Source organism: Hevea brasiliensis, chromosome 13, assembly GCF_030052815.1.
Source record: "Hevea brasiliensis isolate MT/VB/25A 57/8 chromosome 13, ASM3005281v1, whole genome shotgun sequence".
In the NCBI taxonomy this organism is placed as follows: Eukaryota; Viridiplantae; Streptophyta; class Magnoliopsida; order Malpighiales; family Euphorbiaceae; genus Hevea; species Hevea brasiliensis.
In genome coordinates, this window is record NC_079505.1 from 49241237 (window position 1) to 49313325 (window position 72089).

Genomic DNA, 72089 nt, shown 5'->3' on the forward strand with positions numbered 1-72089 from the left:
ATTGGAGAAAAGAAAATTTTGAGATTAAGAATTAAATTAAAAAACTAATGGGAAAATAAATGCAAAAGAAAAAGGAAAAAGAAAAGTTCATTTACATCATGCATGACACAAGCATGATGCAATAAATTTAATATTTAAAAATTTGAAATTTTGGGATAATTATGTATTAATAAAGTAAAAAAATTCAAAAGAAATTCATTTTTCTTCTTTCCTTCTCCTTCTTGCCGATTTCATTTCTTTCTTTCATCTCTCTCATTTTCTTCCTCCATCATGAAAGCTTGTGTTAAGCTCTCACAACCCTAAAAACCTCCATTAATTTCACAACTCCCTTAAGAAAAAATTTCCCTTGAGCTTTGATTTGAAGATTGAAAAAAAAAAGATAAGGAAAATTGAAAGATTGGAGAAGTGGAAATTTACAAATTTAAGTAAGTCCATTTTCTCTTTTAAATTAAGTATTATGAATATATATGAGGTTGAATAAGTGTGAATTGCATGGAAAATATGAAAAATCATGCTTGTTAGGAGTCATAAAAAAATTTAGCAACCATGAGATTGAGTGGAGATGATATGTTTTAGTGTAATAAATTATGTACATAAGTTCAATGGAAGTAGTTGTTGTGCTTAGAATGTTTCAATTTCATGAATTGTGAAAATTAAAAAAATTTAGGGTTCTTGGCACTAGGGTTTGGGAGATGAAAATGTGAGAATTATCCAAATGATGTGTTTGACCTTGTTTGAGATGAGAAATGGTCATGTATGACCAATTGTGGTGTGTAGGAAGTGTTGGAATTAAGTTTGAATTCGAATTGCTTATGGTCATTCTGCAGGCAGCATGACCAAGGTCCCTTTCAGGGATCAAAACTGAAAATTTACAAACTCAATTGGTGTGAAGCCAATTGGGAATGAAATTAGACACAAAATGGCATATTTTTCATTTAGGAATCATGCCGAGAAATTGGCCATAGCATAGGAACAAATTGGCCAAATCCAGAATTGAGTGTTCTGCCCTGTACAAAAATGATCAAATGAACAGTGTTTGTTCATTTGGCCATAACTTGGGCTAGGCAGGTCCAAATGACCTGAAATTTTACCAGTAGAAAGCTGACACATAGCCCTACAACTTTCATGAAGAATACAAATCCAAATTATGCCCTTAACCAAGTCATTTAGCCACCCAAAGTTAGTGACCTAAAACAACTAGAACCCAAAAATTGCCCAGAATTCTGGGTAAAACCAAATCCGGCAAGCCATGTTCAAATGGCTATAACTTGAGTTACAAAACACCAATTGGAGTGATTCAAAAAGGGAAATAAATTTAAGACAATAAGGAACAATTTCTATGAAGAAAACTTAGCCAAATTCTAACAGCAACATGACCAATGGAATAGTGCAAAATAGGACACCAAAACTGAAAATTTGCAATTTTGCCTAAAAGACTTAAAATTTGAGAAAACAGCCAAAACCAAAAAATTAGGTAACCAAAATGTGGTATGTGGATAAAATTAGAATTCCCATACCTATTAAGTAGAAAGTCAACAAATTAACTTGAATAGTATCATGAATAGTAACCCCGAAATACAAATTTTAAAGAACGTCAAGTTTAGCATATTAAAGCTAGGTATAAGTAGATTTGAATTCATTTTTGGATTTATGATAAATTGTGATACTGAAACGCTATGAAACTGTGTGTTTTAGTTGAAAAGAATATCAGGAAAGAACCCGAGACATCGAGTCAAGGCCAAGAGGTGACTCGTATAAGGTTTGTGCACAACATAGAATTTCTGTAAATTTTCTTTTGCACATTGTTTTGAATAAATTGAAATATTACATTGTGACACCATTATCTTAAAATGTTTATTATATTTTTTATTTAAATTGTTGAAAGATTAATTGTTTGTGCTTGAAATGGCAATAAATGTTTAGTAAATTGTTAAGATAGTTTTGAAACCACAATGTCATGACCATATATTTGAATATCTCACTAGCATGACTAGTGGGAGAAATCAGTTTCGAATTTTGATTCCTTCTCTGGCTGAAGTGTTGAGGTATGTGCCAGTAGAAGAAGAAAAAGAATGGGTTCCCATATATTTGAGCTAGCTGGCCTTGTGATGTGACTTCTCATAAGCCTCTGGCTATTGAGATTAATATGTTTCGAATGGCATGATATAACTGTGTGTTTTTAGGAAATTTGTTTTGAGACTTTCGAAATGAAATTGTTTGGATTAAAATTTTATAAGTCATGTTTTGAATTTATATCTCATGTTTAGTTTAATTTTTGAATAAATATGATTTAAATTTTGCATAAATATTATTTTAGTATATTGTGCACCACTGAGTTATAGTACTCAGCGATGGCTGTTATTGCTGTCGCAGATATAGAGACTAGAGGAGCAGCAAAGTGAGCTGCTAAAGATTGTGGAGCCGCCTTCCCTGAAGTTCCATCAGGTATATTTTATACCCTGATTGTAAAAATTATTTTGATATATGTAAATATATGTAAATGTAGAAAATGGTCGTGAGCAGTTGTATAAAGCTTGTCATAAATTTTAGTTTGGATTTTTCCAATGTAAATTTTTGGAATGAAGTATGTAAATTGTTTTATCTTTAATGAAATATGAATGAAAGTATTTTGTTTTAATTTGAATGATATTACTTAGTAGTATTTTGATGATATTGAATTTTGAAATTTGAGAAATGATGTTGAAATTGATTGGGATGGATGTTGAATTGAGGAAGTTGATGAGATACATCATTGAAAGTGCTTTTTACAGGTATTTGAAGAACTGTTTTCTCAAAATACAGACGACACTCTGCCGAAATTTTTATAAAATTTGTGAAAAAATAAAATGGGACAAAAATCTTAACTAGTTTTCAAACTCTAATTAAATGTTTTGATACCTATTAGAAAATGCTCACCACTTATAAAAAGTAAGAAAATTGTTTTAAAATCCCTTGTAGGGTACTTAATGAGTTATCGGTAGGTGAAGTTCGATAATTCATTAGATATTCTACGGGATCATGATATGCCTTACAGAGGGGTAAGGTGTGATATATTTTAGTTCTCACAGGAAGCACAGTAAAATGAAATGATTATAAAGCACTCTCCTTCCTCTATAAAAGGAGAAGTTCTACTCTTAGATAGGTATTGATTTTCTTTTATGGGTTTTCTTTTATCGGTTTTTTTCATTAAGCTCTCCTTTCTATCTTTCTCCTAGCCGATACCCCTCCCTTTGTACTCCCCCCTCTAACTTTAAATTCTATCTCCATATGTAAGTAATTTTAAAGCTCCAATCAAAGTATATTTCAGAAAATTTTGATCCTGCTTTAACTATTATATATGTGGCTGGTTCTACTGCCCATATTTTATGCTTTTAATTGTTTTACTTTAATTACTTATCTATCTCATAATTATCTATTAATCTTTTTCCATCTTCATTATAGTACTTCTATCTGTTTGTTATCCCTTCGATCTGGGTGTCTATTAAACTTGCTTTGTTTATAGATCTAATCTTTATGGACTTTAGGAAGTACCCAATTATCTATCGATTTTTCAAAATCTTCAATAATTAATTATTCACTATTTATTATCTTCTCTCCTATTTCAGAGGTAGAAGAACTGGAAACAAACTGATTCCTGCAAAATATATCCATGATTTAAACAGTTTGATTAATACATTCCCTACAGCAGGATGAATTCTTTTGTATTTACCGCCACACCTCCAAGCCTAAACACACAACTTAGACAAATTGCCCAATACCCAGATGGAAAAGTAAAGTTATCCTTCACCAAAAAATCTACAAGTTCGAACCCTATTATGATACTGCTTCTTCTTCTGAAACTAGTGAGTTAGGAAGAATCTCAAATCTGCCTTCTGTAATAAACTTACCTATCACCCGAACGCCTTCTGTTGTCAACTTTCCAGCCACCCTAGAGCATTTTAACCAAATCCCTGACTTGCCTAAACATTCAACTTATGATATTCTAAGAACTTCAATGCAAATTGTTGATTTTTCCACTACCATATATATATATATATATATATATATATATATATATATATATATATATATATATATATATATATATATATATATATCACTAACGGTGTTAAATCCATTTTAAAAAAAAAAAAGAAAGAAGTTTTCCCCCGTCCAAGAATTACCAATGGATTTTGAAATACATTGGTAAGTGAAAAAAGGCAAGCTTGTAAAATGGAAAGGCAAGATTTTACCATCTAAAATTGACCAACGAACTTTAAAATTTGGATTTGAAAGACATTGGTAATTTAAACACCATCTTTTTTGTCTCACAAATTACCAGTGAATTTCAAATCAGTTGGTAATTTAAACACCAATTTTTGTTTTCACAAATTAGCAACAAATTTAAAAATTCATTTGTAAAATCATTGGTAGATTGTTGTAGTGTGGGTCTTCTAGAATGCCTCTTTCCTAAGTAACTACTTTTTCATTACAAGCTGTAGTTTGAATCTGCTTATTCATCTTCTTTTTGTAATCGACTAGTGAATATACATACAAACATATATATATATATATATATATATATATATATATATATATATAGAAAAATACAAAATAGATCCTTGTGATTTCGTAGTTTGACACATAAGAGACTGTGCTTTAATTTTTGTCAATTTGATATCCTTTATTTTCCTCTGTTAGCAAATGTGATCCAAACTATCAGTTACTGTTAAGTGGTGTTGATGTGGTGGACATGGCGCTAACATAGTAGACAAATCAACACCATATTAGCAATTTTAATGCTACTATTATGATTTAATATTTTCTTGATTTTGTTGTTTATAGTTTACTTTAATAATTTTGGGTCTAATGTTAACTTTAATCTTTCGCTTATTTGCAAATTTGTCAACTTTAATTGTTACAAATGTTTGGGATTCATTTATGGAATTATTATATTGATTTTTGTTTTTCTTGAACTGAATCTTGAATTTTCTTGATCTCGATATTGTGATTTTGGGAAGAGGGAATGAGAGGTGGGGGAGAGGCAAAAGGTGGATACAAAGAGGTTGAAAAATATAGACAAAAAGGACAAGGAGAGGGCTCAAACGCCCATTCATCTCACCCTTTAATTTATTGGCTTTATCTTTTTTTTTTTTTTCAAAGCCCTAGAAGATCTGATGATTTTTCTTATATGTTTCATTAGTTTAGAAATGAAGATTGATAAAACAAAAATTACCAAAGCCTTATGGTTCCATTTTTACTTAATTTGTGATTTAAGGTTTATGAATTCAGATCTTTCGTCAATTATGGAATTTTATTCGGTTGTAGTTGGTAAATTACTATAATTTATGTTATTTTATTGTATTTTATTTTATTTTGTGCTCAGTTCGATAACAAAAATCCATCCACATCCAAGTGGGCTAGAACTGATGGTATGTTCTTTGCTTCTAAGGCATGCATTTTTCTTCTATTTGAAATAGAATTATCTTGTTGTGCTTTCCCTGATGTTGGGGTTTTATCCAGCTTTCCTTCACACTTTTAGGTGGTTAACTTCCATTCTTTATTCATATAATCATATGTAATATGCATTTGATTTGGTTCTTCACATTGGCGCTCTCTACCTAGCTATTCTATTCATTACATGTTCATTTTCAAACGAATGTGAAGTAATAGACTTTGCTTCTCAATCTAAAAATGTTTACTAATTTAGTAATTTCACTATTGGCGTTTCAAATTTTGAGGATTGTCAAATGAATTATAACATAGAAGTATGAGATGTTTATTATCAAAGTTCATATGGGATCAGGGACACTAATCTACTCTTTGGTTAGTTGCTAATCTCATTTTTTTCCTAATATGCATCTTAAAAACATATTATGTTCAATGGCAAAAAAAAGGGCAGCAAAACTATTATTTTTAGCCTTTTATTACTTTTTCAGTTAATAGATATCCGGAAGAACAATAACTTTTTTTGGGAGAAGGCAATATTAAAAGCCACAAAGGTGCAATTTATTTTAATCTTAGAATTCTATTACTCAAAATTCAATGACTTTTGATTAGGTATTTTTGCTGAAATTTTCCTTTTGCATCTTTTGAATGTCTTAGTTAGATGATTTAACTTTAAGTACTTAGATAATTTTGTCAATTTCACCTGCATTGAGTCCAAAGCAATCTTTGAACATGTAAAAACACCAACATTTTGTTTTTCTATTAGCTTATTAATCTTTATTTCCCTTCAATTGAACTAACTCTTTTAAAAGAAAGACTGAAGGCTTTCAACTAGATTATTAAGTCTCAACGTTGGGGTTTTAAGCCCTGAGCCATCACTAGAATGAAACTCATGACCAAAAAGATAAAGCTAAACATGCTGATGTGTCGAGTAGGCTTATAAGACATGATCCATGGAACATATGGTTGCTCATTCCATATCTGGACACTTCTAGCATTTAAAACTTCAATTTGAAATAAATTGATATTTTTGGGATTTGGACCTATTACATCCAAGCTTTCAATATACCTTCTATCAAAAAGTTAAACCCCTCATAATTTGAATGATGCAATTGATTTGATATTTTATGGAATTTGAGCATCTAGACTTTCTCTCTCTACTTTTGAGGGAAAATCAAACTCTCGTATATACAATATTTATCCCCCCTACTTCTATTTTATCTTTGGGGATCACACATCAGGATCATACCATCTCTGCTTCTTGTGAAGGCTTACGAGTCCTCACGACCATTCAATACGAAGATGTGCTCAATTCATCTTTCGTATGATCGCATGCACATGCGTACTATGCTGCTACGCCTTATATGTACATGCTTTTCCTTGGAACCTCAATTCTAAGCACTCCATTTGATTTCATCATTTTCCTAAAACTTCGATTTTGTACACTCCACTTGATTTGATATAAATGATTTTTTTGAACTTCGTATCTAAGCAATGATTACATATCCCCTTTTAGAGAATTAGACCCGACTCGCTCTCTCCTTGGATACTAGAAAGGTTCAAAATCGAGAATCGTTAACTAGTTCTAAATTCAGGCATCACTGGTTCATTTTCGATTCCCAACCTTGCCAACCATTACTTCATCATCTTCAAAACAAGAGTGTAAAGAAAAGGGTTTAGGAAATTCATCCTTGAGTATGATATATTGAATATTTAGTGTTTGAACATGTTTGTTGAGTCTTAATTTTCTTTTCGTATAATGCAGAAAATCAAATGTCTCAAATGTCTCGTACAAAGTATGATAATGAAAAACAAATAAAGAGAAAGAAGAGGCTTAAGATGACATAGCGGGAAATAGTATTACAGGATTTATTGGTTTTGGATCTTAAAGCGGACGCCGTATCTAAAGAAGTAAATGGTGAAAAGGAATTGACAAGAATCAATCAAATATGTTTAGTAGATTAAAAAGTGTTATAAACTAAACTTTTTTATTCATATTTTTATTGCATTGTATTACAAGGATGCTCTAAAGCTCGGTTTGATAAGCCATTCTAAAGTGTTATGAACTGTCAAGAATGCCTTGAAAAATTTGTTCAACATTGATGACAAATTAATCACTAGTCAATTAATGAATTCATTGCTACAAATTTAAAATACTGAAACCCATTCTTCCTTCTACAATCATTTTATTGAAGCACCACAAAAGCCTGATAAACATTCTTCCAACAAATAAAAGCAATTTTTTGCAGCTAAAAAACCAAATCAAGAATTGCCTATTAAATGAATATGGTACAACAAATGCCCAGCAGCTAAAAATCTGGAAGATATAATTTACAAGCACCTGGGGAGAAAACCATACTTTACACTTACCTCGGTTGCTAGAGCAATAAACCTAGTGATCCAAACTTGGATCAAAGGCAAACCAATAAAGTTACTCTCCATTGATCATAAGGGAATGATAGGGCTCTCTCTTAATTTCCACAAATGATGAGTACTCCTTGCTCATCGGCTGTTTCCAGGGTTCGCCATCCATCTGCATATATGCGTGTTTCCATTCCCCACCCCTTATTTCCAATCGAATTGCTGCCGCCTGAAAGATACAAGACAAACTCATAAGGCGTTTTAAACATTAGCAACATAGCATTCAACCATCAAAAATTTAAGCCATCTTTCATGCAACACTTGAAAACATCCATATTGAATTATCAATTAGTAATAATAACCACAGGAGTGAAGTTGGTAATTCAGGTTGTCATTTGCCTTGGTTAAAATGACATGTCTACCCATTTAATACCCACGTAACCCAACACAACCCACCTAACACATTATCATTTATTAATGGCCTAATGACCAAAAAAGCATGAATTTTTTTTTATTTTATCAATTTTAGCTCAATCTATTAACAGTGGCAATAATTTTAGCCAATTTTTTAAGTTGGCAAAGCAAATTACGTGTAAAGAATATCTTAATAAGGATAAGAAAATTTTCTATTTTTTATTAATTTTCAAAGCTGATAATTAAAAATAAATAATATTTTTTGCAAATTTTTTAAAATAATTAATATTTTTTACTTGCCAACAACTACAATAAAAATCCTTTTAGAAGAAACATAAGAGTCAAAAAATAAATAAATAAAATTATTCTTGCCATCCTTATATATATATATATATATATATATATATATATATATATATATAATATATATTATACTGTGGTTATATAGGACTGATATGTACACTTTCATTTCCTCACTAAAACAACAAAAATTCTTACCAAGATTAATAGATTAGGCTAAAATTGATAAAATTTAATAAAATTGAAAAGACAGAGAAGTTCAGGGTTTTTTTAGGGGTTTTTTTATCATAAGACTGAAACTTTTTTGCCACTTTGTTATATTTTTCAAGGGTTAAAAAAGATACACAAACATATTTTCTTATTTAAAAAATAGCGACATTGATGATAGGAGTGAAGAAAAACGAAAGATAAACTAAAAGGGGTGTTTGTTCTGGCCATTAGAGGCCAGCTAATAGCTAAGCCAATGTGTTTTGTAAATAAAATATCTTATCAATTAGTTTATGATTACAAAAATACCAAACAACTTTTTATTGTAAAATATCTATATTAGAGTTTTTCTTCTTATATGTAGCTGTTTTTTTTTCTTTTGTAACATTTGGATTAAATTGCCCTTAGTAAAATTTGATAAATATTATCTTTTTCAATAAATGTAAAAATATTATCCATTTCAATAGATGTAATATGTGATCAAATATTTATGCAAGAAAAAATAGTAGAAATATTAAAAGTAATACTTGGAATAACTATTTATAGGCAAAGGAAGAAATTTATTACAAATACATATAGAAAATTTACAATAATTTGATTATTTAATGCTTTGTGATCTTATTTTGTCTAACACAATAAAAAAAAAAAGTATCACATTTTAATTGGAAAAAATAAAATTTGCAACGACTAACACTGGCTTACCAAATAATAACATTCAATAGCTATCAATTGTTTCTAGCTGATGAAATAAATATCTTGAAGATGACATGGAATGTAATGGTCTATAAAATCTTAACATTATTAGATCTTATTGAAAATTAGTACTATAACAAAGAGAACCAAGAATAAGGACACATGTAACCATAGTTATTGTTGAGGATCAGGTTGATCATGAGTCAATGGCTTAATCAGTGGATCATTAAAAAGTTAATTAAATATATATTGATTAAATATTGCACTTATTAATATAATTAAATAAGTTTAATAAACTAAATTTTATTTTTAGAATCAATATTTCAACATTTATTAGGTTATATTTTTATATATTTTAATAATACTAAATTTTATAAGAAAATATTAGAAATATTTAAATTTTAAATATTTTTTATTCTCAAAATTTATAATTAATATACAAAATAAAAATATTTTTACAAATGAATAACCATCTTCTTAATATTTATGAAATATTAATTATTTATTAAAAATAAAAAATAAACATATCATATTCATTTTATAAAATTTCTTGTATTACTATAAATAAAAAGATAATAGTTAAATATAAATTTAAATTTTTAAATATTAAAATATCAATATCATTATTTTTTTTATTTTCAATTTAAAAATTTTACTTGGCCAGGCCAATGGATCGTTGGATCAATAAGTCATCAGTTCAACCACCAAAACATCTGATTTTTTTACGGGTCAATTTCTTGTCACATTCAATGAGAGAAATGGTCCAATTTTACATCCAAGTGACTGATTCACCGGATCAATTAGGGTTTTATAACAATGCATATAACTAACTAGTAGATTGAGATTGACATTGAGATTAAGTTGACTTAAAGTACAACTATTACAAAAATTTCAATTTGATCGTAAACCGATGTAGTTTGGCTGAGCTTTAGCATTTGCAGTTTCAATCAATACAAAATGTTTAACAGTTAGGAACATAATATGAAATCATGTAATATGTAGCAATTGAAACCACTAAAATCCTCATTAAAATTTATGGATAACTTACTATTACTATGCCCCTAAAGACAAGTCATATTCAGTCCTATTAAAGCTCACTTGAAGGCTGACTCGACTAAGGGACAAAGTTTATGGGTTAGTAGTTCAATTAGTGAGCCATTAAAAAATTAATTAAATATAATACCTACTAATATAAATAAATAAATCTAATTAATTAATTTTTAATTATTTAAAATCAAACTTTCAACATTTATTATCTTATATTCACATATATTTTAATAGTGCTTTTAAATTTCATATAAAAATATTCAATTTAAAATATTATTATTTAATATTTTTTCCAATATTATGAGTAATACGTAAAAAAATTCATATAAATGTGTAGCTATCTTTTTAATCCTTATGAAACATTAATTATATGTTATAAACCTAAACATATTATCATTATGAAATAGAAGAATACACACATATATTAAAACAAAAAATATAAATTTGCCAATAATGCTCAATTGGTTGTCTTTAAAGACCTTTTATGAGGTATTGGGTTCAATTCCCCTGCCCGCACTCGAAAAAGTTTTCTGCTAAAGACTAGTCACGGTTCATTGGTCAACAATCCGGGTTAACTAGTTTACTTGCTCGATCAAATTACAAATATAAACCGGTTTGGGGTCCGGATCACCAATCCGAGCTTAATAACAATGGTCATAATCGCTAGTAGGTCCCCTCTACTTGAAAATCCAATTAATTGGTCCCTAACATTTGACTTGCTTAACTAGTTAGTCGCCCATCTAAAAAAACAATATTTTGCCATTAAAGTTACTTTAAGAAAAAGACTCTCTTAACCCTACTTAAATATAGGAAATAAAATTTTTCTAGGAAAGTTTTTTAAGGGAAATTTTATGACATAGTCTTTTATTTTCTTTTTTTTTTTTTTTTGCCAAAAGTAAGCGTGTGTGTGTGATGTCATTTTTTTTTACAAGCCAGTATCATGTGTTTTGCTCCATTAACAATTAACATCCAAATGCACTGACATTGTTAAAAATGCTAATGTGGCAAGAGAAAAAATTTATTAAAAAAATGTATTTTAAAATTTTCGTGACAATTAAATTATTAAATTTTAAAATTATAAACAATCAAATGTGATTTTTATAAAGAATTTAAAAAATAACTTTTTATCTTTTCATCTCCACCACATCAAAAATTTTAACAACATTAATATATTTAATCACTAGTTGTTAACAAAGCAACATATATGATACTGAATTGTCAAAATACAATCGCATAGCCCTACTTGAAAAAGGGCTAAACCACAAGGGTAGTTTTGTACTTTACCCAATTTCTTTTAAGAAAAAACACTTTCCTATAAAATATTTTTTGGAAAAAATCAATTTTTCCTTAAAAAATGGAAACGATTTTCTTTGAAAAATGTTTTTGTTAAATAATTCTTTCTTGGAAAAACATAGATTTTGGAAAACCCTTTTTTGCTAATTGAATGTATGTTTAAATTTCAAATGTATTTTAGACCTAAGACTTAACTAACGAAAAAAGTATTGTTAGAAATTTCATATGCATTTTAGACCTTTGACTTAACCCACATGACATGGTATTGTTTCTTTTTTATTTTTTTATTTCTATCCATCTGTGAATTTTTAACATGAAGCACAAACTGCATTAATGCTCTTTTTCTAATTATAAAATGTTATTAACTGAAAAAAAGTGGTGAATGATATTTGTTAGGTTTGATCCTATTTTTATTTCAAAATTTATATATTTATTTTAGAACAATATATATACACACACACACACGAGCACACACACGCACGCGCACACACACACACACACTAATCTTTATAGCACATGCATTGCATGTACAATTCTATTAAAGAAAATATAATACTTAAATTCTATTATTATATTAAAATTTCATTAAAAATATAATTATTTTAAATCATAGAATAATTATATTAACAATAACTATTGTTTCCATTGATATTTCAATAACAATTTCATGAGGTAAACTACCAACTATAGAATGTTCTTGTGTTGTATTTTATACAAAAATTAACATTAGTTACCATTTATAAACAAATAAATAGATAAAATTACTAGGTTATATTAAAAAAAGAAAGAAATTTAAAATTAATTATTGAAATAATATATTATATTTATATAGAATAAAGGCAATTAATTGAAATTAAAATATAATGAAATTTTCATGAATTATATTTATAATTTATTAAATTATGAAAATAAAAAGTGTGTGTGTGTGTATTGTAGACTATAGATAATTTCTTTTTCCTTTTAAGACACTTCAATCGTATTGGTTGTTTGAATATTATATCAAAATTAGTACAAAAATACTAATAATAACTCAATGCATAAAACTAAGATGACAAAATCTATGAACGATAATTTTTTTTTTTTTATGTAGAGATAATTTATGCATGAAGTTTTTTTTATGCACACATATGCAAGAATATTTTTCTTTGTTTAAAAAATTTTAGTCAACTACTTATAAATATATTAATTGAGTTTTTTTTTATATAATCAGAAGTTACTATTATAATTAGAGCCAAAGTAAAATTAAGATTTAAGAACCGTCAAATAATTCATTTTAATTTATTAATTTTCAAAGCACATACAATTTTTTTTATTAATTAAAGTTAATATTATAAGTTTGTAAATATTTAGAGCAATTAAAAGATAAATTAGTAAAAATGAGGTTCGATATTTATAGATTTTTATTAATTTTATCATACTAGGTTAAATAATTTTTAATGAATTAATAATACTTCCAGAATTAAGATTATATTATTTCCAAATTTCTAAATTAGGAAGTATAATAGGATTTTTAGTATAATTAGAATTACTATTAAAATAATATTAGAACTTTAATTTATATTGATTGTAATAATATTAAAAATTGAATTTATTTACGAATTTAGTTTGGTGCATAAACTCTAGTTATTAAAAATTATTAGCCATGGATTACGCATTGCTAAAGGTTATTAGCGACGAATCAGTGTGGATTAGTGACAAATTCATTGTCACTAAGTGATATTATAATAAAGGGTATTTTTGTCCATTCACAAAAATAAATAAATATATATATATATATATATATATATATATATATATATATAAAGAAATCAAAGGAAATTTAGTAGCCAAAAATAATAATAATGTTGCTACTGGGCCTAGCAGCAAATAAACAATGTAAGTTACATTAGGGTTCAAACTGATAATGATGTGGATGTCAAAATGGAAAACACACATGCTTTCCATTTCATTTCATTCATTTGCATTTTAGTAGGATTTGGAAAACTAATAAAAATAGTTTTCCAGTGATTAGTAATAGTATAGATTTTAAAAGAAATTGGAAAACTCTTCTCCACTTCTCCATTTAGATATCTTTTCTCAACAAACAATTAAAACTATCTTTCTCAGTTTTGTTAGAGCAATTTTCTGGAAAACAGGCCAAGATTTCAACAGCTAAACAGCCCCCTAGTTTTTCTATAAATATAGCTCTTGTAGTCGTCTGCTTCATAATGAAAAAACGCAAGTGCCTCTCTATAGAGATAGGCACATTGCCAAATAATATAGAATTCTTCATGTAGTGTTTTTCTATTCTTTCATGATCGTTACTTCAGTCTCTGTGTATGTGTGTGTGTCTATGTGTGTGTGTGTGTTTCATGAGTAATTTTTTCAACACCTTTCCATTCTTTCAGATCTTATTTATGGATTAGTATTGTGTTTAGACAGCCTAGAATATCAAGAACATTATGAACAGCTTCCCATGGTTGGGAGTGGCAGACAATAATGCGAAAATTTTTGCTAGCTTGAAATCTGTTTTAAATATAGGCCCTGAAGTGCCCATTGGGCACTGTAATTGACTACCTTCTGCTTTTTGCAAAAGCACCTGATGTGAGAGAGGCTAGACTCTAGAGTGATCTGCCCATAACTACTCCATGGTGAGCTAGGGTACAGGATTAAGGGCTTGAAGCGAAGGAGTAGGGGTTTGTGGATTTAATTGGAACAAGGGAAAAGAAAGCGAGAGAGAGAGAGAGAGAGAGAGAGAGAGAGAGAGAGAGAGAAGTAAACATATAGTTAACTCTTGAGAATGGTGCCATAGATAATGTAGCAAGAGCAGAATTAAGAGGAGACAATGAGGGCAAAGCCTCTCACAGAAAATCTACTCAAATTTGCATAATTTTATTACGAAAGCATTATTATAGTTATTTAAAGATAGCCATTTGAAAAAAAATTATTAAGAGCCAAAGACTTTTTCCTCCTTATCCTGTTGGGCTTTCTAAATGCCCCTAGTCCTAAGGATTCTGAAAGTACTTCATCCATCATTTTTGGTTCCCCACCGAAGTTTATGCAGCTATTGGCTACAACAGCAATGACTAAGCCTTGATCCCAATAATGCATAAATTCAGTTTTAACCAAATAGTGCTCAATCCTTATTTTAAAGAAATTTCTTCTTCCTCAAAAGAAAACTATAGGGATTATCTATTGCTTAACAACATTTTTCTTTGTCTTGGATTCAAACATTTTCTCAGAGCTAGTGACACAAATTTCTAGTAATTAGATGACAGCAACATTAAATAATTCATCAAATACTTAAATCTACCATCTAAGGATTTTGTATTCCAGTGAAAAATTAGCAACTGTCAGTAAATTGGTAAAGACTTCATATAGTTCTCTAGCATGGAAGGAATCGCTAACACAATTATCATGTTCATGCAAAATTTGAACTCATACTCTCACTGATTGTGTGCATTAAAATACATAGAATTTCAGAACAACTGCAATACCTGGGCTATGTGTTTGGCAGAGATGAGTTCAACCATAACAAAAGACGCATGCCATCCTTGCTTCAACCCAAAAATTTCTAGCAGACCATCATCAACATGGGCCTCAACAAACCCCCTCTGCCAAAATACACAATGAAACATATAGAAATCATGCTTGGGAATCAATAGAGTCCCTAGAAAGTACATTTTAACCACTTGGCTGAATAAGTTTCATTCATTGTATACCTCTAAATCATAATATCTACATGGATTACAGGCCATAAATGCAAAGTAAAAAAAAAAAAAAGGGTCAACAGTTGAGAATTGTGACAAACATCATCCCATGTAATAATAACGGATACCTTTTCCAAATACTCTGGGTTCGGACTGCCCCATGGCCTTCTCCCACTTCCATAATTGTGAAGGTTTAAAGCAACTATTGCCCTTACACTGAAAGAGACACAAGCAAATAGGAACAGTAAAGGCAAAGAACAATTTAACAATAACCACCACAAAAATAATAACAACAATAATAAGCAGCACTGGTGTCATACATTGGTGTCTCAGTAAATTCAATGATTTAATAACTTTTTCTCAAAAGATCAAGAAATATTAAAACAAATGATATTTACATAATATAATTCACTTGTATAATACATTATTGGACACATAAAAGCAAACAGTTATTGCAGCTATCAAAAGTAATGTTTACATACATATCATTGCTCAGATCTTTATGTATCTCAAGCAAAAGTCGTATCAATCAAACTCTACCTTCTAGGAATTGGAATCAGCTCCCATTCTGAGCAATTAACTTTTTTAACATGCATCCTCAGGATATTTTTGAGGCCCCTACAACCATAAAATTTATATTAGCACACAATAATTAAGGAAAAACAATGTGATAGTATTGTAGTGAAAATTACAAAAGAATTACAGAAAAGAAACTAACAAAAGAAGTATCAACTTATCCACAAACAATGGTGTTCGATGAAAATACAATAAAAATAAAGATAAAAATAAAAACAGTAAAGCAATTTGAATATCAAATTTTTGCGAACAAAGCCATCACAATTTACAGTGAAGCTCAACCTCCAACAAATTTCCAAAATGCTAGAAGGTGGCTAAAGATAATTAATGTCAGAGTGGGTCAAAAAGAAAATATGCTTTGATGAGCACATCTTACAACATAAAATACCCATACTAGGACCCAGTCAAGATCAACCAACAACCAAACTGTTATGGAAAGTCAATCACTATATTATTTTTCTGTATATTCTGTATTCTGTATTCCTATTTAGGATTTCTTCCTAATTAGTAGAACACAATTATAGGAATCAATTGTATATATATACCCATGTACAGATTAATTGAAATTAAGGAGAATCATCTCTTTCTACATGGCATCAGAGCAGGTCATTAATCTAGGGTGACTATTTGTTCTCACCACCCAGCTCATGAGAGACCTTGGCCGCCGACCGGCCGTTTTGACCCCGATCAACATCACCGGCGTCGCCTCAACCCTCTCATTCCACCAGTGTGTGCTATTGCCTGATCCAATACACCATTAAAGGACTTCTGAGGTTTGGCTCTCAGATCCTATTTCGGTATTTGCTTGATTTGTGATTTTTGGTTATTTTGCTGCTATAAGCACTTTGGATTAGTGTTTCGGTTAGTTTTATTTGTCTCAACAAATGGCAGACAATAAGAATGTTATTTTTTATGTGATTCCGGTGATGACTAAGATCACGGAATTCAAACTTAATAGTTCGAATTACCTGGAGTGGAGTAAGACTGTTAGGGTCTATTTGCGTAGCATTGATAAAGATGATCACCTTACTAAAGATCCACCAACTGATGATACACGACAAACTTGGCTAAGGGAGGATGCTCGGTTGTTTTTGCAGCTTCGGAACTCGATTCACAGTGAGGTAATTAGTTTAATTAATCACTGTGAATTTGTTAAGGAATTGATGGATTATTTAGATTTTCTGTATTCTGGTAAAGGGAATATCTCCCGTATTTATGATGTTTGTAAGGCATTCTACCGTGCTGAGAAAGAGGATAAGTCTCTCACGGCTTATTTTATGGATTTTAAACGGGTATATGAGAAACTTAATGTATTGTTGCCTTTTAGTCCTGATGTGAAAGTTCAATAGGCCCAACGGGAACAACTGGCTGTTATGAGTTTTCTTGCAGGCCTTCCTTCAGAGTATGAGACTGCTAAATCTCATATTCTCTCCAGTTCTGAGATTTCCTCTTTGAATGAAACGTTCACACCGGTCCTTCGTACAGAGAGTACCCAATCTTCACAGCCTGCCAGTAGTGCTCTTATTAGCCGTAATCCAAATGGACAACAGGGTAATAGAAGAGGAAGTAGAGAAGGAATTACAGGCAACAGAAGTAATCAGCATAATGGAGAGGATAGTTCTAATCGGGACTCAAGAGGAGTCATTTGTTATTATTGCCATGAGCCTGGCCATACAAAATATAATTGTCCGCAACTTCAGAGGAAAAATCAGCGATCACAGATGGCAAATATGGCAGCAGAGAATTTTACAGTATCTTCCTCTCAGAAAACTATTTTGGTATCTGCAGAGAATTTTGCACAATTTTCCCAAAGATCGCATCTCTAAAGCCCACTAATCCCCTCACACGGACGAAATATAAATCCACCACACGTCTTGTGTCTTCCTCATCCAAATGGGTTATTGATTCAAAAGCATGACCACATGAGTTGTAATTCTAGTCTTCACCGCTTTTCATTTAATCTCACTTCCTCATCGCATTTTAGCCGATGTGGTTCTACTGCGTCAGCAGGCTCTTGCAGAGGGTGGTTATACGACTCATTTCCTTTACTAATTCTGCACATGGGTAGCTTATAGACAATTGATCTTGCAACAGCAATTTCAATTGTAAATAGGCCCCAAACAAGAAATCCCAAATAGGGAATATAATACATACACGTAAATAATATAATGATATTGACTTTCCATAACACTGTTGAGCATAGATGCTAATCATGCCCACTTGTTACAATGTAGTCAACTTAGTTTCATTCAGCTTGTGAAATATCTTCTGTCGCTCTCCGCTTGGATATGTCTGCTGAGATGATTGTTGTTGAATCCACGAACAGTGACACCAATCTCCAAGAGAAGGTCCGCCATGAAATAAGTCGATTGTAGCAATATGGAGAGCAGCTGATTATCACACCACACCTCGCTGTTGGGTTTTAAAACTGCTCATCTAGCAATTGGAAATATCCACATTACCTTCAGCTACAATGACAGCTACGTTTCAGACGAGCCCAAAGACTAGATCGGAAACCACTCGCTTCTCCAGCTTTTCCAAGACACCGTTTTCTCCAATAAAACGCAATATCCAAAGAGCTGACCTTCCTTATCAACTCCAGATCCGTGCCTCAAGCCGGGCACCGAAACATTCAACACTCAACGCCCATGACAGCCATATGGGTCAGTCCCTTCTTTCCTCGAGCCCTCAGAGTAGTTATCGTTATATTTGTCCTGCTAGCTTCACGTATAAGGCTAGAAGACATAAATCGAGCCAACATTACTGTCGGCATAAGCAATGTCAAGACGAAGTGACAAAGAAGGTAGTTCATTCTTTCACACCTTCCTCGTATCTTCTCGATTCACACCACATTATCTCTCTAACAAGCCACCTGGAGTCATTGGTGCACTCATAGTAGTTTAGCACTCCATTTCTGCCTTCAATAGATCGGCTTAGCAGGTTTTTCTTTTCGAGACAAGAAGGTCGTTCTTCTACTTCTCATAATCTCAATGTCTAAAAATACTTTATCAATCCTGTTTTGTCTAAATCGGTTTGGAGGAAGGTTTAAGAGATGAAATAGCCGCAGAGTCACTCCCAAAGGATGATATCGTCATTCACATAGGACACGCAGTACCAGACACTCGCTGCTTTATAAATATCGAAGTGATCACACTTGCTTCTGCATACCAAATTCCTCGCATTGCTTTCATCGAACTCAGTCTCAAAGCCTTCAGACTTGTTTCAAGCCAGCAAAGAGACTTCCTCGAAGTTTCACACTTACTTCAACTCCGAGCAACAAACTCCAGTGGCTGCTCATTACACATTCTCTCCTCGACATCACCATGAAGGAAAGCATTTCTGATATCCAATTGGTAGGGCCAACATGTAGTCACAAAGAGATAAACAAGCTAACAGGCAAGTTTGGGCTACAAGAGAAAAGTGTCGTTAGTTCACCCTCCATATAACTGAAAGATATCCTTTGTTATAAGGCGTAAGCTTAACCTAGTTATAATTATCAGAGCCTTTGTCAGAAATACCATTTGCAATCAATAGTTTTCATTAGTTGGGCAAGGTGTCACCATGTACCTCATTAGCACTCCAAAGCCTCCATTTCTTCTTCATATAAAGACACAAAGCAGACGAGAGACAAGGCAGCTCACCAACAAGCATTAGGGATAGGAATGAGTCTAAAGAAGTAGAAACACTGAGAACAAGAAGACACTGATTATAAGAAATAAAAGAAGCATAGGGTGTTATTTAACTGCTTATTACGGCATGCAATGGGTAAATCTGATCGACCATGACGCATGAAAAGGGTGATCTCCCCAACGGTAGTTATGAGATCTCGAAGTCGCACTTCAATCTCCCGAATAAACATGAACAACTTGTAGCGTCGAGTAGTTCAGAGCACGAAGAAATAAAAGTCGCGAGAGAGACTGTGACATTGACGGGCAAAGTGTTAAGATATCATCCTCCTTCCTCAATCTTCATATACGATGATTGAGAAAATGGAGGACTTCAAATGTGACATTCGCAGTAAACAAGATAACCATTACAGCAGGAAAGAGCTCGCCGCACCCTTTGGACCGAGTAAGGTTTCAAGGAAGACACTTGAGACTTGATCCAATTTGAGTATTCATGATCTAACATCACGCGATAAACAAGTACAACAAAAATACGGTTCAACAAACAAAGATTTTGTAGGAACAGCAGAGCAGCAATATCTCCATTGGCGACATGATCATACGCATTGATCAAAAACAAGCGAGAAACTCGTGATCCGCCAAAAGTGTTTAGAACTTATATCAAAAGAAGAGTACTCTAGCAATTTCAAGAAGATGCCGATTTTTCTTTCGCCACGCCATTTTGGGATGGGTATCCACACAGAAGATCGGATAAGAATGCCATTTTGTGTCAGCAAGATCAAATTGTGTCGAAAATATTCTTTAGCATTGTACTTCTTAATATGCATTTAAATATTAAATTGAGTTTTGATTTCACATAAAGGCACAAAAGATATGAAAACAACTTGTAATTCATTCTTCATTAAATATAATCATACACGAGAGTAATCAATAACAAAAAGTAACAAAATAACGTAAACTAGCTTTAGAAGTAATATATCAAGGACCCCAAACATCGAATGAACTAACTCAAAGGGGATGAAGCTCCGCTATTGACTTCTAGACACAGTATGGCAAACGATGATGTTGGTAAACCGGCTGTCGCACTCACATTCTAGTAATCGGAGCAAAGATCAAACGAGGACACAACTTCTTCAAGTGGCAGATGCCAGCATGACCTAATCTACAATGAGTTTCAAGAGGTGTTACTAAAGATCGAGCAACAAGCGATCACGGTGACATGATTTTCCGTAATGCAGAGATCACCCGACTCACGCCTCTACCAGCCAACTGGCTTCAATGTAAGATCCTCAAACAAACATCGATCAAAAAAAGGAAATAGGAAAATTTAGCGTAATGGTAAAGCACAATGTAAAGTAGATTAAAAGAGAAATTGTAGACAATAAAACAGAGACAAAGAAATTGACGGGTCGATCTGGCAGCCTAACCCATGACATTGTACTAGAAGTAGAACCATCACAAAGTAACAGAGAGGAAGGGGATTAGACTAAAAGTATAGAAGACTAGAATTACTTCCGGCTGCGTGATCTGCTGCACTAATCAATAACTCATTTGGATGAGGAAGACACAAGGCATGTAGTGGATTTACCCAATTGCCATCGCAGTTGATAGGGAACCGTAGGCTTTAGAGATGCTCATAATTGGAAATCTGCAAAATCTTCTCGCAGATACTAAACAGCTCGTGAGGAAGATATCGTAGAATCTCTTCCACGCCATATTTGCTATCTCGTGATCGCCGATTTTTCTAAGTCATGGAGCAATTATATTTTTTGTATGGCTGTGCTCATGATAATAATAACAAATGACTCTCTTGAGTCTTGATTAGAACTAGCCTTCCATTACGCTGATTACTTCTCGGTTGCCTGTAATTCCCCATTTCCTCTTCTATTACCCCGTTGTCCATTTTGGATTACGAAGCAATAAGAGCACCATCGGGCAGTCGTGAAGATTGGGTAATGACGTAAGGACCCAAGGTGTGGAATGTTTCCATGCAAAGAGGAAATCTCAGAACCGAAAGAATCAGATTTGTGCGCCTCTACACCAAGAAGGCCCAGAAAACTCATAACAGCCACGTTCTGGGCTGGGCCCGTCAACTTTCTGGGCACGTAACTAAAAGGCACAATACATTAAGTCTTCATGTCGCTTAAAATCCATAAAATGTCGTGGAGAGACTTATTCTCTTCTCAAAGATTTAGAATGCCTTACAAACACACAACACAGATATTCCCTTTACCAATACGTAAAAATCTAAGTAATCCATCACCTTTAACAAATCTACAAAGTACTAATTAAACTAATTACTCCACCGTGAATCGAGTTCCGGAGCCAAAACAACCGAGCCCTCCCTTAGCCAAGTTTGTTGTGTATCAATGAGGTGGATCTTTAAGAAGGTGATCATCCTTATCAATGCTACGCAAATAGACCCACAAATTTTACTCCACCTGTAATTTGAACCATTGTTTGTGTTCCGTGATCTTAGTCATCATCTAATCATACATCGAAATAACATTCTTATTGTCCGCCATTCGTTGAGACAAAGAAACTAACCAAAACGCGAATCCGTAAAGTGCATTGATAAAACAACAAAATAATCCAAAACGCCAAATCGGTGCAAATACCGAACAGGATCCGAGAGCCAAACCCTCGGGTCCTTTAATGGTGTAACGGATCGTGCAACAAAGACACAAAGTGGTGGAATGAGGGATTGAGGCGACGCTGGGCAATGTTGGATCGAATCGAAACGCCTACGGCCAAGGTCTCTCCCCGAAATGGGTGGTGAGAACAAATAGTCACCCTAGATGGCCCGCTCGACACTCATGTAGAAAGAGATGAGAAAGAGATGATTCTCATTGATTTCAATTAATCCTCGCATATGGGTATTTATATACAATTGATTCCTATAATTGTGTTATACTAATTAGAAGAAACTTAAATAAGAAATCCTAAATAGGAATACGAAATACGTAATATACTACGTAAAATAATATAATGATTGACTTTCCATAATAGTTTCTCCGAATCACGAACCCGATTTCTCACAATTTCTTGTCTTCAAGCTTTGTGTCTACCAAAAATTTCTTTAATCTACTGCTAGTAAAACTTACTCATACCTTAAATTGTTCGCTTCTTTTTTCCTAACCAAAGGTTTGCTCTGATCTTACGTATCGCTGTATTATTGCAGAGAACGCGAAATGTGGTCTCTAAGACTCTCAAAAATCATGTACCAGCGTCGCTGCTCTGCTCCAAAGACCTTAACACCTCAAGCTCATTGTAGATTGGGTCATCCTTCTTTGTCTACTATGAAATAAGCCGTGGTCCTCAATTTCAGCCATCGCATTTATGAATGTGAGCTGCGTCACTTTGCAAACAATGCTTGCCTTCTCGTGGTTCCGTAGGAGTCACTAAATCCGCTTCATCCCCTTTGAGTTAGTTCATTCCGATGTTTGGGGCCTTGTTCGCTACTTCAAAGCTAGATTTCATGGTTTTGTTACTTTGTTAATGATTACTCTCGTGTTACTCCGGTTAAATCGTAATGAAGAATCGCTTTGAGTTGTTTTATCTTTTGTGCCTTTTGTAATGAAATCAAAATTCAATTTAATATTTCGGAAAGCGCATATTAAGAAATGATAATGCCAAAGAATACTTTGCGCATAATAATTTCAATCTTATATGACACAAAATGACATTCTTCATCGGGCCTTCTCCTGTAGATACCCCATCCCAAAAATGGCATAAGTGAAAGAAAAATCGGCATTTTCTTGAGGTAATTCGTGGCTCTTTTTTAGATGAAAGCATAAACACTTTTGGGCGAATAATGTAGTTTTCTACGTGCATGTTTTATCAATCGTATGTCGCCTTCCTCACCTTAATGGAGATATTCCTTATAATCGCTTTGTTTCCTACAAAATCTTTATTCCCTATTGAACCTCGTATTTTTGTTGCACTGCTTTATGTGGTGATGTCTGGCCCACAAATTACTAAATTGGACCTAAAATCTCCTAATTGTGTTCTCCTTGGGTACTTCTCGACTCCAAAAAGGGTACCCTCGCTTGTTTCCTCTCTACTCTTAATCGTATCTTGTTTCTCGCGTATGTCAAGCATTTTGAGTCCACTCCATTTTTCCTCAATCATCCGTACGAGTAAGGGGAGTGAGGATGATCTCTTAATATATAATCAGCCCAACCAATGTCTAGTCCTCCTACACTGCCTTCCGCCTCTGGGATCTACTCGACCTCCCAAGAAACTATGTTTATTCCAGAGATTGGAGATTCCCGACTCATGGGATCCTCCACCAAATACTTGTTGGGGAGATCCCTGCACTTCATAATCGATCATGATTTTGATCTAGACTTACCCATTGCTCTTCGTAAAGGTAAACGCTCATGTACTTACCTCTATCTCTTCTTTTTGTTTCTATAATCAATCACATCTTTGTTCTCGGTATTTTGTTACTTCTTAGACTCGTTCTCTATTCCTAATAATCACAGAGGCACCGCCTCATCCTGGCCGGTATGATGCTGTTGAAAGAGAAAATGGGGGCTTTAAATGCTAATGGTACATGGGAAACTATTGCCTTGCCTAATCGGTAAGAAAGCTATTATTGTAAATGGGCATTTACAAAGAAGGTAACTCGATGGTTCTATGGCTAGGTTAAAGCACACCTTATAGCAAAAGGATATGCCTGTACATATGGGGTTGATTACTCCGACACTTTTTCTCCAAAGAGCTAAACCTACTTCCTATTGGTTTGTTTATCTCTAGCACCTACATATGATTGGCTCCACATCACCTGATATTAAGAATGCTTTCCTTCATGTGATCTTCGTGAGGAGGTAAGGCGGGAGCAACCACTGGGTTTGTTGCTCAGGAGTTGCAAAGTTTGTAGGTGGCTTCTGTGCTTTTTATGGCTTGAAACAAAGTCCTAGGCACGCTTTTAGAGATTCAAAGAAGCAAGACAGAATTTGGTATGCAAAAGAGTAAGTGTGATCACTCAAGATTATAGGCAATCCGCCGAGTCGCCCACTCTCCTTCGGTAGTCTATGGATGACATTGTCAACAATTTCTGAGCACTTGTATTTCATCTCTTAAAACATCTCTCCAACCCAGCTTCTAATTAAAGACTTGGGATTATTGTTAAAGTATTTCTGTAATCGGTTATGAGTGAGATGAAGAAGGGTATTTTCTTGTCTTAAAAAAAATATATCAACGATCTATTGACAGAGACAAGAAAATTAGGTGCTAAGCCTCGTAGTGCACCAATGACTCCAACTTTACAACTGTTAGCAGGGGATAGTGAGTTGTTTGAAGATCCAGAGAGATACAGGAGATTGGTAAGAAAATTGAATTACCTTACAGTCACTCGTCCTGACATTGCTTATGCCGTTAGTGTGGTAAGTCAGTTTATGTCTTCCCCAACTGTTGCTCATTAGGAATCCTTGGAACAAATCTTGTGTTATCTGAAGGGCGCTCCAGGAAGAAGTTTGCTATATGGTAATCATGGGCATTTGAATGTTGAATGTTTTTCAGATGCTGACTGAGCTGGATCTAAGGTTGACAGAAGATCAACTACTGGATATTGCGTTTTTGTTGGAGGAAATTTGGTGTCTTGGAAAAGCAAGAAGCAGAGTGTAGTTTATCGATCTAGTGCTGAATCCAAATACAGAGCCATGGCACAATCAATATGTGAAGTAATGTGGATACTTCAATTACTAGATAAGACAGGTTTTAAGACCTCCCTGCCTGCGAAATTGTAGTGTGATAATCAAGCTGCTCTCCCTATTGCTTCTAATACAGTGTTTCATGAGCGGATCAAACATATTGAGATTGATTGTCACTTTATTCGTGAAAAGATTCAACAACAGATCATCTCAACAAGACACATCAAAACTGGAGAGCAGTTAGGAGATTTTTTCACAAAAGCTCTGAATGGAGCTAGGATTGACTACATTTGTAACAAGTTGGGCATGATTAACATCTATGCTCCAACTTGAGAAGGAGTGTTATGGAAAGTCAATCACTATATTATTTCTCTGTATATTCTGTATTCCTATTTAGGATTTCTTATTTAGGATTTCTTCCTAATTAGTAAAATACAATTATAGGAATCAATTGTATATATATACCCATGTACAGATTAATTGAGATTAAGGAGAATCATCTCTTTCTACACAAACAAACAAAGTGCAATATACTACATATCTGAAATTAAGTCTATAAGATATATGTTTCATTAGGTAAAGATCTGCACTTCAAGTAATAATAGTAGCTGACAGCAAGTAACAAGAATCATAGAAGATTACCTCCATGATTTAATTAAGAGGTATTCATAATGTTTCAAAAACATACAGTTTTCGCTAAACAATGTGATCTTAACAAAACAAGTAGAATAAATTGTTAACTATTCATGTATAAGCCTGTAGCAAAACTTTTAGCACTCATGCATGATGCATAAAAAATTCCAAATTACAAGTAAAAAATTAAGGTTGTTGTGTGGCAACTTATGGATGCTTTCTTGCCATTGGTAGGGAAGTAATGTGTCTAACAGAAGCTTAAGTTAGAACTTAAAACCAAAATAGCCAATTTAAAAAATAAATTTTTAAAAATAAATTTTTAAATTCAGTGAACCAAAGTGAATCAAAACATAACCTGGTTGTTTAGGAAAATAATGTCTAATACAGGAAGCAATAACAAACTTCACGACTTAACTGACGTAAAAACTACCCACAACACACACCCATAACATTAATAAGCGTAAAGTAAATGACACAAGAACTACTTCAGTTTAGATTTATATATCTAACCTCAAACTTGGATCACTTATGCACGGTGTAAGGAACCAACCCTGACTGCAAGTATAACTGGAGTAGATTAACTGTGAGAACAGATAGACCAATTAAAACATCTGTTAGAATCCCTCAATTAGTGTAAATCCCTTAATCAGTGTAAATTAGCTGTAAATTAGAATACAATTAGGAATCATTGTATTTATTGACTATTATTAGTTTCCTAGTTAGTCCTAGCCTTTGTATATAAATTAAAATGCTTGTAAATCATTTTAGTATGAAGAAATATAAAAGAAAATTTTTTCAAATTCTCTGTTTTCTACATGGTATCAGTGCAGTGCCAAAATTTATTAGCATGAACAGTATAATTCTGGGTTTTTTTTTTTTTTGTCAAGCTTCTACATCATTCTAGGAAGGGAGGTGACTGTCACCACCCACTTGAGGAGGAAGGACACCAATCGATCGGCCTACGCCAAGAGTCCCGCAGCCGTCCGGTGAAGCGCGTAAGACACACGCCTCCAGAAGTCTTGCGTCATTTTCACGCGCCAGCGCGTGCACCCTTTTTTTCGGTGATTTCTCCGACCGCGCCTCTTGCAGACGACCTTCCCTGTCCAACGCATCTCTAACCAACGTGTTTCCACACCTAGTTTGCACATTTATATTTTTGGGTACCTTCCGTCGCCTAATTTCTTGCTTTCTGTCTCAGTACCTATTTTTTTAATTAAAAAATGACTGATAAAAAAAAGAAATCCTCTGAAACAAAGGCTGAATTTATTGGTGATAATCCCTCTTTACAAATTAGTCATGTAAAGTTGGATGGAACTAATTATTTGGCATGGTCTAGATCTTGTCTACTGTTCATTCAGGCTAGAGGATTGCAGGGGTATATCACTGGAGATAGAAAAAAGCCAAAAAGTATTAGTTCTACCTACAGCCAGTGGGAGTCAGAGAACTCTCTTGTTATGTCATGGCTCATCAATTCTATGCAACCTCATATAGCTCGTGGGTATTTACTATTAAACAGTGCCGCTACCATTTGGAGTGCTATTTCTTATACTTATTCTCAAGTTGGGAATGATGCACAAGTTTATGAGCCTAGGAACAAGGTTCATAGAATGAAACAAGGTGAGTTGACTATTACTCATTATTATGCGGAACTGAGTGGTCTATGACGAGTTGGATTTCTATTAGAACTTTCATGTTTCATGTCCGGCTGATGCAGTTAAGTTTCAGAAATTGGTTGAGAAGGAGCACATATATGATTTTCTTGCTGGGCTAAATGTGAAGTATGATCAGATTCGGGTCCAAGTGCTTGGTAAGGATCATTTGCCCACCTTAAGGCAGACATACTCTTATGTTCAGCAGGAGGAGAGCAGAAGGAGTGTCATGATCAATTATACAGCTGTTAATAAGGCTGGGCTGGCTGCTAACTCTTTTCGAGAATAGTCATATGATCCATCAGATAAGGATCACTTGCATTGTGACTACTGTGGGAAATCTCAGCACACCAAAGAACAATGTTGAAAGCTGCACGACCACCCAATTAAAGGGCGTGGAGGAAAAAGGATAGGCTCTTCTAGATCACAAGCAAATGTATCTGAGCTGTGAGTGTTTCTGAAGATACTGCTATTACTGGGATGTTTTCCAATGAAGAGGTACAGACTCTGAGACGATTCCTATCATAGCTTGAATCACAATACACTACAGTTGCCTCTTCTAACTTCGTCAACTCAGGTACTGTTTTTCTTGTCAATCATAATAATTCATTTTGGGTTATAGATTATGGAGCAAACAAACATATGACAGGCTCTTCGAATAAATTCATATCCTATTCTCCATGTTCAGGCAAAGAAAAAGTCCACATTGCGGATGGATCCTTATCTAATGTTTCTGGAATAGGTTCTGTTAAATGCACTCCTACTATAAGTCTTAGTTCTATCTTACATGTGCCTAACTTTCCTATTAACCTTTTGTCTGTCAGTTCTATCACAAAAGCTCTCAACTGCAAAATTGAATTTTTTTCCCACTCACTGTGTGTTTCAGGAGTTAATAACAGGCAGAACGATTGGCAGTGGTAGACTGCAAAAAGGGTTATATCTATTGAATGATTGTGTTGATCAGGCCATGTTGGGACAGTCTATGAGTGCTGAGGAAGAAATTATTCAATGGCATGGGAGACTTGGACATCCTTCATTTACTGTTTTAGAGAAACTTTATCCTCTTTTGTTTAAGTAATGCAAAACTGAATTGTTAATATGTGATGCTTGTGAGCTTGCCAAACATACTAGATAATCTTATCCTGTAATAAATAATAAGCTTCAGTTCATTTTATGATTATCCATTCTGATGTGTGGGGGCCTATTCAAACTGTCTTTATCAGGTTATAGATGGTTTGTGACCTTTATTGATTGTTGCAGTAGGTTAACTTGAGTATATCTGATGAAAAGGAAAATGAAGTATTTTCATGTTTTCAACAGTTTCACAAAATGATTAGCATTCAGTTTGATGCTCATGTTAAAATACTGAGAACTGATAATGGCACAGAGTATATGAATGGAGTTTTTTTAGAAATATTTAAAGTCACACGAAATTTTATATCAAACTAGTTGTGTTAACACTAGTGCTCAAAATGGAGTGTCTGAGAGAAAAAATAGCCGTTTACTTGAGGTTATTAGGTCTCTTATGTTTACAATGAATATTCCCAAACCTTACTGGGGGAATGCAATTCTTTCTGATGCATATCTTATTAACAGGATGCCACTCCAGACTTTGGAGTTTAAGAGTCCTTTAGAGGTTTTGCAAGGTAAAAATTCATATACTGTTCCTCCAAAGGTCTTTGGTTGTGTTTGCTTTGTTCATCAGCCTAATAAGGGGAAGTTAGAACCTCGAGCCCTCAAGTGTGTCTTTGTTGGTTATTCCAGTACTCAGAAGGGGTATAAGTGTTACCACCCTCCTACATGAAAATATTTTGTGAGCATGGATGTTACCTTTAGGGAATCTGAATCTTATTTTCATCCACCTCTTTAGGGGGGGCATAGAAAGGAAGACGAGGTGTCTTTCCCTTCTTTATGCTCTCCCAACTTTTAACTTCAAAGGAAAAATCTGAGTCTAAAGCCTATACCTAATAATGATACTCAGGGGGAGTCACCTAAATCTCGAAAGAGACTGAATGGACCAGATTTGAGAATCTATACTCGGCGGAATAAGACAGATATAACCATCAAGCAGGAGACTGTTGATCAACCAGAATCTCTAAATTCAATTCCTGAACATCCTAAGGTATGTGATCAGTCTCCTTTGATTCCTGAAAAGTCTAATTTTAATTCTCAGTCTACTCTTCCTTCTTCTAATAATGATCTTGATATTCCTATTGCTCTCAAAAAAGGTGTTAGAACATGTACTAAATATCTCATCTCTAACTTCATTTCTTATGATTCTGTCTCCATCCTATAGAGCCTTTCTATTGTCTGTTTCCTTTGTTTTTATCCCACAGGATTGGAAGAAAGCATGTCTTGATCCAAAATGGAAGGCAGCCATGATGGAGGAGATGAAAGCTCTAGCAAAGAATGAGACATGGGAACTTATTACTCTACCAATGGGAAAAAAAACCAATTGGATGCAAGCGGGTGTTCACTATGAAACATAGAGCAGATGGTTCAATTGAAAGGTATAAGGCTAGGCTGTTAGCAAAAGGCTTCACACAGACGTATGGGATAGATTACCAGGAAACGTTTGCTCCTGTTGCTAAAATGAATACCATCATAATTTTATTATCATGTGCAGTAAATCTTGAGTGGGATTTGCAGCAGTTTGATGTAAAAAATACCTTTCTACATGGTGATTTGGAATAAGAAGTATATATGAAAATCCCTCCAGGGTTTGAGAATAGGAAGATCAAAGGAAAAGTTTGCAGATTGAAGAAAGCACTGTATGGTTTAAAATAGTCACCTAGGGCATGGTTTGACAGGTTTAGTAAGGCTATGGTTTCTTTTGGATACTGCCAAAGCAATTCTTATCACACCTTGTTTATAAAACACTATAGGGGTAAGATCACTCTGCTTATTGTCTGTGTGGATGATATTGTGGTAACTGGTTTGATAGGGAAGAAATGATTCATCTAAAAGAACAACTAACACAGGAGTTTGAAATCAAAGATTTAGGAAGGCTAAAGTATTTTCTTGGAATAGAGATTGCCAGATCAGATAAAGGAATCTTTATTTCTCAAAGGAAATACATACTAAATCTGTTGGAGGAAACAAGAATGCTAGGTTGTAAACCAGCAGAGTCTCCCATTAAGGCAAATTACAAATTGTAAGCTGGAGTTGAAGAATCTGTGGATATTGGGAGATATCAGAGGTTGGTTGGCAGACTGATTTACCTTTCGCATACCAGACCAGATATATCATATGCAGTGGGTCTAGTGAGTCAGTATATGCATGATCCTCGTGAACCTCATTTGGAGGCTATTTTCCGCATCTTGCGATACTTAAAATCTGTACCTGGGAAATGACTTCTTTTCTCAAAGCATGGCCATCTTCAGATTAAGGCCTTTATAAATGCAGATTGGGGTGGATCTCTTGATGATAGGAGATCGACATCTGGTTACTGTACTTTTGTTGGTGGCAATCTAGTCACTTGGAGAAGCAAGAAGCAAAAAGCAAAATATGAAAGCTAGATCCAGTGCAAAGGCTGAGTTTAGAGCAATAGCTCAAGGTATTTGTGAACTATTGTGGTTACGAAAGTTGATGGAGAAATAAAAATTGCTGGAAACTAGTAGTTTGTCCATGTTCTGTGATAACAAAGCTGCCATCAGTATAGTTCACAATCTAGTTCAGCATGATCGGACCAAGCATATAGAGATTGACAGACACTTCATGAAAGAAAAAGTTGTCAATGGTTCCTTAAGTATCTCTTATGTAGGGTCGAAAGACCAGTTAGCTGATGTGTTCACTAAGGGATTAAGTTGTGAGGGGTTTCATACCCTAGTTTGCAAGTTGAGTATGTGCAACATACATGAACCAACTTGAGGGGGAGTGTTAGAATCCCTCAATTAGTGTAAATCCCTTAATCAGTGTAAATTAGCTGTAAATTAGAATATAATTAGGAATCATTGTATTTATTGGCTATTATTAGTTTCCTAGTTAGTCCTAGCCTTTGTATATAAATTAGAATGCTTGTAAATCATTTTAGTATAAAGAAATATAAAAGAAAATTTTTCAAATTCTCTGTTTTCTACAACATCTAATTAGTATCAACTTACCGCTTAATCCACATCAGAATTGTACCAAATACTGTTAATGAAAACATAACCTCAGTCAACATGACAAGAAACTTCACCATCAAAATGGCAATGATATTAAAATTAAAGCAAATTTGAGGATTTCCTTCATTTTTCTTCTTTTTAAATCTAATGCTTTTTAAAGCTAATGTTTGACCTTCAAATTTTCAACTTCCTGGAATATATTGTCCCACAAAATGCAAATATCCATTGATTATAACCTGGTTGCAAATGAAGACCAAGCAGCAGTCTAATTAACAGATGAATGACAAAACCTTTCTACTGCTTCTCTTAATTCCAACAACTAAAATGATAATACAAAATTTACAATGCCTCTAAATCACATATTAATTTGCAACTAAAAGTTTCACATGTTCATCTGCATTCCAAGTTATAAGATTCACACATAAGAAATAATTTAGCGTCTCTCACAGTCTAGAGGGTAGAGTAATAATTTTTGCACTTCATGCTATAGTTCTGAGGAAATTAACATATATGCCCTCATATGTGAAGAGGTAAAAAGATCCTATCAAACCTTATTTGTTATAGGACCCTGTGCAAGATAAGGTTTTTCATTACGTAAATGGTGGAAGCCATAAGCTATTTGAGCATCCATTCCTGCATGACCAAAAATGAAATTAAAAGCTTTGTAAGATATGAACCATATGCATGTAAACCATATGCATGTAAGCCATATGCAATTATGCATGTAAACAAAAAAGCTTACCCACCCTTTGTGGAAGTCATATTAACATACCTATGCTAAAGTAATTATAAAAGACTCCTTCATAGCAATTTGCTTTCTCAGGCAACTTCCCCTCAACTTCCAAACCCTGCAGTTGCAAGAAGGTTAGGCCATAACATCAACAGCATAAACTCAAACACTCAATAGAATTGAATTACAACTAACTTGGAGCACCAAATCTTTTGCACTTTTCGCTGTTATCTCTACAAGTACATCAACTTCTGTTTTTATTAGCAAAAAATGCACACTTCTTTTCATTTAAAAAAAAAAAAAAGAAAAAAAGAAGAAGAAAGAAAGAAAGAGAGAGGAGGTGTTTGGAGAGATGGGTAAATAGAGGAAAAAGGAGGAGACTTGGCGCATTTTTAGAGAAAAGTAATATTGACCCATAATATAGAGAAAAGTAATATCCCTATAATCCGTAAGGAAGAAGCAAATAAACAAATAAAATGAGTAATAATATGAAGTTCACAAAAATCCTAATATTTACGTACTTAATTTATCAGCCAAAAAACAAGCATTCAATGGCAGCTGAATGACAAAGAGTAAAATTTTGTAGTAGCAGGATTCACAACCTGATCAAGAGAACACTCTTCCGTAGGTTTCAGAGAATGGGGTGTATCCACAACGAATCCATCTGGCATCGACACTAGAAGATGCCAACTGCATCATCAATGTTTGGCGTAAGTGCAACTTACATTGAAATGATAAAATCAAGCTACACCTATCACAATAATGAGGGCCTTTTCATAAACTAAAAAAAGAAAAATCTAACTAATTAGGCAGACAGGATGATGCACAGTAAGTGGTGGAAGATATAGTGCAATAAGATAATCCATAAACATAAATAGAGATTTCTTTACCCCTTGCATGCACATAAAACTGAAAAGCTCAGATTCAGATATTGTTGAAGTAATGATCTTAATAGAATGTAAAAACTATTAGTCATATTGACATTAGTTAATTGTTATTAGTAACACTGGATTTATATATTAATGACGGAACAATCATAATAAAATTAACTAATCAGTAATCACACTTCTTTCAATATTTTAGACAAGTTAGTAATGAATATATTGGACAAACTCTATCTTAGGGATCCCTTCATTGGTGAAAAAAAAAATTACAAAACTCTGACGGAAAGCTCCATTTAGATAACCTTTTTAACAAAAATAATAAATACGCCTTTCTAAATTCAAATAAAATGCAAATCTTAAACTTGAAGACCTCCCACATTTCACCCCATGAATTATAAAAAACTACACAGTATCAACCTCAGAGCTATAAGCAAGATATTTAATCTTGATAGTTGATACCAAGACTTAAGTCAAATTTTCAAAATTATGGATAACAGCTTTTTCAATGGAAACTAAACACACACACACACACACACACGCACATATTAAAAAAATTACGAATTATTTTCAAAACACTATAATAAAATGGACAAGTAACAACTATGTAATGTTTAAGAAATAGAAATTATGTGTATCTGAATAAATTATAAAAAAAAAATTAATTATATGAACTTAACATAAGAATCTAAATGTGAATACAAATCAAAAGTAACTTTCAATGACATAGTTTAATAAATCCATTTATGGAAAGAATCTTAGGTTTTAGCATACTTTAAATATATACTTTCTTTTTAATGCTTTATAGCTTTCAATTGTTAGCTATAGTTGCTATCTTATGTATAGAACTATTGTTTATCATAATTTGCACATTACATTCAGTGGTTCAACAGTTTAATTCTTTCATCTCTTGTATAGTGCCAAGCTCCAAGCCAGCTTGCTGGGATATTGGTTAAAGATATTTGGTACTGACAACTGGAAAATATCTGAGAATTTCTTAAAATATCGAATTCCAATAAATTAAAATATCGAGTAATAATATCAAAAAGAAGAAAATATCAAACATCACATTGAGAAAAGCAGAAACTCAAAATATTGACCAAATTATGAAAATAAAGCCCTTGGCTATAACCTTAAAGGAAAGACAATATTCTTCCCAAAACCTCTAATTTGAGAAGAGAGAAACAAAAGTAGTACTTTAATTTAGAAACAGAGTAACAACTGTTACATGATTAGAAAACACTTACCTATCTAGACGGTAAATTGGACCAGTAATAGCTCTGTAAAGAGATCTTTTGACAGCTGATTTCCAAGCAAAGGGAAACGAGCCTCCCTAAAGAAAATATTTGAAGCCACAGTTTGAGAAAAGCAAGACAGAAGCAAGCAGGCCAAAATTCAATATAAAGAAATGCTTACCCAACCAAAACTCCTCGCCAGATCATTGCCTGTACCTAGAGGAATGATTCCTACAGGAGGAACTGGCTCCCTCCCCTGTCTGTTAAGTGCTGCAAGACTCCCCAGTACCCAACCAACCGTACCATCACCTCCAGCAACCTGCCCAGTCATTCAAGAACTTTACACTTTGAAGTACAAGTATTCTAGAGAATACTGGTGTGATGTTAACTGCCTATGTACCATCGCATGAATCCTCATAGAGATCTACTAAATAGATCCAGACAAATGTGCTCATGATCAATTGTAATAGTGAACATACCATAATTCTCATCTTTTCTCTTGTATCTCTGGCACAAAGATCACCAAGGGCAGCCAACTTCTCTAGGCAGACTAACCCATATTCAACAAATTCATGAGGCTTCACATCTGAGAGATCAAAGACCTGCATTACAAATGATTCCCGATTCAAAACACCAACTTTATCAGACCAACTCCAAAGAACATATGGAAATTAACCAAAAAAACAAATAAAAAACAAACCATCAAGAGATTCAAGTTCCAAACAAAATGACACTGAAAATGCACTTGATCACCTAAATGTGATCAATTAGGTAATTACTGACAAGAATATAGTGTCCACCAATCAATATGAAAATAAAAAAATAAAAAACAATAAAAAATAAAACTATTCTTTTTTCTGCGAATCTATCTAAAATCGACATCCTATGAATCATATCCACCATACAAATCCATGACTCTCATTGAAGCCAAACTGACTTCTTTGCGCTTGATAGCTGAAGTAATTAGGAATGTTGAACACATTCAGTGAAACTTTTACTTATTCATTCAAACAGAATTTTGATTAAAAAAAAAACAAAAAAATCAAAACAAGTAAATATATACTTGAACACAAAGTATTACCTGTTCTTCACCCATTAACTGCTGAAGCCGTCCCTTGAGTTCAGGTCCATGGCGGCCGCCACTCCTAGAATTGACGAAAACCGCCATAGGACCCTCAGGAGCCTCCTCACGGTTGTCAACTTTACTGGTATTGAAGTAACGCTCGGCTTCGCTGGTAGGGTCCCTGGACCTGATGGCATCGCGAATAGCGTGACGCAGATAATGCGGAATCAGCAGCTTCCTCTTCAAGCTCTCCTTATCAATTCGTACCCCCGACAAACCGCAGCCACGGATAGACTCAATCATAGACGATCGTGCAGGCACGATCCGAGCCGACGATCCCCCGTTCGACGTCGGCGAGTCCATTTCCGATACTACCTCTCAGTCTCTACCAAGCCAAGGGCGGTAATGGCTTTGGTTGTGTTTGAGTTGGAACTGAAGACTCTTTCGATTTTTTGTGGAGAGAGAAGAATTAAATGGTTGGTTCTTTACTTTTTCTCTATTTTGCGGAGCCCCTCTTCAGATTTTAAAATTGAAGCGTGGGTCAAGTTACAATAGTGCCCCTGTATCTCCGTTAAATTACTTAAAATACCATAAGTAGGACGGGGTGTAATTAATATTGCAGTCAATTAGTCGGGCAGTTGACTACAACTACAAGCCGCTAGAGTGTAATTAGTTAGATGGATTATGAATGCGTATAAGTAATTTAATAAATTTTATAGTAAAAACTAAAAATTACTATAAATTATAATAAAAGAAAATTTTAAATTTAATACTTTAATTCATATAAGTATAATATAATAAAAATATATGTGTGTATTACGTATTTTATTTTGAAAAATTATTTATGATATTTAATTTTTATATAATATACTTATAATTATGTATCACTCTATAATTCAAGAAATAACTATTATTTAATATTTAAATTTTCTTTTTATGTAAAAATTAATTTTTTAAAAAAATAAATTTAATTTATAAATATGACAGATCTATTGGTGTCATAAAACTTGGATTTAATTATACTTTTAGTTTTACAAATATAAATCATGTAATTTAGTTATATCATAATTTAAAATAATAATTATTAATATATTATTTTATAAAATAATCATAATAATATTAATATATTTATAACATTATTAAATATGAGCTAAATTTTCAAGTAATTAAATAAGTTTGTAGACAATCTAATAAATAAGTTAGCTGACGAAACTATTAAATAAATAAACTCGCAAGTTTGTTAATCAAACTCACAAGCTTAAATAAGCTAGCTTCTAAATTTTAATAAATTAAATACTAATGAATTTAAATTGACTTATTTATTAAAAAAATATAAAATTTAAATTTGAATTTGACTTGTTAAAAATAGTTCAGCCTTATGAGCAGCTCATCTCTTCTATATATATATATATATATATATATATATATATATATATATATATATATATATATATATATATATATATATATATATTAATTAGGAAACCAAACTTGATAATTCAAATGAAATGCATTTAATTAAGTTGACAATTTGATAACTAAATATCTATTTCATCACATCAAATGAAATGACTAATCTCTTATAAAACATTTTTTATATAAAAAAATAGCCACGATGAAAATGGGGTGCGCCTCAAATTTATTTAAAGAAGTGAAATGATTGGAATGGGTGGCATTCAAGGTGTTAGATCGTATTCAAGTCCATATCAATCGACAAAAATTTAAATATTAACACATCATATGAAATAAAATATTTAGCTTAATTTATAAAAAAATTAACTTATAAACACTTTATAAGTTAATTTAAACTTATAAGTATTTAAAATTTTAAATTGTAACACCTCCTTACTTGATCTACAGTGTAACCAAATAAATAAATATTACATTCTGTGCCAAAGCACCTAATCTTATCTTATTCAATTGATGATCAATTTAATTCTATCATAATTTAATTGTGAAAATTAAAAATGGAAACTGCAAGAGTTTTTCCGTATTTTTAATATTTTACCTGTTAAAGAATTGTCATGCTCAATATTGTTCATATTAGACAGAGTCAAATATATAACAGTTTCAAAATCGCAATTTATATTCTTATCTATTCACATCCATTTCTATACATAAATTTCCTTTGTTATTTTCATTTACAAAATGAGTACGTTTATTATATATATCAAAATTTAATTATAAACTTTGTGTGTGATTACAATATACGTGATCTTACACTATTGTGGGCCAATGATCTCTATCAGAATGATGTGTGGATATGACAATGATTACTATTGCATATCAGTCCAAAATCCCTGTCCAAAGTCTACTAGGTCCTATTGCCTGGACCTGTGCGAGGAGAAACCATCGCGCTAAGCATTTCTGCTTCATGGTGCACTAACATAATAAAGTATAATATACAAACAAAAAGAATAATTTCCATGCTTGTATAAAATAAGGAAAATACACATTTAAATACTCATAAATCATTTAAAAGAATACAGAGTTTATAACATCAAATTTTTATAGTCATTTCAATTGTTTAATTATATAACGATTTTGGATACCTTTCATCATATTTTTCTCTCGTTTTCTCATATTTCCATGTTTTCAATATCTTTGGAAATATTTATTTTCATAGGATATTTTCTTTTCTTTATTTCAACATTCAACTTTTTTAATTTATTTTAGTGCCCAAAGTAACCTTTAACGAGCCTATTTAGACTAGATACGCGGGTTTTACTAGCGCTGGACACTTAGTGCTTCAAGCCATCATACATCGGTACTTGCCGGGTATGCAATATAATTAGACACAAAAGTCATGGGAATAATCATATCAGACACTTGGTGCCTATTAATGATTATTTAAAGCAATCATAAATAAGGGATAACCATATCGGACACTCGGTGATTACCAATGGTATCCAGGCATAGAAGCCATAGGCAATACTGCTACTCCTGTCTCTTCTTAGCATGCCAATCTATCCAACCCATACACTACTGTCTAGGCATACTCAGGCTAATTTATTATCATTAGCAATTCGATGTTCTTATTATTTCATCATTCGGTCATCATCTCATTCATCACGGGAACATAGGTCCCAAATACAATTTCACATGCCATTTATGCTTAACATGCCATTGGCATCAATCACAATTCACATTTTAAACAATTATGCTTAAATTTCATAAATTTCAAAATTTGTACCTCAACTTTCTTAATAAATTTAACCAAGGTACAGTAGGAATTAGGTCATACCTTCTTCATAAGAATTGTAGATCTATGTCTTATGTTTATTTTGTCTTTGAAATCATTTAATTTATATTTGTGTAGCTTGAGTTATGACCATTTTGTCAAAACTGTTCCGGTGACCAATTTCCAATTTTCAAGTTACTTCTAGAAATCCAAACATATTTCTAGACTCACTTTGTCAAGCAAATTTGAATAGGTTACAGTCATAATTTAGCATCATGGTGAATTGTTTCCCTGTGTCTCAGAATTACACAGGTTCAAGAATTACTCAATTTAGAGTTTTGTAGAGTGAGTTATGCTCAATTTCATGCGTACTATTTATTTGATTATTTTTTAGAATTTCAGTTTTGCATTACCGAATTCCAGCCATAATTCAGGCATCTTCGAGTCAGTTTCAGGTCAAGGGTTCTCCATGAAAATTTTAGTATATTATCTTATCTTTAATTTGTCATTGGTTTCACATCAATTGAAATTATGTGGCTCAAGTTATGAACATTTAATCTCACTGGACTCAAGCTATCCAGATTTACACTTAATGCACAATACCCATTTTATTTAATTTCTTCACTATATCATTAATGTTTCTCAATAAATACACATCAAATAATCATAATATAAGCATAAAAGTATTAAATAGGATTCATACTATGAAAACCCTAATTGTATAAAAACCCTAACTTAAATAGTAATAACTTTAAAAATTCATGGAATTTCTTAGCACTAACCTTTATTACAAGTCCTAATCAACCTCAATCAACCTTCAATTCACCAAAACCTTAACTCTCCTTCTTGGTCTCCCCCAAACCGAAATCCCTTCCTTTAATAGCATCCATAAGTTCAATCAATATTCATAGTAATCTCCACAATAAAACTTGAATTCCATTAATGCACAACTGTCACACCTTACCCCTCTGCAAGGCATAACATGATCCCGTAGAATACCTAATGAACTATCGAACTTCACCTACCGATAACTCATTAAGTACCCTACAAGGGATTTTAAAAATATTCTTACTTTTGACAAGTGGTGAGCATTTTCTAATAGGTATTTAAAACATATGATTAAAAGTAAATCTAGTTAATATTTTTGGTCCATTTTATTTTTTCACAAATTTTATAAAAATTTTGATAGAGTTCCATCTGTATTTTGAAAAAACAGTTCTTCAAATACCTGAAATAAAAGCACTTCCAAAAATTTTCCCAACCACTACTTCAATTTTACAATCAAACTCATTCAATTTCACAATCAAACTCAATCAATTTCAACAACTCCACAATCATTTCAATCAATTTCTCAAGTTCAAAATTCAATAATCCTCAAGGTATTGTCAATCAATTTCATACATTCATATTTCTTTAAAGATAAACAATTTATATATACATCATACAAAAATTTACATTAAGAAAATCCAAACTAAAATTTATTACGAATTTTATATAGATTTTGTACAAGCTGCTCAAGACCCATTTGCACATGTCCATACATTTCTGTGCATTACATACATCAAAATAAATATTTACAGGCAGGGTATAAATTATACCAGATAACTTCAAGCTGATAAATCCTCAATCCTCAAGACTCGATCTGCACGCTCCTCTAGTCTCTATATCTGCGACAGCAATAAAAGCTATCGCTGAGTACTAGGACTCAGTGGTGCACAACATACTAAAATAATCTTTATGCAGAACTTAAATCACATTTATTCAAAATTTTGACTGAACATGAGAATTAGATACAAATCATGCATTATGAGATTTTAATCCCAAACAATTTCATTTTGAAGTATCAAATCACATTTCATAAGACCCATAGTTAGATCATACCATTCGAAACAAATAGAATCTCAATAGCCAGAGGCTAAAGAGAAATCACATCACAAGGCTAGCTAGCTCAAATATATGGATATCCATTCACATCCTCTTCTACTGGCACACCTCAACACTTCTCCAGAGAAGGAATCAAAATTCGAAACTAATTACCCCCACTAGTCGTGCTAGTGAGGTGTTCAAATATATGGTCATGACATTGTGGTTTCAAAACTTATCTTAACAGTTTGCTAAACATTGTCATTTCAAATATACACAATAACTTTTACAATTTAAATCAAAACATCATAAATAAGGTCACAATAAACTTTCAACAATTCAAAGCAAAAGTAAAATGCATATTCCATTCACTTTATCAATGAATTTTAAAGCATAGTGATGTTGTGCACAAACCTCAAGCGAGTCGCCTCTTGGCCTTAACTCGGTTCCTCGGGTTCTTTCCCGGTATTCTTTTCAACTGAAACACACAATTTTATAGTGTTTCAGTACCATAACTTAGCATAAATCCAAAAATAAATTTAACTTCACTTTTACCTAGCTCTAACGTGTTAAACTCGATGTTCCTTAAATTTTTGTGTTTCGGGTTACTATTCACTACACTATTTAAGTCAAATTATTGACTTTCTAAGGCTTAATAGGTATGGGAATTCCAACTTCACCCACATACCACATTTTGGTCACTAAATTTGTTGGTTTTGGTTGTTTATTCAAATTCTAAGTCTTTTAGGCAAATTTTCAGTTTTGGTCTCTAAGGTTGCACTGTGCCATTGGTCACTTTACTGTTGAAATTTGACAAAACTTTCTTCATAGAAAATGTTCCCTAGTATCTTAAGTTTATTCTCCTTTTTGAATCACTCCAATTGGAGTTTTGTAGCTCAAGTTATGGCCATTTGAACCATGGCTGCCAGATTGGATAAAACCCAAAATTCTGGGCAATTTTTGGTGCTGGCAGATTTGGGTCACCAACTTGGGGTGGCCAAATGACTTGGTTAATGACATAATTTGGGTTTGTGTTCTTCATAAAAGTTTTAGGTCTATATCTCATCTAGCCACTGGTAAAATTTCAGGTCATTTTGACCTGCCTAGCTCGAGTTATGACCAAATGAACAAACACTGTTCATTTGGTCAGTTTGTGCAGAGGCAGACCGTGATTTTTCAACTTTGGTCAATTTGTTCACTAGGTTTTAGTCACTTTTTGAGTATACTTCCTAAATGAAAATTGTGTCATTTAGTGCCTATTTTCATTCCCAATTGGTCTCATACCAATTGGACTTGTAAAATTCCATTTTTGGTCCCTCAAAGTTGACTTTTGGTCATGGTGCATACCCAATCCGAATTTGGCTTTGATTCAAACACTTCTAACACACTTAATTAGGTCACAAATGACCATTTCTCTCCTTAATCTATGTCAAAGACATCATTTAGCACTTTTTCACATTTTTTTGTTTATACTTAACTAATTGAATATTACTAATTATTTGTGTTTATAGCTTCTTTAGTTGTCTTAAGTGTGGTTCTAATTCCCTTGCTTTCTTCAAATCAAGGCTTGATACAAGATTTTCTCTTAATTTCCTATAAAAATTATGGAGGAATTTATGTGTTTTAAAGCTTGGAAATGAAGCTTTAATGGAGGGATAGAGAAAGAGTGGGACAGCAAAAGGGAAGAAGAAAAAGATGATGAAGATAAGATGATGGTGATGATGAGGTGTTTAAATGAGGCATCATTATAAGTAATATTTTTGTTTTATTTGTTAGATAAATATCTAAATAATATAATTATAATTATAATTTTAATTATTAAAGTCTAATTCTAATTATAAATATTATAATTATTTTATACTACTTTTGGTTAATTAAGTTCCATTCCAATACATCAATCTCACTTAATTTAATTGATATTTCGGTCAAAAGTCAACTATTCAAGTGAATTGATCAAAATGCCCTTCATCGGGTTATAGTCCATCTTTTTCAATAATACTGATTAAATTTATAACTCGATGGTCACTTCGGTTTTTATTCTGCTTATTTTAATTAATTTTCATCTCATTTTTAGTCCTCGAGGTGGCTTTGAATAATACTATTCACAGACCGAAAATATTACTATTCAGAGCTCGAAATTCTCAGGACGTTACATAAATAGTTAAATATTTAGCTAAAGTATTTGTAAGTAATTAATAAGCAGTAAATGTGTATAATAAAAAAATTGATTTATAAACATATTTATTATTAAAGACTAAAAAAGATATTAAATGAGATTTATAATGAAATTTTAAAAATTAAATGAGATTTATATAATAAAATACTTAGTTTTATAAGCACCAGGCTAAAAAGTTAGATCTTCTAATTTTATTTTTTTTTAACTTATAAGTTTAACTTACAAATTAAAAAATTATTATAAACAAAAAAGTTAACTTATTTTTAAAGTTTATAATTAAGACAAATATTCTCTAAATCATATTAGGTTAATTTGACATAATATAGCTTATTTAATACAATTTGACACGAATTAATTTATTTTATAAGATGTAACACAATTCAACCTATTTAACATGATTTTGGCACAATCTAAATACATAAAAATATGCAATATAACATTAAATAAATAAGTAATATTTTAATATTTAGTTAATTAATAATTTAATAATTTTTTAAAAAATACTTGTACAACATCATAATTTTAAACTTGTTATATAAATTCATAAAATAAATAAATTTTAATAAAAAAAAATAAAAAACAACTATTATAAAGTAATATAATAAATATTTAAGTTTATATTTATTAATTTATTATCTAATAATATAATTTATAAATTAATGACTCTAAATGAGTTTGATGAATTAGCAGATCAAAATAGATTAATGCGGTGCGGATCGATAATATGAATAATAAAATATATCATAAACATATTAAATTAGGCTAACAGATCAACTCACAATATAATAAATTATTGACAAGTTATAAATAATTTAATATAAATATAAATAAATTCAACCAAAAGTATTTATTTTTATATTTATATTTATATTCATGTCATGTTCACTAGTCATGCATATTAATTAGCTTGTCAAACACAACTTACAGTAAATATGAAGAAAAAAAATACACAAATATCTTAATTTATTTATATTTGATGCGTATTTTTAGCGTAACATCTCATATTTAATTTTATTAAATTGAAAGGGCCCAACACAGGTATGGGTTCATATCCGGAATTAAAGAAGGCAGTTGAGAAGCGTGCTCCATTTACGGTTGGCAGATGGAGCTTCGTTAATGCTCTTTTATTAAAAACAATGAAATAATTTTATCCAATAATATAGTAAAAGTTATTTTTAAAATTAAAACAGAAAGTATCTTTTTCCATAATATAATTTTTATTAGACCACAATCAATTCAATAAATAATTTATGATAAAGAGTCTAAAACATTCTTAAATTAATTTTTTATAAAAAAAATTTAAATTCAATTTAAAATATCATATTAATAGTTAATATTATCTCTTATTTATATATTTAGATGAAATAATAAAATAAAAAATAATATTTTCTTTTTTTTATTGTTTTTAAAATCTTAATATTATAAATTTTCGAAGTAGTTGTCTCTATTAATATCGATATTTTATGTTCAAATTCTATAAAATATTTGTATTAACTTGTGGCTTGTATATATATATAACCACTGTGTAATTATTAATAATTATGTTATATTTATGTAAATAATTAAATTTTCATTGATTGAATAGTTTTGAAAAATGTTTTTTAAAGGATTATTCTAAAAAGTATTTGCACATGAATGATTAAATATTTATCAATATTAAAAAATAATTATATATAAAATAAAAAGTGAATAATTAATGTATTATTAACATTTTTCTTGGTAAGAATCATAATTTTGTATTTTTAATAATAGTTGATGATCTAAAAAAAGCATATTGATAATTTAAATAAAAAAGGTTAATTTAATATAAATTTATCAAAAATAAAGGTGTAAAATTCTTTTTTTTATAGGCCATAATTTTTTTAATTCAAATTCTTTTTTTACAGGCCATAATTTTTTTAATTCAAATTCTTTTTTTATAGGCCATAATTTTTTTAATTCAATTAAAATCTTTTGAACAGATTGGAAAAAATATATGATACAAATACGGCAGTAATTTTAAATAAAATTATATATTTATTTTATTTAATTTATAAATATTCAAGAATATTTTAATCTCTTTTTTATTTTAATTATGGTCTTAGCATATTAAGTTGTGAAAATAGCAGCTCCCTAATATTATAATAAAATTTTTCTTTCACACTATTAATAACTCTAATTAACAAATCTCAAAATTATGACATTATTTTTACTTCAAAAAATTTTCAATGCGTTATATCTCTCTAATTAATGAAAATTACTGGGTTGAATATATATTTTTATCCTTCCGTTCATCATCAGAAAAGCTTAATTGCACTCTCATTTTTCACATCCCAAGACACTACATTTTTAATTTTGCGACCATTAAATACCTGCTGGAGACAGACAGTGACTAAATGAGAATTTATTTTTAAAGGATTAAAATAACACTTAATATGTATTTATACTTACAATATCTTTTTATATATAAAATAAATGTGATAATTGATATGTTAAATGTTAAAATAAATAACATAAACATATTAATGTCAATTTATATGCAATTATGTAAAAAAACACAAAGAAAACGTGCATCTTGATAGTTCAATATAAATACGTAATTATATTATTCAATTACATTTGAATATCACAAGTTTCATTATTATTTATCTATAGATTATCATGATAATATTTTCATAGTTTTTTTTTTAATTTTTTTATTTGTTTATCTTTATGAATAATGATATATTTTAATCATATAGGTTAAGTAAAATGTTTTTTCTTAGAAAATGGTAGATAAAAAGTTATAAGAAATGCAATTTTATTAAAAATTTAAATTAGATATTCAAAGATTAAAAATAAAATATTAAAATGAGAGTATTGTAGTTACATAGATTTTAATAATGAAATTATCTAAAAAATAATTAAAAATGATTTTGTTAAAAATTGAACTACAAAAATTTAAATTAGATACATAAGAAAATAAATTTTATTACATTTATTCATAGCACAAATATTTAGCTAGTTTTAGGGTCGAACAGTTTTCGGTCTAAAATGAAAAATCAAACCGAACCAAGCTAATTCGGTTTAATCACTTTTGTCAGTTTAGATTGGTTTTAAGTTTTTCTTTTTTATAATTTCAATTATTTAGTTCAGTTCAATTTTTTTTATATAATTTTCAACTTATTTATAGTTATACCATTGAAAATTTAACTTTACCATATTTACATACTCTTTTATGATTTCATTTTTTATAATTATTGATTTAGTGATAGTGTAACACACTCGTGTTAAGTAGTCCTTACATTCCACTGTTTCGGTGACTAGTGTCTGTCAGGACAGTTAAGATATTTAGAACTATACCTAAGCCGCCTAGAAAAGCCATAAATAAAAATTAACAGAAATCACATGAAGGTGAATGGAAAATAAGTGAAACAAAGTATAATGGGTTAAATAAACCAAGGTCCCGGAGATGGGTAACCGACCCGAGAAGCGACTGCGAGCTCAGTTGCTACCCTAAATTCGTGTGAAACCCCATAACATCCTAGGTTAAGGAATAATTGCGAAGTTATTAAGAATGTAAAAACCATAAAAAAAAAAAAAAAAGAAAAAAAGGAAAGGGAACAAGCTCAAGTAAGGGAAATCGGAGCTTAGGGACTCATCGGGTATTGTTTAAAAGATGGATTGAAACTGATGAGGGGCATTTTGGTCAATTCACTCCTGAAGGTGACTTTTGGCCTAAATATCCATTAAAATGTATGAGATTAAAATATTAAAAAATGATTAAAAATATAAAGAAGTCTATAAAAAGAGAAGAAAATAAATTAAAATGTTAAAATTATGACATCACAATGATGTAAGCATGATATAATAAAAAAAATAAATTTAAATAAATTAGTTTTTAGAATAAATATGCAAATAAGAAGACAAAAATAAAAAAGTTAAAACTCATCTTCTTCTTCCCAAAAGAGTGGCCGGCCAAACCCATCTCTCTCTTTCCATTTCCTTTCTCCCTCCATTCATGACCAAATTCAAAGCTTCTAAACCCTAAATTCTCTACATAATTTCTATCATTTTCAATACAAAATCTTGATATTAGACCTTGATTAAGAATTTGGGAGCAAAGAAAAGAAGAAAAAGTGAAGAATTGAGAAACTTGGAAATTCAACTAAAGAGGTTAGTGCACAATCCATCCTCCTTCCTTCTTTAACTCTTGTAATTGAGTTGAGTTAAGAGTGAATTGCATGAAAAATGAAAAGAATTAAGCTTGAATAAAAATCATCAAATTTCAGCCAGCTTTGGTACTTGAAGAATTGATATGTTTAGCTGAACTTAAACTTGAACTTAAGCTTGGATAAAGATGTGTATATGATTAGTAATGTGAATTGCATATGGGAGGCATGAGTTATGAATTAGAATTTAGGGTTTGAGAGGAAAATTAGGAGTTTGATAATCTGATGTTTAATTGAAGTATTTGAGGTCAATTTTTGACCAATTGATGCATATTGAGCTTGAATTGAAGTTGGTTGTGAAGTTAGAATATTGAAATTGGAAGTGCTCTTTTGTGCAGGGAATTCTGGATCCTGAGTCCAAAATGTTTAGGCAGCCATAAGTAGAGTTGCATTGCTCCAATTAGTGTGAGGCTAACTAGAGATGAAACTTAGAACATAATGCCACTTTTTTTATGAAGAGACCTCTATCCAAAAACTGACCATAAATTGCCTTAAAATTTACTTGAATTAGGAATTAGTGTCCTGGACCTAGGCAGAAATGATCAAATAAATAGTGTTTGGTCAATTAGGCATAACTTATTGTAGAAAAATCCAAATGACTTAATTTTTGAACCTATGAAAAACTTAGACATAGTAGAATATTTTTTATGAAGATCAGGAACCCTAATTCTGACTCTCATCCAATCAAATTGCTAAGCAAAGTTAATCTAATAAAATTTTCAGAACAAAACCTAACCTAAAAATCCTAGACCAATGACCATCCAATCAGTTTTGGCAAAAATTCCATAACTTGGGCTACAAAACTACAAATGCAGTTATTCAAAAATTAAAATCTTCATAAGACCTAAACTACAACTTTGATGTTTTGGCCATAACTTAAATCTTAAAAAAACTTAAGGAAATTATTAGGAAAAGTCAGAACTTCTCAATCTGTAATTATTGCTTTGGAATCAATTTAGCCATTTGACCCCAGGATAGTAATTAGGCCATAACTTTCACTAAAAAATTCAAAATGGGATGAGCCAAAATGATCTGAAAACTTAAGACTTAAGGCTACAACTTTGGTTTAGAAACCTTACTCAAATTCTGAGAGTAAGGACCTCAAATGTAAATTGCAATACCTGATCTGGAACTTGGAATTATGGAGTTATAGGATTATGAGTCCAGGTTGATTAAATTACCATAACTCACCCTATACAACCTCAAATTTAGAAATTCTTAAACCTGTGTAACCATGAGACACAGGAGAACAACTCATATGAAGAACACTAAGCCAAATTATGACCATAACTAGTTCAATTAGCTTGACCAATTTGAGTTCCATAATCTATCCTGTTCTGGAACAGTATTAGTTACTGGACCAACACTTAGTAAATTGACCATAACTAGTGCTACACAACTCCAAATTAAGTGATTCAAATTGGAAATAAAACTTAATACATAAAGGAACAACTTTCATCAAAATCATATCATTAAATGAGGACTGAAAGTAGGTTGAATTTGGGTTCAAAATTCAGAGCATAAATCTATACACAACCCAAATTCCTTGAAATTGCATAAATAGCTTAGGCATTCATTTGATTAGTTAGTGGAAATAATTGGGATAAGTATTGATACATGATACTTTATAATGAATTTTAAATTTAGTTGTGTACCACTGAGTGAATTACTCAGCGATAACTTTTTAATGCTGTCGGAGATAAGAAAAAAAGTGAAGCAGCAGAGTGAGCTGCTGGTAGCTGAGGTTGGAGCTTATTTTGGATCTTTCTCGGGTATATTATTTATACCATTGTAAATTATTTTTGATGTAAACTTCGTTCATATGTATCTACAAACAAATGAGTAGTTGTACAAATGAGTTGTTATAAAACATTTTATTATCTTTTTGAATTGCAAATTTGGGAATGAGATATATTTATTTGTTTGATGTTGGTATTGTATGAATTTGAGTTGCTTGAGATTAAATTGGGAATGAAATATTTTTATAAATTGTTTTCTCACAGGTTTTAAAGAACTATCTATTTCATTTTTAGCTGGCACCATGCCGAAATTTTATAGAATTTTAAAAATACTAAATTAATTTCAAATAAATTTTATAGCACTACAGTAAATAAATTACTTATTGATATTGTTTTTCCCACCACACTGAACTTAAAAATAAAATGGAATTATTTTAAAATAATTTGTAGTATATTTAATGGGTTATCGGTGGATAAAATTTGATAATTCATTAGATATATTACAGGATTATGCTATGCCTTACGGAGGGATAAGGTGTGACAGATAGTGAGGATAGAGAGAGTGTATATAAAACCATTCAATTTAATCAAATGGCTAAAAATTTGGATATACCATGAATATCACAATAAAGTTTGGAAATAGTTAATGTTAGTGATAGGATTGGATAAGTTAGAAAATAAAATGAAAGAATATATTAAAAAAAAACTGAATAAGATTTCAAAAAATTTAAATAAAATTTTTACGAAGTTTGAAAATTTGACCAATTATACTAAAATTTAAATATTTAGATTAAATTGCAAAAACACTAAAAAGTTTTTTTTTTTTTTAATAATTAGGCCTTTTAAGAATTTTTTTAAGCTTCATATTTACATATTGTTTTAAATGTCTACACACATATCAATATTGATGAGAAGTTAATTCATACATTTCTAGGGGTATAAAGGTGTGATGGGTTTAAGCATACCACCATCTCTTAGAATTAGTTCAATTTTTATATCATGAATTTCATTTATATAAATATGTAAAATGATTTTTTTTTTTACTTTATTTAACCATAAATGATTTTTTTACTTAAATACACATTAATAGTATTAAAAATAAAGTAGAAGTGAGTAGACTTCCCTTCAAATTGTGCTATTTTAATTCAGAAATTTAGTTCCATTTTTTATAATTTGATTTCATTCAAATTTTGATTTTAAAAAATTTAATTTAGTTTGATTTTTATAATTGAGTTTGATTTATTTATTTAGTTAATTATTATTAACTCTTAAATTAGAGTTAAATAGAAAATATAACTGAAATTAAGGCTATAAAAATTAAAAAAAAAGTTAAAAAATAAAACTTAAGATGAAGGTTTAATTGAACGATTCAATTTGCTCTACTGAAAATTTTGATTTATTTAATTTAATTGGATTTTCTTTTTAATTTAGTTGAATTTAGTTTGATTTGATCTACTAAACTTTTGATTTGTTCCATTGAGTGAGATTCAAAATCTCCTAATTTTTAAAAACTGTAATAATGTTAAACATATTAATATCTTATTCATTATTTATTATTATACATTAAAATTAATTTATAATATGGAACTAATTAATAATATAATGGCAAAAATTCATATAGAGAATATTCTTCGCAACATGGGCTGCCAAGCCTAACGCAGCCCAAATAAACTGACTAACTCGTTACTTACACTCACGCACGTGGCTCAAGTGACTCTTAAGTCACAACATTCTGAAGTGTCGGTAACATCTCTCATTTTTTTATTTTAAATTAATTTCTTTATTTTAAATTAGAATAAATTACAATTTAAAATTTAATTTTATTATTATTAACAGGTCAATCTCTATACTTTCAAAAATTTATTAAGATATTTCTAAATTTTGATTTCATTAAACACTTTAATTCTTTTATTATTTTTTATGTGTATTTTAATATTAAATTTTAAATAAAAAAATTTATAGTTTAATCTTTAAATTTTACTTTATTTTCTAAAATTTACGAAATTAATTATTTAGTTTTCAGTTTTTACATTATATTATACTTGATCTTTTAATTTTTGAAAATCATTATGTAGTCTTTAAATTTTATATGATATCATACTTTAATCTATATAATTTTAATGTATAAAACAATTTAATCTTTCTGTTAATGAATGCAATTATTATAAACATTAAATTACAGGGACTAAATTATTCTATATATTAAAATTAAAGAATAACATAATTTATTTTATAAAAATTTAGAAATTAAAATGTAATATAGTGTAAAATTTAATTATTAAATAATTAATTTTTAAAATTTAAAAATTAATTATTTAATATAAAATAAAATTTAGAAATCAAATTATGAATTTTTTTTAAATAATAATTATTTAATCTTTACATTTTTTTTATTATTAACATTATCGTTCATTTATTTAAAAAAAATAAATTAAAACATCCTTATAATTATTATTTTCTACAAAGGTATTTTGATCTTTTCATTAAATATTAACCGCCAAATAAATAGGGGGACAAAAGTATTTAATAAAATCAAAATTTAAAAAATACTTTAATGAGTTTCTAAAATTATGAGGATGAATTTGTTAATAATGGCAATATTTAGGGACATATTTGTAATTCATTTTCTAAATCATTAAAATAAATATATAGTAAAATAAATAAATAACACGTGCAAGCATGGCATTTTGGTAGTTTCTGCCAAAAACAGGGGATGAAAGTACACAAACATAAAGAGAAAATTCGCAAGTACAACGCGTTTTGATGACCATTGATACCGTTAAAGGGCCCGCCAAATTTCCTACGTACTGAAAATTCTAACCTTGAAGGTTTTTTTTTTATTCATCTTCTAGAAAAAAGAAAAAGAAAATCAACTTTGAATTTAGAAGAAGCTTTGAATTGCCTTTGCGTGCGTTGATAATCGTCAAGAAAGAATTTCCAAAAGAAAAAACAAAAAAAGACAGAAGGAATATTAAAAAAAAAAAATCTGAAACGTGGTGTCGTTTCGGTTGATGAATTTTTGCGGTCTGGAATCATAGTTGGCCAAGATTCTCCTTTATTCCATTTCTATTTCCAGATGGATTTCTATTTTATGGCTGTCTCCTCAAGCTGTTTGAATAAAAAGTGAAAGGAATATGAGAGGTAGCCACATGCCAAGCAAGCTTAATAATAATAATAAACAGGCTATTTATGCATGTAGCGGTTTTAATGGCCTAATGTGCATTCCATTTGCAATTACTTTTAATTGCATTTAAGGGGCCATTTTTTAATCTATAAATCACCTTGGCGTGGTCTTTAGTCTTGCAGCGTCGAGAAGCACCTTTGCTCTTCATTTGTCCCGCAACCCACATTTTTAAAAACTTATGGGCCTGGATTCTTAACCCATATGGGTGGACTTTAACTCCTTATTTCATCATCTCTCATTTACAGGCAATAGCATTAACTATTTTTCCTTAATTAATATAATTTTCATGCTTAAGAAATAAATTTATAATAAGTGAATATTTCGAAAATTTAATTATTATATATCTATTATGATAATATATCTTCGAGTTTATAGTAGAGTAGGTAAGGGTACATTCAAGATATAGAGCCTTTTTTTATTTAAAAAAAAATTATATATTATAATAGTATTCTAAAATCACTGGCGTACAAAGGGTAAATTACATTAGTTGTTACTAAATTTAGGAGTTATTTTACTTTTATTCCAGAACTTTAATTTATTATAACAAAATTACTCAATTATAAATTTATTTTAAGAAAATTTCTATAACCTATAATAACAGATTTTCAAGTTACAAAGAATAAATTTACCCTTTTACCCATCTCTCTCAAAAATAAAATTATCATTTTATTCCTTTTTTATTCTCTTTCTCCCTTTCTTACCTTTATAATATTTTCAATATTTAGGCTCTGTTAAAAAAGGAAATGGTGTGAGGAGGAGGATGTCAACCACAAGATTAAAAGTGGATCAATGAAATGGAGAATAATCATGAATAATTCATCTGCAATAGTAAAATCCAAGCTTAACCAAATAAAATTTTTTTGCTCTAGTTTTGATGTAATGCGTTAATGAGTATAGGTAGTAGAGATGAAAATGCTAAGAATGATCAATGAAAAAATAAAGAAGAGTAAGATAAAGAATGATTCTATTCATAGGAAAGTGGAAGCGACATCTTTAAAGGAAAGTGATCAAAGGTTAAATAAAATAATGCGAACATGTCTACTATAGACCAACAAAATTCTAGAACATAATATAAAATAAAGCGTAATGGAAAAAAAGTCTAGATGGCAAACGAAATGGGGCAAACAATTTTGTATTCAACTAGTTGAGTTATTTCAGGTTGCAAGTCACTCCAATCTCATTGATTTAAGGGTAATTTCGATTGGGTCATTTTAGATTAAACACTAATTTAAGTTACTATAGATCAATTTGATGATTGTTGGTTATTTCAAGTCAAAATGTTAATATTGTATAAACATTAATTTTAGGTTAATTGAGTTTGTAGTGTCAAACTAAGCAAGAACAAGAGAAATCAAATAATGGAGATTGAATATTTTCTGTGTATATTGTGTTATACGGTAATGCCTTAAGGCTTTTATACATGTACACGAGAAGGATAAGAATGACTAACAAGAAGATAAAAATAGAATTCAGGTATAACAATAATCAGATATACACGTATAACAATATACACTAACACCCCTTTTGCCGAAGTCGAGATGGACGAGGCGAAGCTTGTCACGGCGAAGTCGAATCGAGAGCGTCCCAACGGCTTTGTCATGACATCGGCGAGCTGATCGTGACTATTGATAAATCGAATGTGAATAAGACCACAACGAATCTGATTGCGAATAAATGATAATTGATTTCCACGTGTTTAGTGCGAGCATGAAACACTGGATTAGAACACAGATAAAATGCACTAACACTGTCACACCATAAAGTAGCTGAAGTGGAGGGCGAAAATCCAAGTTCATGAAGGAGAGTGGTGAGCCACATGACCTCAGCTGTTGTGTTTTCTAAAGCCTTGTATTCACTTTTGGTGGACGATCAACCCACAGTTGGCTGTTTCTTGGAGGACTAGGATATCAAATTGCGACCTAAATAAATAAGGTAACTATAACAACCCTATTTGTATAGCTTGGTATATTTCACTGTTCCGGTGAACGGTGTCGGTCCAGATAATTAAGGGGATTAGAACCACATCTAAGACAACTAGATAAGCCCTGAATACAAATAATTAGTAATTGTCAATTAGTTAAGTATAAATAAGAAAAACAGAACATAAGAAGTTAAATGAGCCGAGAGTCATAGTGATGGGTTACCTTCTCGGGAAGGACTGCGAAGTCGATTTAAACTCAAATTTCGAATCGTAAAATGTGACGCCGCGGTCCTTAGGACTATTGCGAACACATTGAAAAAGAGAAAATCACGAAAAAGAATTGTTAAGCAGGTCAAATAATTAGGTTAGGGATCCGGAAGAAATATTAAATTATTTGCAAACTGGGTAGAACCGGCGAGGGGCAATTTGGTCATTTGACCCCTAGAGCTAACTCCTGACTTGACTATAAAATAAAATCGGAGAAAAGAAAATTTAGGAATCGGGAATTAAATTAAAGAACTAAAGAAAAATAAATGAAAAAAAAAGAGGAAAAAGAAAAAGTGAAAAAGTGATTACATCATGCATGATGCAATAAATTTTATAATTAAAAATTTAATTTTTTTGGATAATTTTTGGTCTTACTAAAGGGTAAAAATTTATAAAAGAAAAAGAAAAAAAAGAGTTGTCTTCTTCAAATTGCCGTGACCTCTCTCTCTCTTCTTTCCCTCTCAAAATCTCCATGGAAGCTCATTTGTGAGCTTAAAGAAAACAAAATCCCACCATAGAAAATTCAATTACCCTAACTAAACTTTGTTTGGACAACTAGAAAAGAAGATTAAAGGAGAAAGAAAGAAGAAAAAATTGAAGGAAGTGAAGATTGGAAAGCTACACCAAGGTTAGTAAGCTAAACTTGAATTTCTAGTTGAATTAATTGTGTTTATAGTTGGATAAACCTAGAAATACACTTAAAATGAAATGAAAACATCTTTAGAGGACTATATGAAATTTCGGCAGCTAGGGTTTGAGTTGAGAATGCATGAGTTGATTGAATTAAACATGTTAGAGAGCTTGAATGAGTTGAGAAATGGTGTTTGTATGCTTGGAACTAATTAAATGTAACAAATCAAGTGAGTTAGGGTTTGGACCTAGGGTTTTGGGAGACAAAACTTGGAGAATGGTACAAATGGTGTGTTTGACCTAGTTTGAGCTGAAAAATGGTCATTTATGACTAATTGTGGTGTGTTGAAAGTGTTGGAACCAAATGGAAATTAGGATTGGTTATGGACATCCTGCAGGCAGCATGACCAAGGTCCTTTTAAGGGACCAAAACTGAAAATTTACCAACCCAATTGGTGTGAGGCCAATTGGGAATGAAACTAGACACAAAATGGCACATTTTTCATTTGGGAATCATGCTCAAAAAGTGACCATAGCATAATGAACAAATTAGCCAAATCCAGAAGTGAGTGTTCTGCCCTGTACAAAAATGACCAAATAAATAGTATTTATTCATTTGGCCATAACTTGGGCTAGGCAGGTCTAAATAACTTAAAATTTTACCAGTAGAAAGCTGAGATATAGACCTATAACTTTCATGAAGAACACAAAGCCAAATTATGCCCTTAACCAAGTCATTTAGCCACCCAAAGTTGGTGACCTAAAACTGCCAGAACCAGTTTTGGTGCCCAGAAAATCTGGGTTAGGCCAATCCGGCAGTCATGTTCAAATGGCTATAACTTGAGCTACAAAACTCCAAATGGAGTGATTCAAAAAGAAGAATAAAGTTAAGACAATAAGGAACAATTTCTATTAAGAAAACTTAGACAAATTCTAATAGCAACATGACCAATGGAACAGTGCAACATAGGACACCAAAACTGAAAATTTGAAATTTTGCCTAAAAGACTTAAGTTTTGAGAAAACAACCAAAACCAACAAATTAGGTAGCCAAAATGTGGTATGTGAGTGAAATTAGAATTTCCATACCTATTAAGCCTTAGAAAGTCAACAAATTGACTTGAATAGTATAGTGAATAGTAACTTCGAAACACAAATTTTAAAGAACGCCAAGTTTAACATATTAAAGCTAGGTAAAAGTAAATTTGAAATTATTTTTGAATTTATGATAAGTTATGATACTGAAACACTGTGAAACTGTGTGTTTCAGTGGAAAAGAATACCAGGAAAGAACTCGAGGGATCGAGGCAAAGCCAAGAGGCGACTCATATAAGTTTGTGCACAACATAGAATTTTTATAAATTTTCTTCTGCACATTGTTTTGAATGAATTGAGATATGAAATTGTGACACAATTGAATTGAAAAGTTTATTATGCTTTTGATTTAAATTGTTGAAACATTAATTGTTTGTGTTTGAAATGGCAATAAATGTTTAGTAAATTGTTAAGATAGTTTTAAAACTACAGTGTCATGACCATATATTTGAATACCTTACTAGTATGACTAGTGGGGGAAAATTAGTTTCGAATTTTGATTCCTTCTCTGGCTGAAGTGCTGAGGTGTGTGCCAATAGAAGAAGAAAAAGAATGGGTTCCCATATATTTGAGCTAGCTACCTTGTGATGTGACTTCTCATAAGCCTCTGGCTATTGAGATTAATATGTTTCGAATGGCATGATATAACTGTGTGTTTTTATGAAATTTGTTTTGAGACTTTCGAAATGAAATTGTTTGGATTAAAATTTTATAAGTCATGTTTTGAATTTATATCTCATGTTCAGTTTAATTTTTGAATAAATATGATTTAAATTCTGCATAAATATTATTTTAGCATGTTGTGCACTACTGAGTCATAGTACTCAGCGATGGCTGTTATTGCTGTCGCAGATATAGAGACTAGAGGAGCAGCAGAGTGAGCTGCTAAAGATTATGGAGCCACCTTCCTTGAAGTTTATCGGGTATATTTTATACCCTGATTGTAAAAATTATTTTGATGCATGTAATGTATGTAAATGTAGGAAATGGTCATGAGCAGTTGTATAAAGCTTGTAATAAATTTTGGTTTGGATTTTTCCTAATGTAAATTTTTGGATTGATGTATATAAATTGTTTTATCTTTAATGAAATATGAATGGAAATATTTTGTTTTAATTTGAATGAAATTACTTAGTAGTATTTTTGATGATGTTGAATTTTGGAAATTGAGAAATGATGTTGAAATTGGTTGGGATGGATGTTGAATTGATGAAGTTGATGAGATAAATCATTGGAAGTGCTTTTTACAGGTATTTGAAGAACTGTTTTCTCAAAATACAGATGGCACTCTGCCAAAATTTTTATAAAATTTGTGGAAAATAAAATGGGATAAAAATCTTAACTAGTCTTTAAACTCTAATTAAATGTTTTGATACCTATTAGAAAATGCTCACCACTTATAAAAAGTAAGAAAATTGTTTTAAAATCCCTTGTAGGGTACTTAATGAGTTATGAGTAGGTGAAGTTCGGTAGTTCATTAGGTATTCTACGAGATCATATTATGCCTTATAGAGGAGTAAAGTGTGACAGTAACCACCAGTGGAACGCCGATCATCAGGACAGCCAACCCAGTGACTGTCAGAGTAGCACTGTAACTGAAGATCAGAATTTCTGGATATTAATAAACCATGGTCCTGAGTAGCTCAAAGATGCCGTAACAATCTTTTACAAGCTTGCCAGTGAACCTCAGTTACACAGTGCATAAATTGAGCTAATTTGTTAACTGTGAAGGCTATGTTAGGTCTTGTCAACGTGATGTATTGCAATGCACCAATGACTTGTCTATATTAATCCCTAGATGCAAGCAGTGTGCCCATGGATTTGCTAAGCGTGGGCGAAGTGGCCATAGGCATGAGACAGCCCTTGGAATCTTGCATTTGTGTTTCTTGGAGCAATTCAACAATATATTTTGCTTGAGAGAGAATCAAGCCTTCTTTAACACTTTTAACCTCAATGCTAAGAAAGTAATTAAGAGTGCCTAGGTCGCGAATAGGAAAGGCATGTTGAAGTTGCTCAAGAAACCAACTCATTTTACCTAGGTGAAAACAAGTGATAAGAATGTCATCAACATAAATAAGCACATAAATTTTGATTGCACCTTGGTTGAAGATGAAAAGAGAGTGATTAGCTTGAGATGAATGGAATTTGATGGCTTGTAAAAATTTAGATAGCCATTGAAACCAAGTGCGGGGCACTTGTTTGAGGCCATAGAGAGATCGTCGAAGTTTGCAAACATGATCCGGATAGTTAGGATCAGTGAATCCATGAGGCAGCTCCATGTATAGGTCAGTGTCCAGATAGCCATGAAGAAAGGCATTGGAGATATCCAATTGCCGAATTTCCCAAGAATGAACCACTGCCAAAGATAATACAGTACGAACTATTATAAACTTAACAACCGGTGAAAATGTTTCTGAGTAGTCAATCTCAGATTGCTGCGTGTACCCTTTGGCCACCAGGCGAGCTTTGTATCGCTCAATGGACCCATCAGATTTTCTTTTTATCTAAAAAATCCATTTATTCCTAATGATGTTTGTGTTTAGTGGACGAGGTACCAAAGTCCACATTTGATTTTGTTTTAAGGCATCCAGCTCACATTGCATAGCTTCCCGCCACTCCAGATGTTTTTTTGCATGAAGAATATTTTTTTGGTTCCATCGAAACAGAAGCAACAGAGGTTTTAGCTTGTCTACGAGACATGGTGGAGGGTTGAAGTTGCATGTGGTGGGTACATTGGGGAGTAGTATATTGGGAGTTTGATGGTTGGATGTAGTCAGTAAGGTTGACAACTAGTTGAAGACCTACTGACGATGGGTTTTGGGATATAGGAGACCTGTGGGCGTCAGGAGAGTTGGGTGAGATAGGGGACGGTTGAGTTGGTTGCGTTGTGTTAGGAGTAGAGGAGATAGGAGATGAGGATGGAGTTGGAGATTGTTGGGATAAAGATAAGTTAGGAGAGGAGATGGGATTAGATGAAGAAGATACAATTAAAGTGAAACTAGAAGACTTACCCAAAGTTAATGCTGAGTCCTTGTGAAGATGGGAACTATAAGTCATGGTCAACCAAGGAGAGTCAGTCGCCACTTGCATTGATGATTTGGCAGTCGTGTAAGGAAACAACTTGGGATGAAATTTCACGTGCTTTACCAAATAAAGTTTGCCACTTTGAGGGTCGAGACATCCGTAAGCAAAATGAAAGGGACTTTAACCAAGATAAACACACGGAGTGGTACGAAATGAATATTTGTGTTTATTGTATGGTCTAAGTAAAGGGAAAACAACACATCTGAATGGTTGAAAAGCCAAGTAGTTTGGGTCTTTATTGAATTATTTTTGAAATGGTGATTTGTTTTGAATAACATCAGATGGGAGTACATTAATTAACATAGCACTTTGCTCCATAGAATAATTCCAAAATTTTAACGGTAAATTGCTGTGAGCAAGAAGTGTAAGTGAAGTGTCGACAAGATGTTGAATTTTGTGTCGAGCAGTGCCATTTTGCTCATGTGTGTATGGGCAAGCTATGCAATGTTCAATACCTTGAGATTTTAAATATGAATGTAGCTTTTGATATTCACCACCCCAGTCTGAATGAACTGCTCGAATTTTTTTGTTAAATTGCCTTGCAATTAATTTTTTGAATTGCAAAAAAATAGAATACACTTCACTCTTATTTTTGAGAAAATAAATCCATGTAAACGAGTAAAAACATCAATAAAGATTACAAAATATCGATGAACCAAGCTTAATTGAATGGGGCTAGTCCCCAAACAACTGAAAATATAATATTAAAAGGACTTGAGCTTGTATGATCAACAGAAGCTAAAGACACACGAGACAGCTTTCTTAGGCGACAACTAGAACAAGGACTAAGGACTGAAGTTGAGGTGGAAATATTTTTATTTTTAATCAAGGAAGACAATTTGGAAATGTTGGGGTGACCCAAACGACAATGCCAATCATCAATGGAAGGGGTGACAGTAGCAGTGAATGTGCTCTTGATGGCTGGTCGTAAGGTATAGACGCCATCTTCACTTGGACCTTGCATCAGTGTTCTCCGAGTTTGTTGGTCCTTGATCAAAAAATATTTAGACCAAAATTCAAAATAACAAGAATTGTCAGTGGCGAATTTTTGAACAGATAAGAGATGTTTTTGAATGTTTGGAACACATAAGATATTTTTCAAGCAAAAATTGCCATTCGAAGAAGGGAGAATGCTATTACCAGTGTGAGTAATCGGTAAGCCTTGGCCATTGCCAACATATAGTTGATCAGCTCCTGTATATTCATTTGTAGCACTTAAGGCCTGAAGATTAGGTGTGATGTGGTAGTTGGCGATAGTGTCAAGGAACCAAGTGATGGGAGCAGTAGTGGTGTAGTTTCCCATAGCAGTGGATTTATTGTGGTTGCTAAAATTCTGATTCCATTGGTTAGGAACAGACTGATTGGAAGAATCACGATTGTAGCATCGCCTAAAGGTCAGAGCAGTGTGGTTTCGATAGCCACAGATTTGACAAGGTCTAGACCGACCATGATTTTGAGTGGAATTTTGTGAGCGAGGTTGGTTTTGATTTTGCAGATTGTGTGGTCGAAAGGAAGGAGTGGTGGGAGTGGGTAATAATGGAGATTGAATATTTTCTATATATATTGTGTTATATGGTAATGCCTTAAGGCTTTTATACATGTACACGAGAAGGATAAGAATGACTAACAAGAGGATAAAAATAGAATTCGAGTACAACAATAATCAGATATACACGCATAACAACATACTCTAACATGTATGTAGACACCATATTTTGGTCAATCTTTAAAATCATAGTTCGAATAATTGCAATTATGTTGATCCCCCTAGTAGGCATTTGATCGATCTCAACTAGTTATTCAACCCCATGTCATTTTCTTTGAGCTAGTAACCTCCCAGATAAATAATAAACTTCAAAGTGCGCTCAAACCAAGTGTTTTTCGATCTCCCCAACTCGTTTTGATTAATTTTCAGACCATCTGATTTTGTATTTGTTTTTTCGATCTCCTCATGTTTAAGATTCCAAATTTCGGGACATCTTGTGATTAGTTACCTCACCTGAATTGTTCAAGTGTTTAACCAAGTTAATATTTTAACCAATCTTTAATAAGCGGTCCCGAACTTATCAAATTCAGACTAAGACCTATTCTCAAATTATTTTTATATATGTGTCAAAGTTTTAATCGATTCTCGGTCACAAGGCTTTCCGATCTCGCACACGTGATTAAATTTATCTAATCCCGTTAAATAGTTGTTTCACAATTAATAACCTATCTTAAGTTTCGTGTCCGAGCTTATCCGATTAAGTGGGGGTTGATTCAATACTCATCCATACTTAATTTAATATTTTTCGATCTTACCAAGATTTAATCACAAACAAAAAAGAACTTTAAAATTCATCCTAGGAAATTGAAAAAAACACAAGTCATTCGGCAGGAGGATCATCCCTAGCCTACTCTTTAGTTACATCTTCAACATTTAATCCCTCCTCTCTCTCTTGTTCGCCCTCACTCTCAGCTTCAGCACCCGGAGCAAGCTCTTTGAGCAAAGTGAAGTCCTCATCGGGATAACGTTTGATGCAAAGTACAAGTTAGATACTTCTTCACCTGCAAGAGTGGTATGGTGAGCACAGTAGGAATGCTAGGTATGAGATATCTAGACAGCTATTCCGCATGAGGATGTCTGAGGGATAGACTGTAGGAGATCATGTCCACAAGATGATTCGACTTATTGAGCAGCTGGAACATTTTGACTTTCACATGGATTTCCAACTGCAGACGGATTTAATCCTTCAGTCCCTACCTAAGTCATTTGGGAATTTTGTGACAAATTTCCATATGACAAAGCAAGAGTGTACTTTGGCTGGGTTGCTTAACATGTTGGTTATTGCCCAAAAGAATATGCTGGGCAATAAAGAAAAAGAGGTGGCTTTGATTGCATCTTCTTCTTCTGCTGGAAAGTCCAAAAAGAAGAAGAGTAATAAAAATAAGAAACCTCAAATTCCTGGACCTAACAAGAAGATAGCCAAACAGAAGGGCAAGACTGAAGTTGACAAAGGCAATGGAAAGTGTTTCCACTTCCAGAAGGATGGGCACTAGAAAAGGAACTGCCCAGAGTATCTTGCTCTCTGAAGGATAAGAAGGATAAACCTTCAAAAGGTTTGTCTGTGTCTTGTTATTTAGATTCTGATGATACTCATAGTTCATCTATAGCTTGGGTTTTAGATACTGGTGCTAGTTCTCACATTTCTTATGATATGCAAGAACTAGCAAACAGTAGCAACTTGCATGCTCGAGATGTTAGATTTCGGATTGGCGATGGCTCAATTGTTGAAGCTTTAGCCATAGCATCTAAATCTTTTTACATGTGTGGACATGTTTAGTGTTTAAATAATATTTTGTATGTACTTGATGCTTTTAAGAATATCATTTCAATATTTAGTTTGACTAGAAATGGTTACGAATTTCAGTTCACAGATGATGTTTGCAATACTTATTTTGGAAATAAATATGTTAGCTCAGATTATATGCAAGATAGTCTTTATTATTTGAATAATAATGATAAACACAAATTGAATGCAAGCAATCTAAATGAATGCAATGCCATGATGAAAATCAACTCAAGTTCAAAATATATTTGGCACTTAAGGTTAGGTCAAGTTGTAAAAGATAGAATTGCAAAGCTGGAGAAAATGTGGATTTTATCCTCATTAGGTTCTGAACCTAATCCAACTTGTGAATCCCGCCTTCAGGGCAAAATAACTAGATCACCCTTTGTTGGACAAGGACTAAGATCTGAAAATATTTTGGAGCTAATACATAGTGATGTATGTGGTCCATTTAAGGAAATGGCTAGAGTCGGTTTTTATTACTTTATTACCTTTACTGATGATAAATCAAGGTTTGGGTATTTGTATTTGATGAAATACAAACATGAATCCTTTGAAAAGTTCAAAGAATTTAAATATGAAGTAGAAAATCAAATAAGAAAAAGTATTAAAACTCTTCGATCAGATCGTGGAGGTGAATACTTAAGTACTGAATTTGATGAATACTTGAAAGAGCATGGCATTGTTTCCCAGCTGACTCCTCCAGGAACACTACAGTTGAATGGTGTATCTGAAAGGAGAAATTGTACCCTATTAGATATGGTATGTAGTATGATGAGCTATACTGATATGTCAATCTCTTTTTGGGGATTTGCATTAGAATCAGCTTTGTATATTCTGAATAGGATTCCATCAAAATCAATTTCTTCCACACCTTACGAGATATGACATGGAAGAAAACTGAGTCTTAAACATGTTAAGATTTGGGGTTGTCCAGCTTATATCAAAAAGCTAAACACTGATAAATTGAAAACCAGATCAGAAAAAGGTCGATTTGTTGGATATCCAAAAGAGAGTTTTGGATATTATTTTTATTTACCTACATCACAAAAGGTTGTGGTAAGCAGAGATGCCATATTTCTTGAATAACAGTTTATTTAAGAAGGAGGCAAAGGAAGACAAACAGAGTTAGAATTGGAGAATTCTGACCAACCAACAGATCAAATGGATATAGATCCATCTAGTCTACCTACACCTATTAATGAAACATCCACAGTAATTCCTCGTAGATCGACCAGTATATCTCACCCACCAGTGAGATATGGTTTTCTTCATGAAGATAAACAAGAGTTGTTTACTCATGAAGAAGTAGATCATGGAGATGATCCTCTTACCTATGAAGAAGTTATATCAGATATAGACTCTTCAAAATGGATTGAAGCTATAAAATCCGAAATTGATTCCATGCATAAGAATCAAGTTTGGGACCTTGTTAACCCACCTGATGGTATTGTACTTATAAGGAATAAATGGGTTTTCAAGAAGAAAATTGGTTCTGATGGAAAGGTAGAGACCTATAAAGCAATGCTAGTAGTGAAAGGGTTTCACCAAAGGCAAGGAATTGACTATAAGGAAACTTTCTCGCCTGTTGCCATGCTTAAATCAATTAGGATTTTATTAGCAATAGCTGCATACTATGATTATGAGATTTGGCAGATGGATGTCAAAACAGCTTTTCTCAATGAATACATTGAAGAAAACATTTTCATAGAACAACCTAGGGGTTTTGAATCCTAAGATAGTTCCAAGGTGTGCAAGCTAAAGCAATCCATTTATAGGTTCAAACAAGCTTCGAGGAGTTGGAACATCCATTTTGATGAAGAAATTAAGTCATTTATTTTTATAAAAAATGTAGATGAACCATGTGTATATAAGAAGGTTAGTGATAGTGCTATCACTTTCCTTGTCTTATATGTGGATGACATTCTGTTGATAGGTAATGACATAGGTATATTGATAACTATCAAGGTATGGTTGTTAAATACATTATCCATGAAAGACTTAGGGGAGACAACCTATATTATTGGAATTCACATCTATAGAGATAGAGCAAAAAGAATAATTGGTTTATCCCAAAGTCTATACTTGGAAAAGGTGTTAAAGAGGTTTAACATGCTTGATTCCAAGAGAGGATTGTTACCAGTGAGATATGCTATCCATCCTTCTAAAGAGATGTCTCCAAAGACACCTGAAGAAAGAGATAAAATGGCCAGGATTCCATATGCTTCTGCTGTTGGAAATTTGATGTATGCAATGATGTGTACTAGGCCGGATATCGCATATGCTGTTAGTTTGACTAGCAGGTTTCAATCTAATCCAGGTTTGGAACACTAGATAGTTATCAAGAATATCCTTAAGTACTTGAGAAGAACTAAGGATTTATTCTTGATTTATGGAGGTGGTGACTTGTAATTAGATGGTTATACTGATTCTGATTTCCAATCAGATATCGATGATAGAAAGGCTACCTCTAAGTTGTGTTCATTTGTAATGGAGGTGCAGTCAATTGGAAGAGTTCCAAACAAAGTATGACTGCTAATTCCACTATAGAGGCTGAGTATATTGCTGCATCAGAAGCTGCAAAAGAGGCTGTTTGGATAAAGAAGTTCATGTAAGAACTTGGAGCAGTTCCTTCCATTGAGTCAGCAGTTCCTCTCTACTGTGACAACAATGGAGCGGTCATACAGGCTAAGGAACCCCGGTCTCATTAGAAATCTAAACACATAGAAAGGAGCTACCACATTATCAGAGAGATAGTTGGGCGAGGCAATGTAGCCATGCAGAAAATAGCATTCAGCTGATCCATTCACGAAGCCTATGTCACAAGCTCAGTTAGACCGACATCTTGAGAAGATGGGTCTAAGATATTGTAATGAATGGCTCTAGTGCTAGTGGGAGATTGTTATTAGTATGCCCTAGAGCATATCATTTAGTATGTATCTTGCACATATTTTATTAATAAAAGGCAATTTCACTTTTTCATGTACATAATGTTTTTATGTGTAATAGAAAAGGTCCATTGATATTTTGTTAGAAATTCTATTCTTAAGTTGTTAAAAATATGAGTGACAGTGTTTCTAGCATCAAGTATCATAAATTGGTTCACAATCGAGGATACTTCACATAGGACATGACTTATCCAGAAAGATTGTAATCATATTTGTTCCCAAGTTATGTATATGAGATATAAATAAGATGGAGTGGTGAGTCTCATACCACATAACAAACATGATAGGCACTTATACATGATAAGTAGGCCGAACCAGTGACGCATATGACAAGCACATGGAGTTTACTCTTGTCAATGCAGTGTCATATATCATATTAGTGCATATAATCTTTAAACCTGAGATGACACAATTATCTTATATATAGGTGGTTTGAGTTTAATATTGCTTTCATACTTATACTGTGTATGGGTATCTGGGTATGTGTTGGCTCCTACTAGTTATACATGGAGATAGGTGTTAATCAAGATGGAATTTGTTACCCTAAGTAAATAGGGATAAAATCTTATGTTCATTTAATTGTTCTTGATGTTTCAAGTTTCTGGCCAGGACAGACAGATTTAGTCAGAAAAGAGTTTCTGATAAGAAAATCTAATTAATCAAGAACTGGAATTAAAAGAGAACATAATATTCATAGCAAATGGGGTTTGACATTAACCATGACTCCATCTCGAATTGGGATTTTGTAATAGAGAGATTCTAGTGCATAGTAACATATGATTAAAGGTTCATTTAAGGTATTCCTTATTACTGATTGGGTGACCATGGCTCGCTATGCTAGGTGTCAACCATGGTCTATGAGATGCCTAAAATGATTTAGAGAAATCATTCATGGTAAGAAAGAGTTCTGATGATATTAAGAGTTGATATCATATCTCATTGCAAATTAGTGATGAGCCTAGTGAGTCACACACATACACAAGTTAATCACCAAGTAAAATGTGATTTAATTGATTAATTAAAGAGTTTAATTGATTAATTAAATAGGTTTGGTTTGCAATATGATTGCAAAGTCCCTAGCATGGCTTGAAACCAAATCTAGGTTATTGGATGTATAGTATAAGTTAAATTTATAATTAAAGTATTTAAATATGAATTTAATTGTGAGAAATTAATTAATAGAGATTAATTAATTAATTAATTTATGTTTGATATAAATTGATTTGAAGAGGAGAAATAATGATTTTGGGTTGAGAACTTGAAATTACAACATAAGGATAATTTAGTTATTTCACATGGTGACATGTGGCACCATGAGATGGTGACACATGGCATCACATAAGTTTGCCATTTGTCTTCCTATCATGCAAGGTGATCAAAGTCAAGATTAAGTCTAGCTTTGACACTTGGCTTAATATGATTAAATCAATTAAAAATAAGATGCAATGTGGTGGTGACATGTGGCAAAGGGTTTAAGTGATTACTTGACCTAATTATAAAAGGGAAAAGAAAAGAAGAAACACACAACTCTTTTTCTTGTCTCAAAGGTGGCAGCACATTGTTCTCTTCCTCTCCTCTCAATTTCACAACAATTCAAAGAGAAATCCTCCATCCCCTTTGAATTAAAATTACTAGAAATTGTTTCTAGTGTCTTATACACCCATACAACCTCTCTAGAAGCAAAACCCCAAATTATAATTGGTTGGCAAGGCTTGAGAAGCAAAGTTGGGGGCTGCCCATTGGTGATCTTGGTGTGGACAAGCTAGAGAGATAACACTTGGGGTCCTAGGTGTTTCCTAAAGGTGCCAATTGCATCGATAGTGCATCAAAGAGGTTAGTGCTTAAACTCCTCTTTTAAACTAGGGTTTAAATGAATTAATTTGTTAATTCACAATCTTGAATGGCAAACATAGATCCTAATACATATTAAAATTGTTTTAATATGCAATTGAGCATTGAAATTAATTAGGCACATAAAAGATATGGCATGATGCATGAAATCCTAGAAGAAAATTTTTGAAATTTAATGCTCCAATGAACTAATCACCATGCTTCCACTCCTTCACATACATGTACAAAGATTTAGATCCTATGGCTAAAGCTTCAATAGTTGAGCCATTTTCAATCTGGAGTCTAACATCTCATGCTTGCAAGCTTCTACTGCTTGCTAGTTTCTGCATATCAAAAGAAATGTGAGAATTGGCCCCAGTAACTAAAACCCAAGCTGTAGATGAACTATGAGCATCATCAGAATCTAAATAATAAGATATAGATATACCTTCTAAAGGTTTATCTTTCTTGTCCTTTAGAGATGCGAGCTACTATGGGCAGCTCCTCTTCCAGTGTCCATCCTTCTGGCAGTGGAATCACTTTCCTTTGCCATTGTTAGCTTTGGTCTTACCTTTTTATTTGGCTATTTTCTTGGAAGGTCCAGGAACTCGAGGTTTCTTTTTTTTATTGCCTTTCTTCTTCTTGGACTTTTCAACAGAAGAATAAGATGCAACTAAAGCTACCTCTTTTCTTTTATTATCCGGCATATTCTTTTGGGCAATTACTATTAGTAGTATGCCCTAGAGCATATCATTTAATATATATCTTGTACATGTTTTATTAATAAAAAGTATTTCTACTTTTCTATTTACATAAGATATTTATGTGTAATAGAAAAGTTCCATTGATATTTTGTTAGAAATTCTATTCTTAAGTTGTTAAGAATATGAGTGACAGTATTTCTAGTACAAAGTATCATAAATAGGTTTACAATCGAGGATACATCATAATAAGGACATGACTTATCCAGAAAGATTGTATTCGTGTTTGATCCCAAGTTATTTATATGAGATATAAATAAGATGGAATGGTGAGTCTCATGCCATATGACAAACATGATAGGCACTTACAAATGATAAGTAGGCCGAACCACTGACACTTATGACAAGCACATAGAGTTTACTCTTGTCAATGTTTTGTCATAAATCATATCAGTGCATATAATCTTTAGACCTGAGATAGCATAGTTATCTTGTATATAGGTAGTTTGAGTTTGATACTGCTTTCATACTTGTACTGTGTATGGGTATATGGGCATGTGTTGGCTCCTACTAGTTATATATGGAGGTAGGTGTTGATCAAGATGGAATTTGTTCCTCTAAGTAAATAGAGATAAAATCCTATGTTCATTTAATTATTCTTGATGTTTCAAGTTCCTAGCCAGGACAGATAGATTTAATCAGAAAAGAGTTTCTGATGAGAAAATCTTTTTAATCAAGAACTGGAATTAAAAGAGAACATAATATTAATAGCAAATGGAGTTTGACATAAACCATGACTCCAGCTTGAGTTAGGATTTTGTAACAGAGAGATTCCAGTGCATGGTAACATATGATTATTGGTTCATTTAAGATAAACCTTATTACTAATTGGGTGTCCATGGCATGCTATGCTAGGTGTTAACCATGGTCTATGAGGTGCATAAAATGATTTAGAGAAATCATTTATGGTAAGAAAGAGTTTGGATGATATTAAGAGTTGATATAGTATCTCATTGCCAATTAGTGATGAGCCTAGTAAGTCACACACATACACAAGTTATCACCTAATTAAATATGATTTAATTAATTAATTAAAGAGTTTAATTGATTAATTAAATAGGTTTGGTTTGCAATTAGGTTACAAAGTCCCTAGCATGACTTGAAACCAAATCTAGGTTATTGGATGTACAGTATAAGTTAAATTTATATTTAAAGTGCTTAAATATGAATTTAATTAATGAGAAATTAATTAATAAAGATTAATTAATTAATTTATATTTGATATAAATTCATTAGAAGAAGAGAAATAATTATTTTAGGTTGAGAACTCAAAATTAAGTCATAGGGGCATTTTGATCATTTCACAGTGTGACACGTGGCACCATGAGATGGTGACACATGGTATTATACATAAGCTTGTCAAATGTCTTTTAATCATGTAAGATGATTAAAATTAAGATTAAATATAGGTTTGACACTTGGCACAATAAGATTGGGTCACTTAAACCTATAGCTAATCAAAGGGCAACATGTGGCAAAGGTTTAATGTGTTAACCTAGCTATATAAGTGATGTTATGAAGAGAAAATAAAATAGCCAGCAGCTATTCTTCTTTGTGCCGCCACATTGAAGCCTCCCATTCTTTCTTCATCTTCTTCTCTCATCAATCCAAGAGATTAGCAAACAATCTATTGAATTAAGAACACCAGAAATTGTTTCTAGTGTCTTGTTTACATCTCTAGTCTCTTAAAAGGCAGAACTTGAATTTATAATTAATAGAAAAAGCTTTAGAAGCTGTTCAAAGGCTGCCATAGGTGTTCTTGGTATGGACAAGCTAGAGGGACAACATTTGGTGTCCTAAAGACGAATCTCAAAGGCGCAAATACACTGCAGTGCATCAAGAGGTTAGTGTGTTTGTTCTTGATTTAATCTAGGGTTCTAAAATTAATCTGATTAATTCTAAAATCTTAAATGGTAAATACAGATCAAAAAACATATTAAAAGAGTTTTAATATGTTGTTTATCATTGAAATCAAATAGATAAAAATAAATCTTGCATGATGCATATGACCCTAGGTAAAAATTTTTGAATTCAATGGTATAAACTTGTGTTTTTCACGCTTTCGCTCCTTTAATTGGTATCAGAGCCACTATATTTGTCATTTAGATTGTTGATTATATGATTTAATTGTGTGTTTTGATCATGAGATGATTTATCCATTGCTGGTTGCAATGGATGTGTGGCGGCATGCTTGAAGAACACCATCAATGGTGCGCATGGTTTGGCTTCATAGGTGGTGCAAAGGTTTGGCTTTTTAATTTGCAATTGTTGTATGATCTAAAAGCTCATCCTATGCCTAATTAAATTGTTTAATTAGAATTTTAATCACATAATTAAATTTTGATTCAAATCAGAATTTTAAAAATTGTTTGAATGTGATTCAAATCTGAATTTTAAAAGTTGTTTGAATGTGATTCAAATCTGAATTTTTAAAATTGTTTGAGTCATATTTAAATATGATTTTTTAAAGTTGTTTGAATAATATTCAGATCTGAATTTTTAAAAATTGTTTGAATATGATTCAAATCTGATTTTTTAAAAATTGTTTGAATGTAATTCAAATCTGAATTTTTAAGGTTGTTTGAATGTGATTCAAATCTGAATTTTTAAATTTGTTTGAATGAGATTCAAATCTAAATTTTTAAATTTATTTGAATCATATTCAAATCTGGATTTTTAAGTTGAATATGAGATATTCCATTTAATTTAAGAATGTATGTTTTATTTAATTGTTAAATAGTGATATGCATGATGGATGATCATGGACTATAAAAGACCAATGTGATTGGATTTATTTCTTTTATGTTTCTTTGGGATTGCAAATTAATTAATTAATTTTAATTTATTTTGGGCATGTATTATTAAGGTTGTGATAATTTTTGGGTTGTAATTTCATTTATTTAAGTTATTGTAAATTTGCCTTGGTATGCCAAGGATTACTATATAATATTGGATTGCAAGAAGTTCAAGGAGGTCAAGAGCATTAGTGGGACCAGTGGGAGGAATTCAAGATCAAGTGTTGATTATGTACTCCTTCAGCAACTCTTGTAAAATGAATGAATAAAATACACCTAGGAATGCCCTAATTCAATTCTTGGTGGCTCAGAATTGAATCCCTTAGAAAGTCCATGATCATACCAGATTTACCGCTTATCCATGAATGCATGAGATATATGGGAATGTATGCAATTATATGATATATGCATGCTAAATGGATAATGTGCAAAGTGAGACCTTAATAGTAATTAGGATGACCATAAAATCTTCCAAACAAATGATTAAGTTGGAAATGCTATAATTACAGTAATTATAATATGGGCCCTCCATTGGGGTAATTATTTTAAGAAATTTTAAATAGTTGCATAAGATGCAATTAATTTAAGAGATTTTCTTAACAATAATTGTTAAGCATGAGATGTTGTAAATATATAAATCGTTTGGTGGCCAATATTGGATGTAGCTGAGGATATTAAAATTATTTACATAATTATTGGCTCGATGGGATCAACTTAACTAATGCAAGATACGTCAATAATGGATGTACCTGAGATTTTGAGCATTAGGGGCTAGGCAAAGGATTGAACCTCACATGAGATGTGATGGGCAAGGAGTTGCTCACTTATAGTTTATTGTAATTCCAATAACGGATGTACCTGAGGATGATCAATAGAATTATAAGAATTTAATCACTCACTAGAAATCCATCCAACTAGGATTTCCGTTTTCTACTTTGGAAGTATAGGATTCGCTAAGTTAGTGGGAGGACCAATTTGATTAAAAGACCATAATCATTTTGGTTAAATACATGATACATTTACTAATTAATCTAGTTATTTTTTGCAGTTAATTTTCTGATAATAATGAGCATAGAACAACCACCACCATCCAATATCCTTGTAAGCATACTTGATCGCAATAGGTTGACAGGACCTAATCTCTCTGACTGGCTAAGAAATTTGAAGCTTGTCCTGAACCTTGAACATATAGGATATGTTCTAGATTCAAATGTTCCTGGTCCCTTACCTCCAGAGGCCACACAAAAGGAACATGAAATTTTGGACAAGTGGAAGGAGCATGATATGAGAGCTAAGTGTTACATGCTTGATTCCATGAGTAATGAGTTACAGAAGCAGCATGAGAACATGTAGAGTGCGAGTGAGATCCTCCTTCACCTACAAGAGTTTTATGGTGAGCACAGTAGGAATGCTAGGTATGAGATATCTAGGCAGCTGTTCCACATGAGGATGTCTGAGGGACAGAATGTTGGGGATCATGTATACAAGATGATTCGGCTGATTGAGCAG

General features: G+C 32.0%; 1 protein-coding gene across 1 annotated transcript; it reads right to left on the minus strand.

The window, feature by feature from the left end:
* Positions 1–7574: 7574 nt before the first annotated feature.
* On the minus strand, positions 7575–36086 carry LOC110657109 (diacylglycerol kinase 7). The gene is made up of 12 exons (XM_021814195.2): positions 35606–36086; positions 35004–35126; positions 34706–34843; positions 34537–34622; positions 33011–33098; positions 32451–32526; positions 32229–32311; positions 26434–26504; positions 15972–16049; positions 15560–15647; positions 15219–15335; positions 7575–8017 (listed from the first exon to the last, which is right to left on the minus strand). Exons 1-12 carry the CDS (start codon positions 35948–35950, stop codon positions 7859–7861), a joined length of 1452 nt encoding a protein of 483 aa, XP_021669887.1. The 5' UTR covers positions 35951–36086; the 3' UTR covers positions 7575–7858.
* Between the last annotated feature and the right edge of the window lie 36003 nt (positions 36087–72089).

Bases quoted from the DNA above. Each gene is read 5' to 3' on its own strand.
- LOC110657109 (XM_021814195.2), bottom strand. From the start codon at position 35,950: ATGGACTCGCCGACGTCGAACGGGGGATCGTCGGCTCGGATCGTGCCT. The intron at 33,099-34,536 runs GTAAGTGTTTTC...TTGATGATGCAG, and splicing joins CCAATTTACCGTCTAGATAG to TTGGCATCTTCTAGTGTCGA. The intron at 15,648-15,971 runs GTAGAGTTTGAT...TGTCTCTTTCAG, and splicing joins CTGATTCCAATTCCTAGAAG to TGTAAGGGCAATAGTTGCTT.